The sequence below is a fragment of the Daphnia pulex genome, chromosome 11, assembly GCF_021134715.1.
Source record: "Daphnia pulex isolate KAP4 chromosome 11, ASM2113471v1".
NCBI lineage: Eukaryota > Metazoa > Arthropoda > Branchiopoda > Diplostraca > Daphniidae > Daphnia > Daphnia pulex.
Window position 1 is genome coordinate 6,272,449 of NC_060027.1, and position 72,089 is coordinate 6,344,537.

Genomic DNA, 72,089 nt, shown 5'->3' on the forward strand with positions numbered 1-72,089 from the left:
GGAGTAGAAGTTGTGTAAATGTCTTATATAGGAAACATAAAGTTGGTTAACGAAAATCAGAGAAATATATTAAATCAACGAAAATGTTCAATTAGCAAAATCTCTACCGATGATACTGAAACCAGGAAAGGACAATGACACTTATTTGGGCTGAAGGATAAAATATGCAATGGCTGTATTGACAAATTAAACTGGTTCCTAAATAAGCAAATGAGAAACTGACATCAAAAATCAACATAACAACATAACATAAAAGATAAGATGATACCTAGAATCCACGATTATGAATTGACTTTTTACCAAAGATATCAATATGAGTGTGAATAAATAGTAATCGCACACAAAATCCATCGAATTCAATCTATCAATACGCTACTAGCATTAGCATTAGCGTCATATTAAATGTTATAATAGTCGTTTAAAAAACTGAATGTAGAGTCAAATAGTTCGTGTAGTATTGTGTATGCACATAAATGAAATGCACGAACAACGTGCTAAATTATAAGAGATATCAGAACTCAACCACTTAGACAGAAATGACATCTCACTAACCAGAAAGAAAAACTGGCATGAAAGGCTTGATTCGCGATCAGCTGATAATCGAGGCTCACTGTAAACGTGCGATATCTACAATAAGAAAATATAAACAACCAATAAATTTTACACAAGACGAATAAACTAAGTGCGATTTTTTACTGGAACATAACAATTGACGTATAGATCCTGGCTATTTTCTTCGTCACTTCTCCTTTTGTTCAAATTTTTATTTGAGTGCGGAGTTTCATTGTCAGAACTGTCATCAGGGTCTCTGTATCTTCTAAAAACTGAGCGATTTTTTTTATACGCCAGATGTTAAGCAGTAGGTTGAGTTTTCTTAGTCTTTCTGATACTTTATCACTGTAATGGATAATGGTTGTCTATAAAACAGTTAAAAAATTAAAAAAAAAAGCACGTTACAAAAGTAAGTTACAATTTAATGGAGATTGAGGTGTTGCTACATTGTTTCTAATGTTGCTCGGTCCTCCTTTTTTGTTAATGTCTCGAAATTTTTTTAAAAGCGTCATTACCAAGAATTGAAAAATGACCACAATTTAACAACCTTTTCTATTTATTGATGATGGTGGTGTCGGTAGTTTACCAAATGCCGATGAAAAAGATTAAGTAGTTGATTTTCTTCTTAGACAGTGACTGCATTCTAGAAGTTAAAGGCAAATTAAGAGCAACATCACTGTCATGATCAGTTGTAGTCTCTTCCCCAGGTAATTTGTTTGTTTTCAGCATTCTTGTTCTACATCCCTTTCCAAGCTACGATAATTCAGTGGATAATGGCAGGCCTTTCTCAGACCATGGAAGATTTATTCTGGCATCATCATATGAGTCCATTAATCACAACATTGACTTACCTAAATCAGCATAAAAGAATCATATTGTAAATTTAACTTACCAAAGCGATGAATTACTTTGTAACAACGAATAGAGTCCCATTTTTCTGTTTTCCAGTTCCATAAAACTACGAAAATTACGTTATGCTTTTAAGCAGAAGTTAAGAACTATCAGGCAAATACAGCATTTTTCAACCATCAAATTTTTGGCTACAATATCCACTCAACTCCCTTTTAATTGTGAATCCTTCAGAATTTCTATGATCAAACATTTTCAAGGTGTTGCCATCCACTTTACCTTAATAAACAGTTAGAATTGCTTTAGCGTTCAATATGGTGAATTATCTCACATATTTCTTTCAGTGATTTCAGTTTTCCGTTTTCCGTGATAAAATTAATTTTTTGAATTGCTAATACTATCACAAACAAACAATAAGAGCAACTAGAAAAATTATCATGAATAAACTTTGAGCACATTCCCGTTTGTACCAAATTAAAGAATAAGCCTCAAAACTAATGAAGGTTTAGTACAAAACTGCGTTATACATAGATAAATTACTAACATTCAACTCAGTTCTGAGAGTCTGTGTTGGTGTAATGTCGATTTTAATACATAGTTCGTCTTTTTTGTTTGAATATGATTTTGCGTACCGGGATCCTTTAAAATTTCGATATGTCAATAACGGATGCCAGTATTACCTCCAAAACTCATCCAAAATGCGTCCGTAATCGATAAACATTATGTGAATTCGTATTTTTATGGTGAAACGTCATATTCATTAAAGTGACTAGTCCTGACTTACCCGTGTCATGCCTAGTCTCCACTACCCACCTGGATTAGCCTGCCCATTAGTCATCCCGTTTTCCAAGAGTTTAGCAGCTGCTTAACATTAAAGGTATTCATTAAAAGGCAAATCATTAAATTTTATTTGTAAAGGAAGTTTCGTAGTAGTTCTTGAAATCAAGTGATTCGACCGGAGCTATCAACTTTGTTAACCCTGCTCGTCCTTTTTAACTGAGCTAGTTTCACCGTTATAAGGTACTACACTCCCCAATCTATATACTTATTGTCTGTTCAAGAGGGTTTCTGTTGTTCTTTAGTAATCCCATTGGGAATAGGAGAAGCAATAACTGCTAGGCGTAAGAAGAAATTTTTTTTGACAGAAACAAAGAGCTCGTAGTTTTAGGGAAAATATTACTGATGAAGTAAATTTAACGTCTCAAGAAGACATCAGCGAAGGAAATATTTATGATAAATTATATTAAACATCTGAGGAAGACATGGAAATCTTTAACCAATATCTGTCTTTTACCGATTGAAGCTGTTCATTTCGTGGTAAATATTCGTATGGAGTGAAGAACATTCAGATGAACTATCGATTTTGTCATATTTTAGTGATACTGATGGGACTTGTAATGCGTCTAACTGGGATAACGATAACATTTGGGATCTAGATCCAGAAGAGGAATATGTCGGGGAACTCGATAGTTTAGACACTGACGATCGATAAGATTTAACTGTGATTGAGATTGCGTCCTTAAATTTGTGGATTAGGAATTCAGTGTTGAACAGAGGCAACGAATTTTTAGATAAAGTATAGCTCTATGGGCCGTAGAGTTCAACGTTTCAAAGTTAATGCAGTTAATGTAAATAAGATTTTGTCTGTATTTTGTACCCATCCCAATTTGTCTTTTCTCCCCAATACTTACAAACCACTGTTATGTACCTCTTAAAGTTAACACAATCGAAGTTAGCCCAGGGTTGAGTTTTATCTACTCGAAGGTATAACAGCTTTTTTTTACTTAATAAATACTTCTTTTGAATCAAGTGAAGCTGTCGTTAAAATGTTAATTAGATGTAGCAGAATGCTTGCTATAAAAAACCACGAGCACCTGCAAAGCCTTCTCGGTCTCCTTATATTGGAAAGTGCCAAGCCATTTGAGATGTGATTTGAGGAAATTGGTTGCATCTTGTGTATTTCGGGTTTTTCAAAACACTACTTTATATCTGGTTTCAAAGAAACGAACAAAGAAGAAGCATAAATATTAGAATTTTTTCCAACTAAATTACCGAAATATGTCACTTGGTTGTCGCTATTGAAGAACTTATTCCAATAGAATTCAGTAGGATAACGAGGACATTAGAGAAACCACTGTCAAAGTTCAGGTTAAATTTTACGAATTGAAACAAACAATATATACTGACATTCTTTCACGCTTTCTCATCTTTCTCCTCGTATTTATGACGTATAAAATAGTAAGTTGTGAATAATATTCTCTCTCATTAGCTTTGCTGTGAATCTGTCTTGACATTAGCTTTTCATGATTGAAATTGTTTGACGCTTATCTGCTGATTCGTTCAAGGCATGAAAATGTCAATAGATTTCAATTGGACCCGTCTGGGTTACGATCTCGTCAACGTTATACTTACTTTTAGCGTCGAAGTTTCGATTCTTGAAACTACAGACGGACAAGGTGAAGGAAAGAAGTGCTGAGATTTATTTTTATCGCCAGTCTTGGGAAAGAGGGCATGGGAAGGGTTGTTGTGTATGCATTGTACACGTTCTCAACACCACTCGCTTGATGTCATGCATATCGTTCCTGATTCTGGGCTCTCAAGCTGAAAATCTGACCCAACTGGAATTTAGAATCTGACATAATTCAAGGTCAGATTTCTTTGGTGTACATAATATTCTTAATGGGGCCTGCCAGCTTTTCTCTTGCCAGAACAATCGGATGCTTCTTGTCTAGATTCTGCCTTGGGACTTTTTTTGATTTGGTGACAGCTGGCTAATTCAGGATGAGATAGTCGGTGAGCTCAGCAAAACTGGAGTGGATTGCCAGTAGAAAGGCTGACTGTGGGGAGATGACCGCCATATCGGGTTATGGATTCTCGGTCGATGGACAAATTGTTGCAAGTACACCTTTAGAAAATTATGTTAAGCGAGGTCGTTTTATTTGGAAAAAAGAGCAACTAGTTTTCTGTTTACATAATTTAATTTGCAGAAGATCAGTTTGATGTCAAAACAATGAACGACGGCATTTACCCTCAACGAATTCAAAGACCTTCAGGAGAATTCCACAAGGATGCACTCAGTACGCGCTTAATTTTGTCGTTTATCTGGACATAGAAGAACCATCCAACTACAATTAAGTGATACAAAAAAATGAAGCCGTCAACTAGATGATGCCATGAAAGAAGAATTTGACTCTTTAATCGAAAAAATGGGTCCTCACGCACACGGGAGAATGATCTTAAAATTTTTAGGTCTACAAACGAAAACTTGGCTTTGATAATAAAATTCGGCGCTTCAAATAGCCTAATTTTTGTCTACAGATATATCTAAAAAACCTGGGATAGATTTTGACAAAACTTATGCCCCTGTCATAAAATAGGTTTTTCTTAGTTAAAGCAGGCTAATCACTCATGGAACTCATGGAATTAAAAGTTTGATTTGTTCCTTACGAAGATGCTCCGCAGCTCAGCTGACTAATGTGTCTATTTGAATCACGACAAAAAAGAACTTACTTTAGTTGCATCTGGGTTTATGATAGATACAGTGGGTACCGAAAGTATCCGTACGGCTGAGAGGATCAGTAGGGAAAACGCGTTTTTCAAAACGCTCCCAAAAATAGAATTCTCGGTGGAATTCGATAAAAATTTTTTCAAAGGTTAATATTAGGGCGGGGTATCATGTGATTTTTGTTGGGAATTTTTCGACAACGCGATATGTGGTTTTTATCGCGTTGCGTAAGTATCCGTACGGCCGAGAGGCCTAGTAGGGAATGGGCTTACTTTGGAGGCCTGTCATTCGGTATCTACGTAATATTATAGGGTGGGAAAGTTCTTAAAAAAAGAGCTGCATTAGCTCTATGTGTGGTCATAAGATCACATTTTTCAAATTTCATTTATAGTAATGAAATCGAAATTGAAAACACGAATTATAAGTTTTCCGTTTTCTTCCCCTCGATTCCCCATCACCAGTGTTGCCATATCAAAAAATATTTATCCTTTCTCTTTCTCCCTCTTCCGTCCAAGGGAAGAAAGAGATTTTGAGATATGGCAACACTGGTGATGGGGAATCGAGGGGAAGAAAACGGAAAACTTATAATTCGTGTTTTCAATTTCGATTTCATTACTATAAATGAAATTTGAAAAATGTGATCTTATGACCACACATAGAGCTAATGCAGCTCTTTTTTTTAAGAACTTTCCCACCCTATAATATTACGTAGATACCGAATGACAGGCCTCCAAAGTAAGCCCATTCCCTACTAGGCCTCTCGGCCGTACGGATACTTACGCAACGCGATAAAAACCACATATCGCGTTGTCGAAAAATTCCCAACAAAAATCACATGATACCCCGCCCTAATATTAACCTTTGAAAATTTTTTTATCGAATTCCACCGAGAATTCTATTTTTGGGAGCGTTTTGAAAAACGCGTTTTCCCTACTGATCCTCTCAGCCGTACGGATACTTTCGGTACCCACTGTATGTAGTTACGCCCAGTAAAAAATGGACAGCATTGACCAGTATATCAACTTAAATTACATCGGTCCTAACAAAGATGTTTGTTGGGTTTGAAGATCTCTTGCAATTGCCCTACAATACTTTTTCTGTACCAACCACTACATTTAAAAAATATTCTAGAAGTTGAATATATGGCTAATTGTAACCCAAAAAGTGTTCCTTCAGATATACCCTCCTACAGTCACTTGGGTAAGACGATGTGTTCATCATTTACAACTGAAATAGATAGCATGCCCAAAATTTCTTATCGTGAAACAGTAGATTCCTCTTTCGTCAACCAAGTGGCCGGTTTATTTCTAAAGCCTTGTCTTATACACTGGGAAAGTGTCACAATGCTGAAACGCTTGTAGCTTTCTCAGACTCGGACTATGCAGGTGATCAATAGATCCCGGAGAACCACTTCAACACGTTTTCATGTTCAACAACTAACCATGCAGATAGCTTGGTACAGTACGCAGCACATTTGTGTGATACTCTTCATTATCGAAAATGATGGGCACAGGCCCATCAGCACCGAATTAAGGCAGCCTGTGAGGCTGCATAGTAAACCATTTGGCTCGGTCGAGAGGCAATCAGAGTAGAAAAATTTCCTTTTGTCAATTGAGAGGTAGTGTTGGTATCTAATGAAAACTGTTAATTGTTAACTCTCTTATTCTAATTAATCAGTTTCTGGTCCCCCATTGTGACTCTATGGCTGCTATTCTTTTTCCTTGTGTGTGAGTAAGACCCATCAGTCTCTTCAAAAGTTTTTCTCCAAAATATTACCCGTTCAATAAATTTTTATATCCATCGATACTTTCCCTTTCTTTAGACAACATAAACTCCATAAACTTTTCTGAGTAATAAGTTATAAAGAATAAGCTAGAACAGATTTCAATCAATCTCTTATTAGATAACATCACTGTTGTGGCTTTTTAACAAGCAATCCACCACTCAACCGCACCAAATCCATGGACCCCACTTTTTTTTCCCATTCCGCTATGGGACCAAGAAATCTGAAATAATTCAGGCATATCCAGTTTTTAACTCCGGATTCACCTGTGTTTGCAGAATTTAAATATTCCCTGCTGTTCGGGAGATATTTAATGTTAAAGTTTAAGTGTTTTCAAATTTTAACAATTTTAGGGGGTCTTTGGCATCGCTTTTTGGGTAAATCCTAACCTTTAAAAAAAAACAAATTCAACCAAAAGTTTGCTCGGCCATCCTTTAATACCAATCCAAAAGGAATTTACATTCCGAATTAGATTGGCCGAGTTATTCCCAATCTAGTAAAGTGTAATTTTGACCAGTTTCCCACCCAGCCTAGTCGCCATTATTTATGACTCTCCCTCGCGTTCCTAGCGGATGACAGACGAAGCTACGCTTTCCTGGCCTTCACTTTAGACCGGGGGACATACTGTAGGCCTTTTCATATAGTCTAGTGGCCGGCAATGTGAAGCCCGAGGTGTAGAGAACTCGTATGCTTCGTCTGTCATCCGCTAGGAACGCGAGGGAGAGTCATAAATAATGGCGACTAGGCTGGGTGGGAAACTGGTCAAAATTACACTTTAGTAGATTGGAAATAACTCGGCCAATCTAATTCGGAATGTAAATTCCTTTTGGATTGGTATTAAGGGATGGCCGAGCAAACTTTTGGTTCAATTAGTTTTTTTTTAAAGGTTAGGATTTACCCAAAAAGCGATGCCAAAGACCCCCTAAAATTGTTAAAATTTGAATAAACTAAAACTTTAACATTAAATATCTCCCGAACGGCAGGGAATATTTAAATTCTGCAAACACAGGTGAATCCGGAGTAAAAAACTGAATATGCCTGAATTATTTCAGATTTCTTGGTCCCATAGCGGAATGGGAAAAAAAAGTGGGGTCCATGGATTTGGTGCGGTTGAGTGGTGGATTGCTTGTTAATAAGTGTGGTAGTACGCGATCTCATTCCTTGCCCATCATCTAACCGCACAAACTGTCGATTACTTTTTGAAGTATGAATTGAAATTACCCTGACAGAAGTTCAATTACAGGAAACTTTGCAGACAGGGAGTCTCGTTCTCTCATCCAGAGCAACTAGATGCCTCACAGGAACGCGTTCAAAATTCTGCTGTTCGTATGGGAGATGGAATAAGATCTCTTCGCTGTGGCGTGGAACGAACAGTTACCGAGAATTCTATCTTGTATAGCCCCAACTCAAATTGTTGCCATTTTCCTAAGTTTTACCAAGTTACAGGAATATGCATTTTACCCAATTTGTGCTAAAACCGTGTTGTTTCAGTCTCTCTGGAACCACACCCTCTTCTTTGTTCGATGTTTTACCCAGTCGCCTGGAAGTGATCAGAGAACAAGTCTGCATGCCAAAAAAGATGACCCAGGTGATATCCCTTCAAGCGCATTTTCAAGACCAAAATGACAGTATCTTCCGTTATTGTCTAAATCAATGACGGGTGGTAGTGGGTGTTTTTTTTTTATTTTTCTCGCTAGAAGTTTAAATTAAAATATAAATAATTAATTTCTAAGAATCCATATCAGTTCAGAAAAAAATACTTTGCAGTGTGTTCCATTGTTTCCAATTGGCTGTTTACCAGAACATGGTAATCGGTCAAAATCTATCAGTGGTTTAGGTTCTTTTAGCAACTGCAACAGATAGGTTAGGTGACTCTTCTTTTGATTAGTGCTAGCTGCCCAATGAAGAAGAATCTGTTTGAACGACAGTAAGTTACTGCCACTGAGGGAGGAAGTATCAGCCACATCAATCACAGTTGTCCCATCAAATTCACCAATCTTAGTTATCTGAACTGTCGTCGTCGTCTGAAGTTTATGACTCTATGGAAAAATAGAATTTAGTTATTTTCATGTCTAACGAACTCTTTGTAGTAAGCATGAGGTACAAAAAGCAGTCAAATTTAGTAGGAGGTGAGGAACACAAAATGTAATGTTTTGTTAATTCTGTTTACCTCTTTCACGATTTATATTTTCTTCATTAGCAATACTGATTGGTTAAGAAATTTAAGATATGACACATGATTCAGACTCGGGATGGAATTGGCTCTCCATGCTACCCACTTGTTCTCTAACAACCGAGGTTTCAGTTTCCTAAATGTTTTGCAATCATACACAACACAAATTATAAAATGCGAACTAAATTGATTTAAAATGGAAAAAAATACCAAATGTTTATTTGCAGGCTGGTCACACAATTAAATGTTCGATGCATTTATTATTCCCGCATCAGCTTGTAATGCTTTCTGCTTTAATCCAAATGTCCCAGGCAAGGGCGATGACAATTCAGACAAATGTGTCATACCACTTTCGGAGACTCCTGTAGATATATATTGTGTTAGTTCTTTGGCTGCCATTCTTTTCATTTTCTGCCTACATTCTGGTGTGAGACAGTCGGCTTTAATTTTTCTCTTTCGTTTGAGTTTCCTACTAGCCAAGAGAATTTCATTAACTTGGTAATCAGTTATTAGTTCTGCTATGTTTTCCATATTTCATTAAACACATAACAACACAATCAATATTAGATAGTAGCTATTCACTGAAATGTTGGTTCACATGAGATATATAAGAGAATGCCCCAGCATCATGACAGTCTCTTCACAAATACCAAGATGACATGTAACATGATGGATGCTCTACAGGCATACTAACCGTTTCGCGCATCGGACCCAACACGAGATATTCAAGACAAAAGTTACTGATGGGAAATTTTTTAAGATATATTAATGATGATTTGTATAATTTTCAAATTCTAAATAAAATTTTACTTCTTTTTTCTTTTGATTAGTCGATCAGTGTTATTAAAAATGAACTGTATTAGATGGAAGTATTTGTAGAATCGCAACCGTCTATGTCACGTGAAAACCGCATGGACATAGACACCATCGATTGTGGTTTTCAGGTATTAAATCCTACATTTTGATTGAAACCTTAAACATAACGTAGTCTTTGTTGAATATGTTTAGGTAGGGAGATTAGCAAATTTTTGGAAAGGCCAATATGAGTTGGAGAGATACTTTGCATTGAATGACGAGGAAAGCAAACATAGTTCCCTTAAATATTACTTGATTAGAACTGTAGAGACCGATGAAGACTATTGTTAAATACTTTTAATACGTGTGTGCCTACAACATGGGTATCAGTTTGCAAAACTTTTATTCTGTACCCACCAGTTGGGATTTACAGTGTTAGTGGAAGAACCGTTGAGCCTCCAAATTGGAAAAGGACTATTTTCAAAAGATTTTGTTTCCCAAATCGTGATGACTGGTTTGAAAATGATATTGTCCACATCTACAGAATTAAAAAAACCAGGTAGCAAAGAGCAATTTCGAAACAAACAAACAATAGATAAAAAAAATAAAATTTTGATCTTCCTGCTCCGATTGAAATCCTAAGAAAGAAAAAGACAACTGTCATAAGTAAATCGCATCGGACGAACTGGAAAAATTACAGAAAAAAGCGTAGACATCGCCACTGTTATTGAACATATAGATATCAATAAAGAAAATCCAAATAAATTTTTAAATTCTCTTGAAGAACAGCAAGCTGAGGTTAGTAACGTCGGTTACCCTCGGTTCGAAAGCGATTGGAATAAAAACAGTCGTCATAGCTTTGACCGTGGTGGTATGTAATCACTATATAAATATTAGTTTAAAAGAAGTTAATTGAAACAATTTAGATTATAGTTTCCACTCAACTCAATAATTTTGGCTGGTTTGATCCAATTAGCCCGATTACTGACGATTTTGCCGATGTAAACACGCTCCAAGCCATGAATGACCAAGGTCAACGTGAAGGAATCATTCAAAAAAGTTTCTATGATACTGATTAAACACTGTCAATCAGTGTGCTGGAATGCCTCAAACGGCTTTAAACCATGCAAGACATTGTTGAATCGTTTTCAACAAAGTTCCAGGCTGTTATGGATAAGCTAAGTGATCTAGAGAGAAAAATGGAAGAAATCGGTGAAGTGGATATGTTCAAAAAAGCAAAAAATTGCTTTGATCACCACAACAATATTATATCAAACCACACTTCAAAGACTTGCCTGTGCAATCAACCAAAGCCGTGGAAGCTTTAAATGTGGCGTTGAAAGACGAAAAACTCGCCGTTAGTCTGGTAGAAATCTATGTTAAAGAATGTTTTGAAATTGATTCTTACGTTTATTTAGTGAGAATTTCAGGTAAATTTCTTCATACAAAAAATGAAAACAGCGAAAACGGTTAATTCATTTGAGAAGTTAATGTTTTCATTCTTAATTTCTGATGTTACCAGCAATGCGATGCAATGGAAAATGTACCCTATGGGTAAAGACAATTGACCTGGTCTAGCTGGATTGCATCATCTTTTTGCCGTTTCCAGTGGTATGTTAAAGTTAAAGGAATTGACCATGCAACATATTTTACAAATATTATCTCTGTGCTTTTCATATAGTTGCTGTCATGCATTTCGAAAAAAAAAGAGGTGAGGCTATAAAAGTACCCATATTCCAACAACTTGTACGTGACGCCAGAAAGGTGAACTCAAGATTCTATCGTTCAAAATCAATCAATACTGATGAGCAGGAGGCTGACGATAATGCTACAGCTGATTTCGCTGCCACAGCTATTAAAGCCAGATTGTGATAGTGTACTTTTACAAGAACATATTGAGAAACTCAACACAGCCGTCAGCAAATTCACACTTCAAATTTCATTCCTTTTTTACACTGCTGCCATGCTGGCCAGGTCTGGTCAGGTTTAATTTTTTAGTTTTTTTTTTATTTTTTAGATCATTCCAGGATGGAATTGGTTTTCATCACTTATATTTAGACAAGGTTTTAAACTGGTGTACGAAATCAGTTAATAAACAGGACTTTAACCTGGAAAATAACGGGGAAAAACGGGACAAAAATTGGTTTTACGAACCAGTAAATTTAGAGGGTTTCAAACTAGTGTAACCCGACTAAAATTTCCCTCCTTTTTTTGTATGGCGTTTGAAAAAACGCTTTTTGGGTGTGTTATTTGACCATTTATATACCGCCTACCAGTGTGCAACCTTTTAAATGAAATAAACTGAATAGCAAACATGATTTTTTCGTTTTTTTCAATCAAGGCTCAAAACCAAATCTATAGACGAAAATTTGATGCATTAAAATATTTTTTTTTCTTTTTGCTATAGCAAAAATTACAATATATTTAAAACTATTTATTTATAAAACTTTAGATGAACATTAGATTAGAAACTCTCCAAATTCATTTTCACATACCCAGAGGCAAATTTACCCAGAGTCGAACCGAGTATCGAACCGAAGAAAGTTAGTTAACAATCAAGCTCCTTAACCATACTGCCATCAAGGAACATTAAAGCTTTTACATTATTTCAGGAATAAACCGGTGCTGTCCTATAATCTAGAATAGTGATTCCGATGATTAATTTGATTTTGAAGCTGAATTCGCTATCTAAATTATTAACCTCTACCGATGCAATGCGTCACTAAAGAAAAAACTGCTCTCAAAATTTAACTTTATGTGTTGTGTATTATTGTAAACAAAAAACCAATATCAAACTTTCATTGTGTGAAGAAGGGGACTGAGATACCAGTGTTGTTTGGGATCAAAAATATTAGGAAGTTCTATGGGATTTAATGGAAGAGCATAGTACTTTGCCGAAATATCACTTACACGCCAAACTTCTTTTTGTTTACTTAACTCAGAAGCACGATAAATGAAATAATCTGTGCTAACATACGGTTTACGAAAAGCACAATCCAGATTCATAAATTTCCGTCCAACTACTAATAGCGTTTTGTTTCGAAACTCGAAGTCGGTACAAACAACCGCTGATCTATTTTTGATCAAACAAACATTGTTCGGAAATTTATTAGAAAGAGAATAGTTTTTGAAAATTAATTTTTTGGGCCATTTGTCACCATTATTGCAATACTTTGGACTGTCATCATCACTGCTGGAAAACCTTTTTGAGGCTTCGAGATCAAGTTTTATTTTGTTGTCGATAATAAGACCACTAGAAGTAGTTGGCAACTGATATTTGGATTTCTCAACTAGTCTATTTCTAATTTGTTCGGGTAGTAAAAATCCATTTCGAATTATTCTACGAAAGAAACTCAAAAATGATTCAAACTCAAATGCACTATTGGCTTCTACTGGGTTCTGAAAATTAGTCACATCTTCATGTAAATGAATAATTTGGTGACTTACAAATCTGCAAGGAATACCCAGGTCAGTCAATTCCGAAGAATATCTCTTCAAAATAAGTTCTGCCTTTTTTATATCAGAAGGGTTTATTTTTGTTGAAGTTTTGTAAGCACCAAGTAACATCATTGCATATTGAAGAAGCATTATATGCTCTAGTTCGTCTTCTTCAACAATCCCATCAAAAACAGGGTACAAAAAGTAATAAAGAAATTGACGTAGAACATGCATTTTATACTTTCCACATTGAGAAAATGAACCAACGTAACGATCAAACTCGTACGGGCGGCAATGGCGATAGAATTTCAATCGCTTTTCTACTTGTGCTAATTGAGTTGAACTCAATTTCCCCTCAAGAGGATTCGATGCGAAACCTTCAAGTTTTCTTAAAAATGCCCCAGCTATCATAGTGTGCATACTATCAATTACAAAGCCCGTAACCATATTAAATCCCATTTTGACAAAAGGGCTTGGATTCTCTACATCTTTGACGTGTTCATCAATAGAAAATTCATTGGTGTGATAACTTAGGAAATCATCATCAATACGAAGAGGAGCATCTACATCTGTCATTATAATAGTTTTTTTAACCATTTCCCCCCTTTGGATGCACCTGTCACAAGCCCAATAACCACTATGGCCTTTTGTACCTTTTAAATAGCTTCTCATTGGGCTGTCGGCTATAACGCATCTTAGGCTGGCAGTGCAAGAACGTAGAGGAATAACATCGTCATTGTCAGGGCAGAGTCTGTCAAATTCATTCAACATTGGTTGCAAAAAAGAATGTACGTTTGGTGGTTTGTCCCGCCCATGAAAGAATCCAATAATAAATGGTGTTGGTCTCTCAAAACAAAACATGCCTTCTTTAGATTTTGAACATGGTTGGACAGAATACAGTCTACCCAAGATGGGGGTTACAGATGGAACTTCAGACGATTTAAATACCTTCACGGGATCAATGAACACATCAATCTGAAAATGCGGAATTGCAGAACTAATCGGTTCATTTGGGTTGCTACCTGAAAGAATATTTAGTCCTTTTTGTTGCTTCAGGTCGTCGTCATATGATTCAATCTAAAATATAAGTATTTGTAGACTATTTCATCAGACGTCTACAGTATTTATGGATTTTTATATTAGCTTATACCTTTTCTCGGACTGGAATCGGTAACAATGATGGATTTTCTCTGAAAATGCTGACAAACTGAAAGAGATTTGCGTCCTTGTGCAAAACACCCGGAGAATCACAGTTTAAGGCACTTTCTAATCCAAAATGGATGTACTTTCCTCCTTCCTCCAACTCCGTAGGTTTAGGCAAACTTCTAGTATTATTACTGCCATTCATCCAGTCCCGACCATCAATTTTCAACAGTTCTTGTCCAGTACGTGGCAGACAGTCATAATTTGCTGGTGGTTTGTAATATTTCAGTAATTTTAATAAATATGTCAAATGACTGTGTTTTTGATTGGTGTATGCGGCAAAATGACGAAGAATTGTAAGCAAAGACAATTTCTCTTCTGTGTTCTCTTGCATTGCAATCAGCTCTTCGTCATCGTCTCCAAGCGGCATATCAAAATCCATTAGTTCATCGTCCGAAATTGGCTCTAGCTGGAAAACGTCTTCGGTATTTTCTGTTTCAATTAATGGTGTTGCACAGGCTTCATTGTTGTTGACACGAATAGAGATGTTGTAACTACTGAGTAGTGATGGGCATTCAACCATAAGTAACTCCCATTCGAGTTGAGAAACGCCATTTTCACGCCATTCGCCTAGTAAACTTTCTGCCCTCTTGCGAATTTTCGCTTCATAATTAGGCATCAAGCTACTGAGTTTCCGTTTTCGATGACGCTTATTATTTCCACTAGCAATCAAAATTGCGTTGACCTCTTCATCAAGAAGCTTGCCAGAGGGAAGAGGCATATTTATAGCTTAAGTCAAATTATAACGGTTAGTAAGTTCCTGTCACAGTGGAAGCTTGTTTGTTTAGCTATAATTTACTTCTAAATAACCTGTAACCGTATAAAAAGTTAAAATAAAGATATATTTCGTAACACAAATTTATTTACAATTAATACCAAATAAACTGAGAATAACGTAGAAACAATACGGAATGTTTCTAGATCTGTCAAATATTCACCGTAATATAAGGTTACAAATTTAACTGTTTGGAATTTACTTGATTGTCAAAAGTCAAATAAGGCCCGATAACTATATTTGTAATTAATTGTAAACATAAAGAATAATGCTTCTATCCGCTACTATTGATTGCTCAAATTGATTATGGTAACAATGTGCTACCCTCTATGAGGTATTTTTAAATTTTTTTATACGCCTGCTAAATTTTGTTGTGATTAGGCCTAGCTGGGCTATTAGCCTATGTCAACTAGGCTTCAGTACTTTCTCAGAATCTCTCATTTCTCAGAACAGATTAATTACAGTAAACCGGCCGCGTATCAATCATCATCCTATTTATAAGGTAAGCAATTCCCCTTTGATATTTTCTGAATTATTCAATCAATTTACAAGTAGTTGCAGAATTCAAAAATGGTGCGCTGGGAAGGAAAATATCATAACGTAGACGGCACTGGGAATGTCAAAGACCCTCTACTCTTTTTGATAGTCAACAGTCCTATTCATACAGCAAGTGCTCGTGGTTCCCATGACCGTCTTTTTTCCATACCCACTACCTGGATGAGCGACGACAAGTCGACTTTTCTACATCCACCAATGGATCTGAAGGTTGGAGGAATCAATTTTTGGGACTGGAGTTTAATAACATTGAAAAAAAGAAGGTTTCCGGAATCCAGCTGGACCGAGCTTCAAATTTCCGACTTATTAACAGAAGTTGACTTCCCAAGTAAAAATTATATTTTATATTATTAGCTTGAGATATTTAAAAAAAAATTATTTTTTTCAATATTCACCTAGATACATTTGAAGATTCGAAAAATGAGATCTCGTCCATATTTGAATCTCTCTCCGGTGGAATCAATTATGATTTAAAAGAGTACTACAACTCGGGAATACTCCGAAGCATAAAACCAACAGCCCAGGAAACACCAAAGCCAGTGGAGAAGAGGAAAAACCATTATGAAGTTGACTTAGCTTCTCCTAATCATGGACCTTTGAGCAAGAGATTGGATAACACGTCCACTCCTATAATGCCGATCAAAAATTTTCAGAATCGAATGGCTGCGACATTCAATGCTAATAGTAGCGACTCAGAAGAAGCAGACAACGAGGATTCTCAGTTTATTGGTAATTAAATCCTTTTTTGAATGCCTCGATTGCTTCTAGTTGGCTGTGTTTTAATCATACTTGTATTATACTTGTCATATTTGTATTTTTTAGTCAAGAAAAATCCAAAGGTGAACAAGAGGGTCTCAAATCTGCTGCCAAATCATAAAACATTGTCACATATCAATAATTCAGGCGACTCGGGTATGTCATCATATTTCGCTGATTTAAACGATCGTGATCTTGAGGATATAGGTGATAACATTCTATTGGACTTGAATGTTAACAGTAAGCAATTATTGTTCAATATTCCATATTGCTTTTTATAATTTTTTTTTCGTTATATAGCTTTAACCTCGGCTTTACCCAAAGAACCGTCGGTGAGTTTGGATGACGGAAACTTGACAACTTACCAAAAACTCCTGTTTGCTAAATTAGACCTGATTATAAAGGGGTTAAATAGTTTGCAAACCGAAAAAACACGCAATGCCGTTATTTGTGAAGGGAATTTAGTCAACTTTACCAAGACTTTCACTGATTCCGTAACTCTGCCTTTGAACGATTATTCCGAACTAGTCGGCTTAGATTTGGCGCTTGGAAGTGTCGAGCTTTCCGTCAGCATGGTATTTTTTCCCTTTTCAATTATTTCCACACTTCAAATTTATCATTTATCTTGTTTTATCTAATAGGTTGGAGTATTCGTCCAACGCTTAAGAACTTACAATACAGAAAGCGGAGTTTCCAAAAAGTTGTGGAGTTCTATTTTGTCCGGAACGTTGGCTATAGGAATTACATGGAAAGTTAGGCTTAATGATGCCCGTCCAGCTTATGGGCACATGATAAATCTCGTTGCCGTCTTAGCTGGTTCGTTTAAGAATTTTATGACTAATAATGTGCTACATCTTAGTATAATCTTTTATTTTTTTTATTAGTAATAATTCAATTGATTATGGAATCAACAGAGAAGACCCCAATTACAACATTGAAGATGATCAAAGTTATCCAAGATGGGCGCAGAAATGTTGCCTGGTCTTTCAATACAAAAATGGGAAACAAACAGCGTAAAGACCCCGTTCCAATGCGGGAGAGTTCTCTCAAAGATCAGCTTGACTCTGATACTGTCACCAAAATAGATGCACGGATTACAAAAATTACAAAATCCTTTAAGACGTTTGGACTAAATTAAATCAAATTATGTCCCACTGTGTTTCTTTGTTTCAATACATATTTGAAACTGAATCTATGTTTGCTCTTTGTGAGTTAACTTTTTTCGGTAAACCTGGCAACCGGGTCAAAACTCAAAACATCTTGAGTGAGTGAAGAACAGACGAATGAAGAAAAAGTGTTACGTTGTTTGATTTTGTCAGTGTTTAAAGAGTAGAATTATACTAGTTAATAAGACGAGTGTTTATAATTTACGTCATAGGTCCCTCGCTATTATTGTCATGGACTTGGGAAAATGTCCGAAGAAGTGCTTTAAAGATTGCAACCCTTGTATGGAACGAGTGACTAAGATGCTTCCTTGTACACACGAGCAAATGGTGCTGTGCCACCAAGATCCGGCCAATGAGTTTTGCCAGACACCGGTGTGGAAAGTATTTCAAATATAGTGACCTTTACGCTTGAAACTTTACGCAGTATATTGTCAGCTAATCAGGATGTCAGAAAAGCTGGAGAAAGTCAAGTTCAAGCTCTGGAGGTTACCGAAGGTATTTCAATCAAAATTATTTGTCACCCGTTAAGTTAGTTTAATGCCATCATTTACACGTAGGATTTGGAATTTATCTCACTGAAATAATTTTCTTCGATTCCACCAGTAAAATTCGATCTGGAGCTGCTCATGCAATTTCAACAATTGCCCAGTGGGATTGGCCAGAAGAATGGCCAAATCTATTTACTACTCTGATGATGTACCTGACTCAAGGCAGTCAAGAAAGTTTACAAGGATCCATGTGTGTGCTACTTGAAGTTACTCACAATGTTGATGATAAACAAATGCCACAGGTGTGGTATATTAAATAATAGCATGCAGCAAGATTTTCATTGTTCCATGAATTTATTATTTTCTCTTTACATTTGAATCAGGTAGTCCCAGTGATCTTTCCTGAAGTGTACAAGATTTTCTCAGATAGTAGTGTAAGTTCCTTGAATAAATCATTATAATTTATATGTTCACAGAATTTATTGTTACAGAGATACAATGTGAGGATGCGCTCACAAGCTATTCAAATCTTTACTAACCTAACTGAATCAGTCTGTTCAGCTGGTGAATACAACAAAGGTCTAGTAAAAGAACTTCTTGGACCATTCCTTCTACCATTCACTGAAGCTCTTGTCAAACACCTCCAAGAGCCTGATGGCCCAGCAAGTGATGTTGGCCTTAAAACAGCAATTGTTAAAGGTAATAATTTCAAACAGTTTTAATCTATGTTGTCTATTTATTCCCTTGGTTAAATGCAGCGCTTACTGTCCTTGTGAAGCACGTACCTAAACAGTTGTCGCAGTGCTGGCTTTTGCAAATTTTGCCGACTGTTTGGAATACACTGACTCATTCTGCTCATGTCTACGTCGCTTGCGTCGTTAACGAAACGGAAGAATCAGATGAGCTCATGAGCAAGTTGACCCAGACGGTAATTACACATTTAATTTTTTTTTCTGTGTTTTTAGTTAAGTGTTTCAATTATTCTATCAGGAGAGGTTATCAGCTTCGAAAATGTGGTCTCCAGTATCTTTGAGTTCGTCCACGCCCCTGTTGAGACTCCACGGTTCCGCAGTGCCGTTCGCGATGGAATAAGTCAAATTATTTACTATATTATCCTCTTCATGCAAATAATGGAAGAGCAAATATCGACTTGGGCTGGCAATCCAGACCGCTTCGTCGAAGATGAAAGTGAAGATTCATTCTCCTATTCTGTTCGGCTCGCTGCTCAAGATTTTCTTCTGGTAAAACCATTCATCAACTTCAAATATGTGTACTTATTCAATCGTTATTTATCATTTTTTACATTCAACAGGCTCTACGACAAGAATTCGAGGATGAAGCTTGCTCTGGCTTGTGTGAGGCTGTCACACGTCACTTGCAAGAAGCCGAAGTCATGCACACTCAAGGCAATAGTAGCTTTTGGTGGAAAGTGGTTGAAGCGGCTTTACTTTCACTCGGCGTTGTCAAAGATTTACTCGAGTCTCAGCAGAAGGAAAACCAATTGCCGTTGGATATAGTTGTAATTCTTCAGAGTAGTTTAGATCAGCACAATCGCATGGCAGGTGAGAACAACTTTGGCTTTAAAAAAAAAATCGGAATTAACGTCTCTATCCTTTTCAGCGTCACCCTTTTGCATAAATCCCCACAACAACGAAGCTCTTAAAGTATGCCTCAATCCACATTCACCACCAACTTTTCACTAGGTCCTGCCCAGTGACTTCGTTTGTGGAACATCTTCTGCGGCAGTTGTTGTTTGCCAACGAGAATGGCAGAACAATCCTTGAAGACGTTTGGACTAAATTAAACTATAAATGATGTCCTACTGTATTTCTTTTGTTTGAATACATATTTGGAACTGAATTTATGTTTGTTCATAATTTATAAAATTTAATCGTGAAATTAATTCATATGTTTTATTAAAAAATAGTCTTGCATATATGTTGCATGTATGTTTCTTAAAAAATAGAAATTAAAAATAACAAATAAGCGAATCATAAAAACTGCGTCCCAAAAATGCATATTTAACGTAATAAAAATTATTTTCGTTAAATAACCACAGGAATTTACGTTTAAAAACACAAACTAGTACAATTAATATGAACATTAAACGGTTTTCTCATTGAAACCATAAAATGGAATTTTCAAGTATTCGTACCATAAAATACGGAAATTTTTTTTGAATCACAACGGAAAAATATTTGTCGGGAAGAAACTATACTTTAGTAAGGATAATTTGCATGAAAATTGGGAAAAAAACTAGAAAACACACTAGATAGAAACAGGGGTGAAAATGCAGTCCTAAACTAGTGTAACACACCATAACAAATACAATACCCCTCCCCCCCCCCCAAAAAAAAACGAGAGTGTTAAAAACCGGTTAAAAACCCGCCCTATCACGCAAACCAGTGGGTGTAACACCTTTGTCAAACACATATATGCCCCGAGAAGCGTCTGGGGACTATTCCGTTTCAGCCCACTCAAAGTCAACGCATAAAAATAGAGTTGTATTAGAGTTTTTCTGAATTTTATGTTTTCCAGCCGAAGTTTGGGAATTTGAGTTTGTTATTTTCAAAATAAATGCAAAATATATGGAAATGATAAATGCAGTCAAGAATCATTAGCTTTCTTCATTATAAATTGATTTTTTTAAAGTCAATTCTCCGATTTAAAATTTTCATCAGAAATATTTTCATAAATTTTATATCACATATATTTGAATATACGAACAATAAAGATTTGTCTTATCCGGGGCTTGATCCTTTGACCTTTTTATTCATGATCCAACTCTTTAACCGATAGAACTTCAGATGACAAAAGACCTGGCTGATTACAAAATAAAAGTACCGCTGACATTTCGATGGCAATTTTCAAAGTTGTATTTAGTTGAAATTATCAGATGTATGCAACAGAGGAACTAAATACCAACGTAATTCCTCATTTTCAAAAGATATTGGTGGAGTTGGATTAAGAGGAAGAGCCATCATTTTACAAAATACTTGTGAAGGATAGCGGAAAAATGTAGGCGCACTGAGGGTATGAGAAGAAAATATGTTGTGATCTGACGATCGATATGGCTGAACATGGGCATTTTCAAGAGATACAAATTTACGTGCAACAATTTTAACTAATTTCATACCACTACACGCAAGAATGTCAACACAAACGAAGGCAGATTTTTGGTTATCGAGGAAAATATTATTGGGGAATAAATTAGTCAAGATAAAGTTATTGAAAATAAATTTTTTAGGCCATCGACCTCCCTTATTACAATATTTAAGTACCCTGTTGTTATTTTTTATTCCTTCCAGCACTTATTGTACTTTAATCTCAATAATAGTTCCACATAAAGTTGTCGGGAGTTGGTACTTAGACTTTTCAACACATCTGTTACGTATCTGTTCAGCTTGGAGATTTCCACTTCTTATACATCTTCGAAAGAAAACTTGGAAACTCTCGAAAGGAAATGCACCCAGAGTTTCAATCCCGCATTGAAAGTTTTCTGAATCCTGCCACAAATGAGAAACTTGATGGCTGACAAATCGACAAGGTATTTCTCTCTCAGACAGCTCCACAGAATATCTATCTCAGATGTTTTTGGCCTTTAAAATTCTTTTTTTAGGAACGGGTTCTCCATTGAAAGACCCAGATAACATCATGCCATATTGTAACAACATAATATGTTCGAGGTCATTTTCACTGAGAATTCCTTTGAAGAGAGGAAATAATAGATAATAAAGAATGTTACGTTTCACTTTGTCATATCCTGCTTTAACTGCACGTCACTGATTCATAGCTCCCCTTGTATAACCGTCATTTGAACGTATTTTAGTATATGAGAAAATGCGGTATAGAAATTTTAATATACATACATACATACATGAATCTTATAGTTCTTGCATTTTTCCAGCTTGTCAACAAAATGGTCAAATCCGTATCCGAGAAGTGAAAGAACTTGATTCGTTTGTTGGCTTCAGCTATCTGTGTGCTTGTAAGTTTGCCCTCGGCTGGCACGAATACAAATCCCTCTAAACGTCGGCCAAAGGCACCCTCGATAACAGTATGCATAGGATCAATGACAAAGCCTAATACCATTGGCAAATTTACATTGAGGAAAGGACTAACATCGTTTGGGTCTTTCAAGTGTTCATCAATAGAATAATCGTTGACATGATAAGTCAAGAAATCTGCATCGGTTCTAGCAGGGGCATTAACATTTCGTAGTAAGATAGTTCGAATAACCATTCACCTTTCTGAATACAACGGTCACAACACCAATAACCGGAATGGCCTTTATTTCTTTTAAGAAAAGATCTCATTGGACCATCAGCAATGACACAACGAAGTGAAGCTGTGCAGCAACGCTCATTTATGTCGGCAATGTTTTCATTTGAAGGGGAAAGGTGAGAAAGTTCCCGAATAAGGTCTTGAAGAAATCTGTGAATATCGGTAGGCTTACCCTTTCCAACATAAAAACCGATGATGAAAACTGAAGTCTCCAAAAGAGTGATGTTGTCAAGACTTTTTGCATCCGACTGAATTGAGTGAATTCTTCCAAGAATAGGTGTTATCGTAGGAGCATTTTCGTCTTCGTTTAGCTTGGCTTCGTCGATGTTGATATCTATGTTGAAATGAGGGGTTTTCTCCAAACACAATTCAGGAACTACAATTTTTTCTCCTCGTAGAGTGGCTTTAGCTTTCTCCGTAATTGAGTAAACGTCAAATGCTTCAATCTATGTAAAGATTGAGGAAATTATATGCACTGTAAGGTAAAGGATATAAATATAATATTTACTCTTTTCCACAATTTTTTTGGAAGAATACTTGCATTTGTATAGTACAAATCAACAAATTGCATCAAATCTGCGTCGCGATGGATTAGTCTAGCAGAATTTCCACTTAAGGCATTTTCTAAGCCAAAATGTACATATTTTCCATTATATATTGATACAGCAGATGGCAACTGTCTTGATTTTTGTGCATTATTTGTTGAAGTGGGCCAATCGCTTCCATCCACATGCATAAATTCTTGTCCAGTGCTTGGTAACAAAGAATAATGTGGAATAGGCTCATACAGCTTCAGTAATTTGAGTAGATACGTTAGGTGTTTTTGTTTTTGATTTGTGTAAGCTGCAAAATGCCGTAAAATCTTTATTTAAAGTCATTTGCCCATTTCCAGGCTGTTCATTCTGTTCCAGTAATTGGGCTTCGTTCTCAAATATGACAGTTTCCATCTCCTTAAACTCATTTATTGTTGTATCCTTCGACTGATGATCAACTGAGTCATCATTTTCCTCTACAAGTGATTTTTCATCAATAATCGATGCGTTTTCTTGATTATCATTTGAAGCTTTCTGTTTAATAAAAACAAATTTTATACAATTATATTTATCGAACTGTTATTATGATTCATATGATTTGTTACCACATCACGCTGAAATTTGGATTTCATTTCTTCCATTGGTTTCAAATTAAACCTCAGTACAAGATTCGGATCGCTTTTAACATTGTTCCATATTCTTGTTGGAACGCCTTGTGTACACCAATCTTCAATAACTCGCAAAGCTTTTCTTCGCAAAACTGATGCGTATGTTGGTTGCAACTCTTCCAACGTACGTTTTCTCTTTCGTACCGAAAATTCACAATATAAAAGAACTTTTTTTATTTCTTCGTCGGTGAACATTGTAGCTAATATATGTTTAGGCCAGTGTGTATTACAGATTACGTTTGAGCAAGGCCTACTGAATGTTTAAGGCCTGTAAACTTGTAAATCCTTGTAACTTATAATCCTTTCTGATCACGGTTGATCAGAGCAATTATAAGAAGAGGGAGGATACAACGACACCATCTGGCGCTCGATTGTGCCCGCATGCCAAAAAATACCTATAAATCTACAATTAATGAATGAAGGCCTACCGTTACAGGATTAGTTTATTACACACCCGCATGCATAATAGTCCTGCTCATTACCTAACTTCACTACTTCGTTCATTTCGTTCATTCAACCTAAGGGATCACAAATCAACTTTAAAGTAAGTTCTTGAAATTTCTCTAGTTTTTGAGTTTTTATTATAGGAATAAATTGGATTGATGTTTTAATTGTTGTTCTGTTAGTTATTTATGTTTCATTTCGTAAAAGGTTAAGGAACGGACGAAAATGGCATATCAAACAACAAAGAGTGGAACGTGTTATCCCTCAGAAGAACAAGTAATTACATTTTAATTTGAGCTGGTAGTTGTTTGCTATCCGAACTGGAAGGGGATATATAGTGATATTGGTACTCCTGCCAGTGCTCTTCAAGCGCCATTAAATTATCACGTTGTTCTTACAACAGAACCTGATGCAGATGGAGGCGTGCAGACGTTTGTTTACAAAGTTCCAGAAACCTGGATGGACGTCAACCTTGCATACTTTTTATATCCCTCGCCTGGATTTAATGTAAACGGTGTAAAACCATGGAATTGGGGAGACATAAGTTTTAAAAAAAGGCGTTTTCCTGAAACTTCCTATGTGGAATACGACGTAGTCGATTTGTTAACGGAAACCGGCCCAGGTAATTCATTTTTCAAAATCTTTTTCGTGCTTTTTTTAGTTTTTTTCTTTCATCAGTGCCAAATTTCGACGCCATAAGACAGATGGAAGGCGCTCAAGTCCAAGTAGAACAAGACGAGATATCTAATACGAGACGACGGATATCGACGAGACTAGAAGACGAGATATCTAACTCAAGACGGTTATCAAATAAACGCCCATCTTCCGAAGAAAAAAATTATGAAAACCATCCTGGTATATCACAGCTAGTAAATTTGTCAGGTGACGAAGAATCGGAATGGGAAGGTCAAGCTGAATCGCATCCAAAGGCAGGATCATCGAAGGTAGCGAAGCGAATTTATGGCACTGCTGAATTAGGTAAGAAAAGTGTTCCAGATTCTCCTAATTCTACCCCCGAGGAGGATTATGATCATCAATTGTCACCTATTAAGTTATCAATGAAGGAAGCCTCTGCAACAGGTACTTCCAATATTTCAACGTTATATTTTTAATTTATTTAATTTTCTAATATTTTCTATTTTGTTTAATAGAGGAAAATGGAGAAGCAGAATCTCGTTATCAACAAAAAGTCCTACAGGCTTTAATAAGTTCAATTTTGGATGTACTGAAATCAATGCGAAATGAAAGGGCATCGTGCGAAACTGTGATGAAGGATAACATGGAACACTTCAAAGAAGTAGTAAAGTCACAGCTTTCCTTGCCAATCCTACTTCCAGAGGAAGTAGCTGTTCTCAACGCTGCTCTATGTGACATGGAGCTTTCCATCTCTCTGGTATGTACTATTAGTAAAATGTAAAACTTATATTGGTGTCAAACATCATTTTCTTGTAGTGTGCTGTTCAGATTCATAATCTGAGAACATTGGGGTCGAAAAACCAAATCGCCAAAGCAGTCTTACTAGCGGTTTTCAGTAGATCTCTTTGCTCTAAGATCCAATGGAAGAAACGAGGCAAAGATTTAAGATTTGCATTTGGCCACTTGATAAATTTGAATGCAGTTTTTGGAGGTTATCATATAATAAAGATTAAGTGAAAAATAGTTATTAATCTCTTAACTTTATCCTACCTCTAGTTGTCATTAATAGCGTACTGGCAATTCACAAGCGACCCTCCCTGCCTATGTCAACGATGACCGAAGTTATTCAAAAAGCTCGGAGATTTATTGGGTACGAGTACAGCCAGTCCGTAACTAAGTCCACGTGTGCAGCGGCAACTGAAAACCAAGTTGATGACGATGATGCAGCAATAACTAAAGCTGACAAGGAAACGATCATGGCTATCGACCAACGGATGGTGCAGTTGAATAAAGCTCTTATTGAGTACGATGCGCAACACGAGCAGCCCCCCAAAAAACGTAACTCTGTGTAATTTCTTTTCTGTAAAATTCCACATTATCATGTGATTCTTTCGTAAGAGAAGAAAATTTTGTAAGAAATAAATAAAAGAGATCAATTGTTCAATTTCATCCCTAACACACATTTAATAACTGAAAAGAAATTACCAATTTTTTATTTTTACCTGGTTATTTCTCATTATTTGGAAGCATACATGAAACATGAGTTAGATTCATGTAAAAATTTAAAACATGGGAAAAACTCGTTCTTTGACTTACTACGATTTAATTGAAAATGAAGCTACATAAGAGGCCTGTGCTAATTTCAGGCAAGTTTACCACAAATGAGATTTTCGACCTTTTCCAGACCTGGCAACTCAGCATCCTTTCGTGGTCTATTACATTAATCATTATTTATAGCAGACGACAAGACAAAGTAAACAACTAAACATTACGTCTTGATTGCACTCCGGGGTCCGGAGCGCTCTAGTGTCAAAAGTGGCTATTGCACTCCGGAGTCCGGAGTCCTCTAGCGTCAAAAGTGGCTATTGCACTCCGGAAATTTATGGCGACGAATGGCAAACAAATAACGAATGATTCTGTGTTTTGACTTTACAATGGTTTTGAATTCATTAAATATTCAATTAAAGGTAAGAAATAAATTTGCAATGTAATTATAATAACAATCAAATATATTTTAATTTCACTAATAAACACAAATAGCCAGTATAATTGTATAAAAGATGGAACTTGGTTAGTATTGTTAACTTAGCTAGAGTCCACCATTTAATGCGAATTTTAGTCGGTTGAGCGCCGGCAGAAAGCGCACCGTTGGCGAAACTAAGGGCCTCGTCATTCATATGCCTGTAATAACGTGCAACAAGGTCATTCCAGGAAATATAACATGAGATCCAATCATTTAACCAATCGAACATACAACAAAACCTTATTACATCACACGGAATGTAAAGTAAATAGTTCTAGCACATTAATGAAATTTGGGAACCAATGTAAAAGTAAATCCTACCTTTTTCTTGCATAGGTCTTGACATGTTCCGCAGAAACAGGGTGGTCTTTATGCTCCAACTCCAAGACCTTGATCTCAAACTTTTCACTAACTGGATTTAAAACAAATCTAATCTGCACTGGACAATTGTTTGGCATCACATTTTAGTTCAGTCGTGAACCCTTTACTGATCGTGATTTGTGAGTACCAAAATGAGGGCACGTGTATTGAATTATTTTAAACTTAAACTTTTCGTCAAGTGCGATTTGATTTCTTCGGTCATTGTTGTAACTACTAATTGACTCACAATGACCACGACGCAGATATACATTTTCTGTCATTAACTGCTTAATAAACCCTTACAATCTCAGAATTACTATCAAAAGTCTGATTTAAGGCAAGTGATTTTAGCAACGACATTGGTTAGCCAAAAAGAGCAGTGGTTAACTTTGTTTATGATTATTTCCGCGGCGTTGGTACCCAAAGCAACCCATCATCAAAGGACAAGGCGCTTCCATATTCCGCTCTTAAAGGATCTTTGATTGACGCCGCACCATGTGCCAATTCTTTCCCCTTTTAAATCAATTACTTTTTCATTGTCAGTTCATTCATGTGATGACAAAGCACCGAGTGAAACTGAACACGAAAATACCAAGTATTTTTTCGCACTCACAATTCAGTTGAAATGTCTTTTGATATTCTCACTATAATAAAGTAAACTGCATCTGCATGTTAAGTTTTGTATTGTTTTGTTTCAAGATATGAAAGACGTGTTTAGCTGTTAGTTTATTGGAATAAGAGACACGAGCATTGCATGGTTTATAGCGTGAAATCAGCTGAATCACACGTTACGTGTCAATCAGCAGAAATATTGAGTTGCTGGTCAATGCGTTTAAAGGTCACAAAGAACCCCTCGAAGCCACATTCTGAGAACTCCGGCTCGACCTTCAGGCAAGTAAGGGGGCGACAGAGGGTGACTCATTTCCTTTCCGGAGTGCAATAACCACTTTTGACGCTAGAGGACTCCCGACTCCGGAGTGCAATAGCCACTTTTGACACTAGAGCGCTCCGGACTCCGGAGTGCAGTAGATTTTACCTTACGTCTTCCGTGTAAGTGACACCTGAATTTTTAAAAAAGATTCTAATGCCAAAGTGAAGGATTTTAAACAATAGTAAGTCACTGGAATCATTAGAATTATTAAAACAAAGAAATTTCAGATTTCAGTGGTAATTGAATAAATTATTATTTGTATTTTGGGTTATGACTTTTATCACCTTTTAATGATAGAAAAAATTGACCACATTTTCCAGAAAAGAAAACACAGTCTGATTTCTCTAATGTTAACGTCTTTCTTTCATTTTGTGGCTCTTCAGGTAGCTCTCACCCAAAACAATACAGCATTCGACTCCTGTATCTGATCATTACCCGAATTAGGTTAAATTCATTCTGATCACATTTGTACAACAAGGCATAACGTGTGTTTTGAAGAAAAAAAAGCTTTAGACAATGTACTGAATCAAAGAAAAACAAGGATACCTATTTCAAACAAGAAATCAGTAACCAGTCAATGAATATATTGATTATGAAGCACGGTCCAGTTGATTATGGTTTGGATGACGAAAGCTGGAAAAGAAGGCTGAATAGTAACTATCACAAAGCTAAGAAACACTGTGCTGACATTTATTACCGATTTTTTGTGTTTGTTCTAACCATGGTGGTTCTAACATAAAAGAGAGAGAACAGAGCCAAATTTAAAAAGAGAAGACTAATTTATTTTCATAAGTTTATTATATTATTTAATTTATTTATTTTCATAATCTTAATCGTTTTTCGTTATTTTGACTTTAGAAAAATGGAAGAAGATGAATAAAGAAATGAAAGTAAACTGATAGCCTTTTTATTCTGTTGTATAGCATCAAAATGAACTGGAGTTTGTACGAAGACATGGCCACCGCCTATATCAAATCTGGAAATGCTTCAGGCCTTGCCAAACTGGTAAATTCTCTACTGCCAGATGGGGAAGAAGATGAAATGAAAAGCGAAGTGATTGAATTATCCGGTCAAATAATTGGGTCAATTTTAAAAGAGATTTGCGAACAAACACCGTAAGATACTACGTCATCAATGTACATTTCTACTATTCCTTAAATTCTTCTTTTTATTTTCCAGTTCCGGACAGCTGGAAGTAATTGAGCCTCTTTTAGAAGCTTTTCGTGATCAGGGATTGACCATTTCTTTGAGCGTGGCCCAATTTGTACGTGACAAAGTATCAGAAGGCCAGTTGACTCCTGCTTCCGTTGATCTCTTGGCTGAACTAACCTCGGGACAACTAATTCCTGTACCGTTGAATCCCTTGCCTAAGCGCCTTCAGTTGGGAACGAATAGTCAGTCAAATAAGAAAAACATCAATAAATTCTGTGCATTCGTACGAGAGCGTAAATTACACGAAGCATTGACATCGAAAAAGGTTTGTTTTATTTTTCGTATCTTCTTCTTTAACCAAATTACAAATGAGTAATGTACATATTTGACCAGGAGCTGGAGGCCCGCAGTGTTTTTTTCAAGATCGAATTAAATCTCTTGTTAATGGACCTGTACGGCCATCACGGACGTTTGGACGAGGCTCTCGATTTATTCTCCCGACTGCACAAGGACCCCGACCTTATCATCCTGCCTTCTAAAATCATGAATCTCTCTGCTCATCTGTTGAAAGGAGGTCGGCCAGTTGATGCGATTCGCTTTCTAGAAAAATTGAAAGCTGATCCGCAAGTGGCTGAAAAATCGAGTTGACGAGATCCGTCAACGCAAGTGCTGTTCGACTGATGGACGCCGCTGCCAAAAATGGCAATGTCGAAGTAATTCAGAAAATATTCGACTGTCTGGAACAATCGAAAGCCTTGAAAATGAGTAGAGCCCTGTTAGGTACACTAGTCAAAGTCCATGCTGTTCGGTACGTTAAGTTTCAGTTTCATTTTCAATTGTGTAACGTGAGTCATCATTTTGTTTTTAAAATTAGAGATGATTGGGACAGTTCCCTAGCCGAGTTTGATCGTTTGACCAAAGAGCGACGCTCGACACCTTGGAGCACCGAATTAGCCGCCAGTTTGATTGAAAAAGACGACACGAGAAGACTTGACCGACTTATGAAAATGAACAGTCAAGTCCACGGGGAGAGGGACAGTCTCTTTGATCTGTCGCTGGCTTTTCTTAGCTGTCAGCGAGTCAAAGATGCAAAAAAACTCCTCGAGGTATGTAAATAAATGTGTGTGTGTGTGTTTGTGTGTGCAATGCATATATATTTAGATAGTATATAAATAAGTTCCCGAAATAGTTCCTCGAGTATATACAGCGAGAGAATCTTTAATTTCTAATTTCATCTTTGAATTTTTGGGGACAACATTTTTGTGTGTAGACTCCTGGACTGCGTATCGTCAACAGTCGACTGGACAACGTCTGCTCCTTCTACGTGCGTAAGAAAAAACTCGACGAACTGGAGAATTTGGTGAAGATTAGCCGGAACGTTTTCAACGTGGACCGCCACATGTTGTACGATCATTTATTGGCGGCTTGTATCATAATTATAATTTTATTTTAATTTATTTAACTATTTCACTGATGTTTATATGTGTTAACATAAATATGAACCTAAATAAACTTGTAAATATGTGTTTTGTCACATTAAATAAAAGTATATTTCGATTTAATTATATTATACTTATTTCAGAAGCAATTGTCAAATTAATGTAAAACATAACAAATCGGTACATTTAATTAATTTCTGATCCGGTTTACAGTTGAATTGTAAACGCAGTCGATTTACTGTTTTAATACCGTCTAAAAACCGAAACAACAGCGTTAAATCTCGGTTAATAATCAAAATTGTCGCATGCATTTTAGACGCTTTTTGCATCGATTTGATGGATTTAAAACGAAAATTCGAACGAAAAACTTTTACTCGGGATATGTATCACACTTCACACCAGTGAACAAAACCGGTTTGAAACCAGTTTTGACCCGACAAACCTCCACTAGGGCCCCAACTATTGACACACCTATTCATATCTGCTTGTTAATACCTCATCAATATCACCTAACATCATTCATTTCTCTTAAATAAAACAAGTAACGACAATTCGCACCCCCCCCCCTCTTAGTTATCGCCGTTCAGTTCACATCAGTGGAAAACTTTGGTCCTTTGAACCGGAGATCTCTACTTATTCGCTCAAGCTTTCAGCTAGACCCCTCCTCCACTGGCATCCGGTGTTGATTCTTTACGTCCCAGCCTTCCTGTTCTCAAAGTCTCTCATTGGTAGAGTCACCACAACACTGAGTCTCTTCGGTGTGTCGATCTCGCGCGTTTTATCTACAAGCTTCAGTCATCCAACCAGAACCTCTGGATTATTTCGTCACAACCACTCCCAAAGGCCCAGTAAATGGAGCAGTTGAAGTTCAAAGATTCCAGGAGAAACTGGCAGCCTGGAAGAAAAGGAGAACGCATTTGAGGAAGCAGATTACGAGCCTTCCCAACGAAATTTACTTGGCTCCCGATGTGCCAACAAAGGATGGTAAGCAGTTACATCGCGAGGCAAGTAGTTTCTACACCGGAAAATTTTAGCAATAAAGAAGTATTTCATTTCGATATATGTTGAATTCATCTCGTCAGTGGCACTGCGCTCTTCTATCCCAGCCCTAGCCTAGCAACGCCCACAGTGATTTCTTGCTTGAACCGACAAGGCGCTCCAATGATCTGCCAAAACGTGTGTGGTGGCGAGAATTTCCAGTCGATCCCACGGTTGATCATTTCCTATGTCACCAGCTTTGAGTTCAGTTTCACAATCCTCTCGCGCAGTTTCTTTTCAACCATGACTATAATAGTTCCATTGTCGGAGAAACGGTGCTTAAATGGCCTCAATCGGTGATGAACTGGCGTAACGCCATCAAAAAAATTTTGCAGAGAGAGAATAAACTAGCCCCAGGTGAATGACAAAGGTGGAGAAACAGGTGATGAGGCCATAGCGCTTCTCCATGCTCCGGCCGATCACTGTGTTGAAAGGCCCGAAGAAGTCAAGATAAGAAGTCGAGATGGGTCGGAAGAACGGTGACATCCTTTTCGTGGGAAAGCCATTACCGTTTGTTGAGGTTGCGCACATCTGCACTGATATTTGACGCAACGCGCCAAGGTTTTCCGTAACGCCCGCGGCTCCTGAATATAATTATGCTCTACTCCTGCGAGGCGTATGGCGAGAATGATAAGATGCCGAGATTGTTCTTGAAGTTCATCATGACAAGTTCATCGATTGTAATTGAAAACAGAATTTACTTTTTTGCCCGATCTAGTCCTTTTCTTTCCCCTATTTCCCCCGCGCTCTGTAAGACAGAGAAAAATACAAATATGCGCGTTTATGGGGGACGACAACTGCAGGTGGGTGGAAATGGGGAGAAGGGGAAGAAACGGGAAAAAAAATAAAATATGTTTTCAATTTAAAATTTACTACATTGAATCTCATGCAAAAATTGTGAATATTAAGAGTATTATAAAACTTACCAAGCTCATCATAACAATATAAAAAAGGAGTCTTTTTTTTGGTTGAAAACCATCGTCGGTTTACTGAATTCACCTACTTAAATTGTTCGTTAATTCAGATAACGAAACTGAATTGCAAAATTGATTGCAATAACTAGTTGAAAAAAATTAGTTGATTATTAATTAGTTATTAAATTTGTTAATAAGTTAATGAAAATAACACTTGTTTCAAACGATTGTTTTCACTTAAAAGTTCCTTCAGCTTCTTAGCTTTTTTTGAATATTTCTTATTCTTCTCATTTCAGTCTTGCCACAATCACGCTTAAAATTTGATCAATCTTAAAATTAAATTCAATTTTTTGAATCGTCACTCTTTTATTTTTGAGATTGAGCTTAATTCATACAAAAATTACCGATTGAACTTCTTCCGGCGGTACAATATTACCGTCGGAATCATCAATCGAAGTTCATTAAAGTAATCAAAAAGAAAATCCTTTTATTTAAAGCAATTTGCATATTCTCTTAACCTGCTGTATTGCCTTTCTCCAGTTCGGAATCTACTTTAATAAAGTCTTCTCGCGTTATGAGTGGTAATCGCAAGCCAAACTCAACCATCGTTTCTGAGTTTCTTGATTGTAGCAGACGCTCCACTTTCTCAAGTAGCGTTTGCACCATTAGTTTAAGTTCTAAATTCTCTTATTTTACTTGGATGAGAAGGAGAGTGACAGAAACCATCGCAGTCATTTCGTCCCTTGCTCCAATGGCTTCTAAAAAGAGGAGAAATGAAACACAAAAAACAAAGAACATGACAAATGAATATTTAAAAACTGGTACCTGCCAATTCATCTTCTGTTATCATATATACTATTTTATCATCAACAATTTATGATACAATCACAGTTTTTGCAAAGAGATCAAGCCCTTTTACAGATTCTCCATTCACTTTTCCACCTCCATTACCAGAATCAACCTTTGTTTTAACTTTCATATGCTTGATTACCATCATAACCTCTTTTATTTGAGGCATTGTCCACTCTATCCTCTTCTAAACACATACTGCTGTTCTGAAAGACTTTTGTTGAAGGACTCTTTGTAAGCTTAGGCATGTCACCCTGCAGAAATCTATTGGGTCGAACTAAAAACAAATTTTATAAAAGAACATTAGGACTCAAACACAAATTTCTTTAAGTTAATAATGCAATGTACTAACCACTTGATAAATTAGGTTGTGCCACTTTACTTGTGTCATTACGACATTTTTTTTGCTGTGAAGATTGTGAAGATTCTGCGTATTGAGCTACTGGGATATTCAGCCTTTTCCAATTTTTGGATAAAGTTCGGGATTGTGAACCCATGTTAATGCAGAAATAATATTTCAAAAATTAACTGATATTGATCCAATGATTGATACACTAAGTACCTACCGGTCAAATTTGTATAGTGTACCTACTTCAGACGCTTTAAGCATGGCGTCTTTTGGTGCTACGAGACTTTAGTTTTTTTTTTAATTAGCAACGTAGTTGCTAAGATTTTTGGAGGCGGATTCAAAACAAAATTGTGGATATGAAAAAAATGCTACCCCTTTCCTAACATTTCCTTACCACCTGCAATTGGCGCCAACTGTACCTACTTTGCAGACCAAAATTTTGGTGTTTGCCGTGCATTCGTTATGCGCTTCCCAAAAAGGGCTAAAAAAATACTTGAGGTCCTTCTAGATTTTAGTAAAAGTTGAAGAATAAGTTAATCTTCATGTTAGGTACTACAGATTTCTATTTTTTAAATAGCCAGACAGCTGGTGTGAAAAATTTACCTGAGAAACGTTGATTTCACCTTCTATTGGTTTTCCTAGATGGAAAATGCCTTTTGAGTGAAGTTGACGTCATGGTGTATACGACGAAGCCAAATGGTTTCTTTTTCAGCCTCACAGGCTGCCTCAGAGCTTGTGGGCTGGTGCTCAGCTTTGATGCTGGTGGAAAGTACCACGCAAATTTTCTACTGCACCACGCTACTGATCAGTTTTTGAACATGAAAAAGCACTATCATAATATCAGAGAGAAAATATAGTCCATACAAGTCTGTTTCTGAGTTCCATTGTTGAAGTGACTCTACCCAAGCAACAATATCAACAGAGAAAAAAAGGCACTCTGTTAGTTCCGCTCAGTTTGTGTCCAAACAAGGAAAATTTTCATAAAGAGCTGTCGTAGTGACCCTCTCAGACAAATTCTCCGCCGATACAGTAACAAAGGCACTCTGTTGGTCTACGGACCAGAAGACAAGGAGTTTCCGATAAAGAACTGTCGAAGTGACGCTTTCCAAAATAAATATTTGCGAGTATCAGCCGTGGAGTAAAAGAGACACCAAACAGCTTTGACACGTAGAGAAACTTTTGGAAAAAAACTTTATATGCAGGGAATCAAATTCTAGTGGTGGAAAGTGACAACATCAGAGATCAAGTAGGAGAAAGGAGCGTCGGGATATGACTGCTAAAAACCCACTTAAATCGGAGGTAAATACAAAAGCGGATTCAATGTTCTTCAGAAGAAGTGAGCGTAGAAGAAAAACCCGACTCCAATGTTCGGAGATCAGGCCAAATTAGAAGTCGCCTACAAATACTGAGTACAACAAGTTTGGTTCAACTCAAACATTATATATTAAAAATCAAAGAAAAACCTAAAAAAAGATTAGCCAGAATCTCAAAATTAGAAAACTAATTAATCACAATTGACAAGGAATTCTTTGAGACATTTGACAAAACCTCAAGCGCAGACTGCTTGTTTGACACAAGCCTGTAAAAATTCCAGAAAGGAAACTCCTCCGAGCCGAAAGATACTGACGTAATAATGGTCACAAACCCGACAGCTTTTCCGGGGCCCACAGGACCAGGCTGTGCCACAAGAAACGGACGGCCGACAAAGGCCCTAAGGCCCCCTAGGAAAACCAGGACAACAAGGACCACAAGGACCATAGGTACCACAGTTGGGAGATTGATTGTACACTATTGCCTTCCAGTGAGACAAATGCAAGAATCGATAGTGTTCAGATTTTTTTTTAAACTGCTGATTAATTTTGTGAATTCTGCCATACTCAGCATGCCATACATAAAGAAAACAATTTCTTTTGTGCGATGTCCATAATCTAATGCACCTTACCGATGACGTTTGATTGTATAGTTCATTAGACTCTTAAATCGGGTATTAATTCAAAAATGTTGAAAGTCATAAAAAAATCTAGTAAGAAATAACCCCTTTCACTATTCTATTTTAGAGACAATCGGATAAATCAAAATTTGTCAGAAAGCCAACATTGTCATTGCGGTAATTTTTTCTAATTTGAAAGATCAACATTACGATGACCCAATGATTGAATGACGGAATTTTTTGTGATGACTTTAAAATTCTCCATCACAAGAAGTGCTGAATTGGGTGCAAAAAGCCGAATAAATGTGAACTTCTTTTCGATAATACTGTAGCTATTGTATACAATTTCGTGAGGTGGTATTCGTTTTATTCATATTATTGGAAGAGTTTTCCCTCAAAAGCTTGATTTTGTTAATCTTCCTGTAAAGTTTAGCGCCATCGATTGTTTTTTTTTCATAATTTAGAATTAATGCTGTGTCTTCACCCATAAGTTCTTTTAAATTCCATCAGTCTTTTAAAGGGATCAATTCTCCTCCTTTATTGAAAAAAAAATTATTTTGTGGTATCTTCCCTTCTCCCTCATGATACACCAGAATCAGATCAGATCAGCACCAGAATTAATTTTTGTAAGTATTGTAAGTAACAGGACATCAAAATTTTTCTTTTATGAAAACTAAGAAAATGGTATTTTATAAAATGTAATGTCTCTCCGTTTCGGATTGTAATGTTTAAAGGTGTAGTTTCTAGTAATTAGTAACAAATTTTTTTAGTCGATTAAATTTTAAAAAAAAATCCTATTCTCCATTTATTGTTTATTTTATATTTCAAATCCACCATGAAAATAGACATCCTGAGAACACCCAACAGACAGTGGCGACACGCATAAGAATAAAGGTCACATGGGGCATCTTGGATGTACATAGGATAACAACTGGATGTCCCAGAACCCATTCTAAGAAACATTCATAATATACCGTCGCTTAAACATTCATTTCTTGTTTCACAGGGGATGGATCAGTTTTCGATGACAGGATGTCAAGTAGATGGGACATAATTTTAAATTAAGCAGTACTGCCGTCACCGATTTTTTTTTTAGTTTAAAATATATTTTTTAATGAATCTGTTGCAAAATTCTGTTTTAACGCGTTTGATCCCCCTTTTGCATCAACCCCTCTATTTTTGTCTAATTTTGTCTGGCATTGACTGCTTTGGAGTAGTCGAGAGAGTGACCTACTTATTCAAAAGGGTTGCACACTGAAAACCCATACATTTTTCATGTGATTTCGATTGCATGCGGACTAGCGCGGTATCTTTTATAGAGGTTTTGTCAAATTGACCACTCACTTATCTATGATACTATTAAAAGAGATAAATCTGTGTAAGGTAAACAACACATGACCGATTTCGTACGAAAATACACTTTACCGGCTACACTTACAAACAGTGTAGTCCGATGAGGTTGCAATATCTATGATTGTAATTGTCGGGCCATAAAGAAGCAAAGGACCGCTTGACTTAACGCTGTCACAGAACTCTAATGACGCCTTAATGACGCATCCGAGTAAATTGACAGATTGTATTCGACTGCTGTATGGCCATGCCATTAGATAACCTTAACCTAAAATAATGGTGAAAACACGGTAGACACCAAAATATACCAACGATAAAAAACGTACTCATATAAAAAAACAGTTCCTATATAAACGCAAATAAAAAATCATCTTGCTAGTGGTGATGGTGTACTTTACATAAATAGAAAAAAAAATTTACGCAGAGTCGCAATTAACTTATTGAATAACTTATTAACTTACGAAATCGGGCAGGCGAACAAAAACTGTTAGTCTGTAATTTATCTAAATTTATCTATAAAATTGGATTTGCTTTCTTTTTCTGCTTTACCCCAATTCCTCTGGAATCTCTTCTCGTTTTTTTTGTGGATAGTCTTCTGTCTGTCATTCCCATTTTTTACATCTGGCTACAAATACTGTTCCGTTTATCGAAAGAAGATTATTTTTTCACCAGTCGTCTAGTCACATCTCCAGAAGAAATTCCTGATTTTTCGAACGTGATCTCTTCAAGAGGTATGATGATTGGAAGAACCAATGTATTCAAGCGAAATGCTTACGGGCGAACAATAATTATTACTTTTGGAGTGCTGCACGTCTGAGATGTTATTTGACGAATCTAGCATGCCGGATGCAGGAGAAAAATTATACCATGCATTCTTCAAATCTTTGTATATCTTATTTATGGAAAAAGCAGAAATTTTGTATTGGTTTCTTCGTTTTATTCTTTTATTGTTATGCTATACATTACTATCTCTTTATAAAGGTATTACTAAAAAGGATGGTATGGTCTTCACTAGGCCCAGACTTTAATCTTATAGAGCAAATTCTTATTGAATCCAGATTAGAAAAAAAAGGACTAATGAACTGAGCTGGAGAAAGGGTGAAGTCAATTGACACCTGAGATTTTAAATAAAGGTTATATAAATATATATAATTGAAGATCGTTGCAAGAACTCAAAACAAATTACAAAAGTATTGATTGATTGAAATCATAATATTCAATTGCAGTATTTTTCTTGAATTTTTGGCAGACTTAATTAAATTTTATTAGAATTTTGTTTCCAATAGTTTTTCCCTAGGTTATCGACCAGCTATTTGCCTTTAAGAAATCACCGACAGATGTTTCGTGCAGGCCTTTACGAATTGGATTTTTTAAGTTTCATTACATTGAAAAATCTCTTCCTAGATAAATGGCAAAGGGGAAAAAAGAAATGAAATGCCGAGCTTAAGGTTAGGGAATTGCGGCTTCCAACTTGGATGTTTTCGGGCAAAAAAGCGATTACAATAAAACTCATATTCAAGTTCAATATTCATGTTGTAGAATTCAACAGTCGAATGACTAGACAAATCATCTAAATAGTCGTCTAAAAGTTGAAGTTAGCTCGTAAAAAATTTTCAGCAGAGACGCTATCAGAAAATTTCTGAAAAGTAACGACAGTAATTGAGAAAATAGCTCACGAGCATTCTTTGGTTTAACTAAAGGGAATTTTTTCAAATACTTTGTAGGTAAAATTAAAGAGTTTTTGCCATTCAGAAACTGTGGTTACGAAAAATTTCTTGACAAATGTAGAAAAATATTCGTTTGGAGTGAAGAAAAATATTCTTTTGAGATTGTTCAGACTCCTCACGGAACGCATCTTGGTAGGATTTGTCATAAACGATACGAATGATATCAGTTCAAAGGGTAGGGAGCGGAATGTTACGATTTGCAAAGTATGCAAGTGCACACTTTATGGATAACTCTTCTGCTCTCTTTGGGGAAAAAGCAGTGAAGAACTGTTGTTAAACTGGTTGATCTGCTCTCATTTGTTGTCGAGCATTATATACAGCCTTGTCTGCCTTTTTTATTGATTTAGTTAGAATAATACCAGGTATTACAATGCTGATTAAAACCTGGTTGAACACGCTACCATAATCGGCCCATATTGACCATAATTGTCAGTTTTTTTCTGTTTAAATTGTGTAGACACGAAGGTCTGTTCACTTTTTGAGAAAACCATGATGTACCAATAAATTAGAGATTTTTTTGTCCCAAGAACGTGACGCTAGCTTTAAACCACATTAAGATTTTTTTAGAAGAAAAACCATATTTTCTTGGCCTTCAATTTCAATATCTGGTGGCTGGACCACGTAAGATCCTCATAAATATCCCCATTCAAAAAAGACGTTTTTATATCGGATTGTATCATTTAAAGGTCAGCACTGTCTGCAATGGCAATAATTTCACGAAACGAGTCGTGCCTCAAACTGGAGTACGTAGTCTCCTCGTGGTAAATTTCAGGACTTTAGGTATATCCCTTGGAGACGAGGCTTGAATACGGTTTCAGCATTTAGTTCAAATTTGTGCGCCCACTTATTTCGGATTGCTCCTATCCATTATGGAAAATATATGCCCCAGGTGTTGTTCTTTATAAGCGACATTTATTCTTCGTTCATGGGCTTCCATCCATATCGTATATTAGGATGAATTAAGAACTTCTTAAACAGCTTCTGGTTCCTTAAAATCCACTTCCACAATTCCAGCACATTTTTTGGTTTGAGACTTATTCGATGCAACGTTTAGTGTGGTTTCTGTTTCTCGGCCAAGAAGGATTTTCCTCTCTATGTTTTCCTTTTATTCGTACCGCTGTGACTGTTTTCAATAGTTTCTGATAATTCTTCTTGTAATTTACCTTCTGCTCTGAAAGCACTTTATTTTAAAACAAAACATTTCCACCTGGGTGTGTTATGTTGGTTAAGCTGGTTTTAAATCTGATATTTCACACCCTCCAAGTTTGCTTTGGGTGGATAATAGAAGTTGAATACCCTTGATTCACGTGGAAAAATTTTTTCATCATTAAAAAATGTATCCTTACTTTCCTAGTGCTTGGGTTCAACAGTCTCACATCTTTCTGTGTTTACTCACAGTCTTAGTACTCTACACCCACACGCTTTACTTCCTTCTGATCAAACATTGTTATTCATCCATTGTTATATGCGTAGTAGCTGACACACTCACTAGAGGCGCTATTTAAAGTTTCCAAATCGGCTTAAGTCCTGAAACCGGGATAGGGAAGCCAACACAGCCGTGAAGCGACCAGGAGTCTATAGCTCTGGTTTGGCTATAGGCCACAGTGGTGCGCATTGGCGTAAGCTGCGCACGACTTTTGGCTATGTCGCGTACTTTTGAATTGCAATAAGATCTATATGGAGTAGCAGGATGATGGCCTTCGTAATACCCTATAACAATCATAGCCACAAAGTAAGTGAAGGAGATTACAGTGCTTGCGTTTTATAATGTGATAATAATTCGGTAATAATTTGTAGTGACATCCAAGAAGGAATAAACAAATTTTGCACTTACTTTCTCTTTTTTTTTTTTTTTATTGGCGAAGTTTAACAGAAACAGGGCTATGTTGAGTTGGATTTGGATGATGGATCTCATGAACTGGTTGGTTGTAGATTCGGAGGTTCTGCGTCATAGGTGTATCTGCGTTTTGAGAAGATTCTGGAAGAATGGTTAAGTCTAAACCGTTATTTTTATTATGGATTGGAGAGGAGGGGTATCAAGAGTATTGTACCGTGTGACCGTTTTTGATGAATTAATCATCAAATTTAATTTGCGTTTGGCAATCAAAAGTTGTTTTGTTGGTTTGTCGTCAGTTTGCACCAATTCTTCTCCTGATGTTTTGTAGACTTGTTTTATTGAAGACGACATTCCTGCTACTCCTTATCTTCCTTATGAGTGGATCCCAAAAGCACTATGCTTTTGGGGTGGCGCAGTATGCGACGAAAGAGCAGGTAATGCTTTTAGAATAAAGCTTTCTTCTTTCCGCTTTCGGCACATGGATTTACGCAGTGGACCCGAAGATGCGTAGGTTAGAGACACCTGGCTTAGTATCAAAAAAATTTTTATAGGTCGTGTTGGGAGCTGTTTTTGTGGACATAAGGTTCGTGTGTACAATGCGCAATCGATAGTCTCTTCCCACAGCTCCAATGAGATTATTTTGCCATGAATGTTACATCGGGCACCTTCCATTAAGGTCCTGTCGGCCCGTTCTGATGCACAATTCTGTTATGAATTAAGTGTGTGGCGCTGATGTTTTCCAGTCTGATTCCATTGGTGGACATCCAGCATTTGAATTGATGTCCAGTGAATTCACAACAGTTGTTGGCTCTTAGAGTGTGAATTCATTTGGTTGGTTGGCTACTTCTGATTTCTGTTTTAGAAAAAAGACAGTACGATAACTGCTAAATTCGTTAGTGAAAAGAATTAAGTATTTGAATCCACTTTGGTATATAGCAACATGCATTGTACCGCATACATCGGAATGGAAAAGTTGTCCAATTTCTGCTGCTCTTGTTTTGCCCAATTTAAATCTAGAGCGTTTAATCTTCCCGTGCTTGCAACCCGAACAAGGCTGGTTGATTGAGATGCCGTGAACGGGTAGACCTGTTTAGTTTCTAATGTACTGCAGTAAAATGGGGTTAAAACGGAAAGAAGAAAGAATCCATGCGAAACTTTCCAAAAAGAATTCAAATGTAAATTTATACATGATAGAGAGGAATGGGAAGGAGAAGAATTAGAAGATAGAGAAATCGTCAGTGAAGAAGAACGTTATGAAGAAGGAGAAATAGAAGAAGAAAAAAATGAAAGGGACCAAATGGTGTTTTGTCGTTCCGTGTCATTTGTGCCTTATGAGGACACCAACATCAATTCATCAAGCGACACGATCCTCAAGCCCGACATTCCCATAGAAGAAGATATTACACGTTAGTCCATAATATTTGTATGTAGTGTGATAATTGTTATATTATAAACATATTAGGGTGAATGTTATAAACGTTTGGTGATGAATGTCTTCTTTTTGGTGAATACATTATACACATACGATAAATATTTTGCCTTTCTACCTGGAATTTCTTCAGGAAAGGGAGGAATGTAGCAAGGCGGGAACCGACAGCTCTTATAGCAAGTCGCGCCCTAGCTGTTAGCCTTGATGATACGATTGCGTTGGATCGTGCAATTGTAACTGCACCACCCAACCAACACCTTTCTCTTTTTGCACAATCACATCCTGGTGATGGTGCAACCATCAACCGTATCTGTGTTTGCGACTCACGTCTACAGTGATGGTGTAATCATATATGTGTGTATAAAAGCCACGCTCTGTCTCTTCCCGGCAGAGTCATCTCGGCAGTGTATCCCCCAGCATCGGCAAATATAAGTATCCTTTCTATAATATATATTCAGTGTTTGTGTGTGTAAGGCTCGTTCCAGCCTTACTTTACTTGTTCGAAATAACGGTACGAATGTTCGTCAGAGGATGACGCTTTGTATTTTGATACACAAGGTTGTAAGAAAGATACTTGAATACAAATGTTCAGAAATAAAATAGTAAGAGAGAGTTTACCAGCGCGAGGGCTTGCTCGTGCAAGACTAGTTATTCAAGGGAAATAAGGGGGCTTTTATACTGGTCAAGGCGGAAGTCGTCGTCGGAGATTGATCTCGTTGTTTCCTATATCGCAGTGTTGGGATTGATAGCTTGCTGGTGTCGACATCCCGGTGTTGGGACTGGATATATCCCGTGTGTTGACAGCAGGGTGTTGGGAATGGATACCTCCAGTCTGTCGACGTCAGGGTGTTGGCAATGGATACATCCCGTGTGTCGACATCACAGTATCCGTTAGCGGATCCTATTCGCTCGACGGACTCGTTCGCGCATACGCTTTTTGAAATGCGCGCGTTGGTCTGTGGTTGCTATAGATGTGCCGCTTGCTGGTTGGTTACGGGTGCCCTCTCGTGGTTGGGTTCGGGTACTTCTCTCTGCCAGAGAGTTGTGATGCAATGTGAAAAAATCGGTAACAAAGATAACAAGAGAGAACGAAAATTTTTTTTATTAATTCTGAAAAGATAAATATTATTAATACTTTTATTCAAGTTAAAGCGTTAAAACAATAAAAACCTAATTGGGGCTGTTGTCTACGTTAATGAGAATCAATATATTATTTAACAAATTCAAGTTGTCTCGAAATAAAGTCATGTTCGTGCCTTGAATTGCCATTAAAAACAAATGAAGATATCATTATTTGTAAGTTACTTTGGGAAACATAAACATATCCGATTCTACCAACACTTCTACAGGAAACATTCCGAGTTTTTAATATCGATTGAGCATGGCTACAAAAGTCCATCATTTTAACATTTAATTTTCAGATGAAAAGTTTCAAAACTTCTTACAATTTAATGTCTTTGCGGATTGAATTGGTTTGAACACAGTCGACTTGGGTCTAAAAAATCAGACGGTTTACTATTTTTAAGAAATGTTAGTATCAGAGATAACATGTCTGTTGAAGAGTGTTAAAAAAGAACACACAAATGTCAATACGTATTGAAGAGAGTAAAAGGTTTCTCTGTTTTGAGTACTGGTTTTTTATTCAATGCATTATATGTTTTATTATATGCCTATCTTGCATTATAGTCGTTACCATATATATCTTGGGATGATAAAGCAAGTTATATCGGTTTGGACGATGAGAAATCATAAGGATCGGGGATTTACTGAATAACTATACGGACTATCTTTTAAGGTATTCTTTGTTGGGTTTATAATATATTTTGGTTTTTGCTACCTCCATTTTATTAATAAATCAAAAATCGTTTACACTAGGCAAAAAATGAATTATTCGTTAGGATTTTGAATGATTTTATGGCTTCCTTTATGTATTACTTTTAATTGTCCATATCACTTACTTCATAGTTGAGATTGTGTTAAGAAGTGGGGTCCGTTTTGGGTGACATCTGCATTACTTAAAAATTTAAATGCAATCATTGTCGGCGTGTTTAACCCTTTATCAACTCTCGGGAAAATTTTTGACGGATTTTAGTAGTATCTGCTGGGAATAATCTCCCCTCCGACACGAGAGACCAGAAATCAGCTAAAATACTTGCGACGGAAGCTCTTATCTTGGAATTCTACCGACAGAATTGAAGAGCCTTTTCACTAAATATCAATTGTCCCTTACTTTGTCAAGGGTTTAAGTGGCAGTTGAAACGTAAAAGTCGTTCTTGTTTTTTACCCTTTTTGGAAACGAGTTAAATATTGCCCGACAGGCAGCTATGATTCCCTACTAGCACAGATATATCCATAGGATATACTATGGATGTCAGCTCCGATTCAGTTGGAATTGTTGGATATACCAGTTGGACGCCCTAAAGATGTTTACAGGATATACTAACGTGAACATCCACACTACGTCCGAAGGAACGTTCATAGGATGGATGTAATGAACGTTCGTGGGATGTCTGAAACTAACTTCCATAGGATGTTTTATATTGGTCACCCCTTTATACTATATTAGTTCAAACGGACGTCCATGGGATGTATTTTTTGGGTCGACCCGTAACATCATTCGTAAATAAATTAGCATAATTACATGATATCAGTTTTACATTTTAAATGTATTAATTGAGCACAATACAAACGACGATACACAATACAATACGTAATCATAATTTGTGAAAATAGCGTTTAGAAATGGTACGCGTTGGGCGTTGGTCAAATCTCTGACGGCCACACCAAAATCTTGATTCTGCCATAACTCTTTAAGATATTGAAGCTGGGGTTCCTCAAAGAAACAAGATGGACTGGATGGTATGACTAACATGACACATTTAGCATAACAGCAACCCTAACGAGAACTAAACCTAAATATAAGGTAACGACGATGAACATAATAGGACAAAAATTAGGCATATAGTTTTTTCTCACCTCGATCGGTTTCACGATTACAATTCTTTCGTGTTTCAAAAAAATCAGATTGTTTTTTTCAAATGATGCTCCGCTTATTGATGGCCATTTTCCAAGGGGAAGTCACGTAACTATTAGAGGTACGCATAATATTATTAGTAATATGTTTACATTGTTTAATAAACCTATTGCTTTGATTACTTGCTGCCTGATACAATCATTCTGAAATTTCAGTGAAGTGAAAGCAGTCTTGTGCCACATACAAAGTTTCTTCTGATGATCTCTGTTTATCCAGTTTAGTTTAGGTTCCCATGTTTACATATGATTACGATAATTCCGGATTTACGAAATTTTAGTTTCGATTTCACAAATTCACTTTCAAGACTTTGATGTTGATCATAGTCAAAGGTCAGTGAGAGCTGAACCTCCCTCACGGCCTGTTCTCTTAGTGTGATGATACCATCTGGCAACACGGCACCCGTCGGCTCCATATATAGGAGAGGACCCCCTCCCTGTCCTCTCAGTCTCTGTCTGCTCTTCAAAGAGCATTGGTCGTCCAATATACTGATCCGAGCCGCAATCTCTCTCTCTCTTGTTCTGACTTCATCAGTCCTTGCTTCTGATGCTTCATTGTGGCCACTCCCTTCCAATTCACAAAAGCCATTACCTTGATAGAAGAGACTCGATACCATGCGCGCTTAACTGCGCTAGTAATCGATCCACCTCGTAAGTTGCGAATAATCGTCACTAAGGTTGACAAATTATTACCGCAACTTGGTTTGAAAGGGAAATTTTAAAAATTAGTTGGTTTAAATAACTTGACTATCTTACCAGTTGATAGTACTTTTCATTATCCAAGAAAGTTTGCTCAACTGATTTGACATCCTCCATTTCCTTAAGCGGCTCCAACATAAAATCTGGATCAATTTCTCGTTGTTCAGCGGCTTGAGATTAAATTGACTTTGCCATCATATTTATTTTACCCTTAATTACTACCATTTCGGCCATTAAGTTTGAGATGTTTTCTAGCAGGTTAAGCACCTATTTTACAAGTTTTTCTAAAACTGCTTTTGAAACTTAACATACAATTAATAGATGGATAAAACACAATAACCATTATAATCAGCATTACCATCTGACAATTGTTTAATTGTCAGCTAAACCAGGAGTTATCAATGGAATGGGTTGAATTTGTTCCAAGACACCACTCTTACAATGGGATGATTGTCGATGATTGAATTCAGGTTGAAAATGTTGACCCTGTAAACGTGAGATATCAACATTGATGGCCCAACAAAATTTTCATAAACAAAAAATAATTGCTTTAGCAGACGCACGCGGTTTGCGTGAATTGGGAACGATACTTGAGTTGGGAGCAGAGCAGTAGTCGATTCATAGGGAAACGGCTGATGATTCCAATTAGCCAAATTAGTTGCTGGTTGGAAAAACCGCATTGGAAACCAGCACAGACGGGATAACAGGAGTAGTGACGAATGTCTGTTGAGCTAGGTTTTGAGTGGGCCCATACATTCCAACACTCTCACCTTCACTCTCATCATTTGAATAACGCTCATCCTGGACCGTTTCTGATTTTAAATACCTGCCAGGGGCCCACTTCCTCAAATAACCTCTTCCCATTGCTGTATGCTGATCAGACTCAGAATTTATATCTGACTGCTCAGAAATCTGATTTTCCTTTGATCGAGATTATCATAAGAATCTGACCAACAAACACAATCAGTTTTTAAAACAAACTTGAAATAAGTTGCAATATTAAATAACTTACTGAAAAATTTGCGAGTTTTGCATTCATCAATCCCCCAATTCGATTTTTTGGGTTCCCTCTACATTGTCGCAGCCCTTGATCTTGGATGGTAACACTTAGGGTTGCCCTCAAGGAGCCAGGAATCAGGCACAGTTGCAACGAAAGGCCCTGTAGTAATAACCAAATCTACCAGTCAGTATTTTCCGTCTTTAACCTAAATGACGAAACATGTTAGATAGCCACAAAAGAAGTAGAAAATTGCATATTTTATAGTTACAATCTAAGAAGCCATGGTATATTGAATAATTTTTCTGAAAAAAAACAACAGTAGGTCAACTGTGTCAAATAGGAACAAAAATGGAATAAGTTAATTTTTCAATAAAATTTACCTGTTTCTTCGAACATTCAAACACGGGACAGTACCATAACCTTTCAGTTAAGATCCTATAAAGCATGACCAGTCACAACAGATTTTTTGGGACCGTTCTTTCCCTTTCAAAAAAATTACAAATAGTTCATTTCATTTAAATATCACAGTTCATGAGCATATCTTGAATCTTGATTGAAAATGTTGTGTGGACGTTCTCTTTAATCAATATTATTGACGATTTTGAAAAGTTAAGCATGGCATTTGAGATTTAGATAACCATGTGCTTGCAAATTTCCAAGCACAAGACAACACAAAAACAAAGTAAACCACACATGAAATTATGTATAAAACTATAAACGATACGATACATAAATTTTCTCTACCATTTGATGTTTACGTTGACTTGAAAATTTTCTTATCATCACATGAAACTTCATTCCTTGATAGGATTTTTATTTTAAATTAAAGCTTTGAATTGATTGATTGTCTTTGTGTTATATAGATACCCACTATTCTTACGTTTGATGTGCATAATTAGTGTTGTCGCTGCTTCACTTAACACAATGAGACAAGCATTTTATTGGATTCCTTTTTTCATAGATGTGTTTATGTTGTGTTGCAAATATTAAATACTATTTCATTTTTGTCATTCCCAGATTGCCGTCCAGCGTCGTCCGTCGAGAATTCGCGCCCACCTGGCAATCCGAGCTATACCATGAATTGCTGATTAGCCATGGTGTCTTATCTGTTTGCAGCAATGTTCAACGTTGAACTCTGGCTGTTTATTCTGTATCTAGTTTTCTTTATCCTGAATTGATTTTACGAATCTACGCCTTTAAAGCAAATTAATTTTTCAGAAGAAGGTCGAGATGACGGGGTAAATTAAATTCCATATCTTTAAATCAGTAGCCTTAGATAATATATATATATATTTTTTTTAATCAGATGAACGAACTAACTCGTACGGTAAACTTGTTTCGAATTCAATATCAATGGACCTTTACGGAACACAAATTCAAGCAGTAAGTGATTTACAAAATAAAAATCAGTTTTTAGCGGAAAAGATTGAACAGCTGGCGAAAAACATTAAAGAACTAAATGAAGCAAAACCCAAACCGATCAACTCACCTATGAACGCAGTAAATACAGCACAGATTTTTTATGTTATGCGTTCGTTACTACCGATTTTAAGGTATTTTTTCAACCTTTGAAATTTAACCAGTATGCTCTAGATGGCTTTATTGTAACACTTTACGTTTTTTACGGGAAATTGACAATTGCGACAGTGGCGCAAAAAAACAGAAAACAAACGACAAAATTCCAACACGTATGAAGAACATAACGAAAAATAAACCGTGCGTCTTAAGCCCAAAATGTCACATGCCAAATAATGTTTTGTTGTTGCTCTTGTCATTAAAAAAGTTTTTCAGGCATTAACTAACGCTTTCATTTGTTTTCTCCTCAAATCAAACATACCATATTTCCGATACAAACGAAATCGCAAAATTTTGACCCTGAATTTTTTCTAAAATTTGTTCAAAATACAAATAAAAAAGCTTAATTTTAATTCTACACTTAATTCTTTATCTGTTCAACTTCAGTTTTTAATCAAATTTTTGTTCTTTTTCTTTCTATAAATCTTTTTTTGTTCTTTATTCTTCAAAGTTTGATTTTTTTCTATTCATTTCTATTCCTTTTTTGGCAAATAAATAAATATTTAAAAATTTTTTCATCTACGATGGTGTTGCCACTTAGGAGGAGATGAAGGAGAGACAACGCTATGTTAATAAAACGACTCACAAGGTCACTCTCTTCTAATAAGTTGCCAGGTTGAGGAAATTATAGTCGCCCTGAGTTGCCAGTTGATAGGAAAACATATTCAGGGGACTTCTGTTTTGAAGTTGGTTGTCAAGAAATTTTTTATGGTTGTTTTCTGCTTGTTAACATATAAAGGGCGGGGACAACCAAAAACAAATCACGTTGGGTAGACGACACGACAGTCTATCGTCGTCGAAGCAGAATTTTCCAACACTTTAACGCAAGGCACAGTTTTGAAAACTGGATACCCCAGGCATAGAGTATCATTCCGCAATCTGACATCTTTCAGTAGGGGGGTTACGTGTGTACAAAATTCATTCTGCAGGGTCTTATGGAGTGTTGTTTCTTCTTCTTCCGGTTCTTTTCTCATCCGTTGCTCTCGGCAAAATCACCACCGTAAGGTGACATCATCTTCCCATATGGGACCATATCTTGTGAAGTAACACCACCATCAGTCAAAAAGATTTGGCAGAATCGAATTATTTAAGTTCCAACGTGTCAGAAAACATATTTTCGTCACCTTCTTCGACATCATTTGAATCCTTGTTCTTGCTGATAGCAACACTTCGATTTCCATTTCGATAACTTCTCGTGATTAGCTTTGACAATGCAATAAAATGCTTTTATCATGTTAATTCAATTGTCCACTGTCTGCAGCTATGATACTTTTGTATGTCTTTTGTTCTGTCTTGAAATACTTTTGAATTCTTTTTTTGCAACGACATCCCCGGTATGGGGAGGATGGAAATATGCTAATTCAATTACAACTTTATCGCGGGATCACATAATGTAGAGTTATTCCGAGTTATGCTGAGACAGAAATGTGGTGTTAAAACAATAGACAATACCTAAATAAGAAGAAGTAAGTCCTTTTTTACCAGATTTTTGCCGTGGCTATGCTCTTGGATAGAGAAGACTGAATGCGTTTTTTATTCAACTCTCTGCTCTTTTTTGCCAATTCAGTGATATCATTAGTCAATATTTTACTGCAGGGCAATGAATGTCTTGAATCTAGATTACTATGTATGAGATGAAATCCTTTTTCTCTCATAAGGATGGAGAGAAGGAAGATGTAGCAGAAAAAAAGTAATTCTCTTCCGAAGAAGGATTTGTTTTTGCCATATTGGTGTAGAATTTTTTTTAGCAATCTGTGAAACAACTCTCTCAAATGGTACATTCTTCATAAATACTGCAATCTAAAATTCTTACCTGGGCAAGTGTTGATTATTTCAAATTCACATCCATATAAAAAAAAATTCGCTTTCTTAGTAGCTGTTGCTTGCTGGTAGTCAGAAACTTCTTTTAAATACTGCTGGTATTCTTTTTTATGGGTTGGTCTCTTTAGATCATTGATTAATTTCGCGGAGTTTTTACTAAAAATTTCGGCATTTCATTTTACATCTATGCATTTGCACAAAAAATAATTGGGAACTGGGTTACGCTTTCGTAAAGTAGGCTTCTTTATCGTCGTCGTCAGACATCATTTTTAATTTAATGAGACTATATACTAAGTTTTGCCTGAAGGTTTTTCCTGATACTAGGACTAGACTGTGCGTAATGTTGTGCCAGCTGAGTCTATTTAACGTTAACTTGTAGTGTGCTTTAAACTTATGTGTTGTATTTTGTGTTTTTCGTCGTGAAAATTTCATCTGAAGTAAGGTAAAACCAGTAGATTAACCCGCAATTACAAACAAAAATCATTGTTATTGTTTCCTCCCACCATCACTTCCTTAGATTTCCATCCATTAGATCGATCCTACACCTTACTGGCAGGTTAGGAAATGCATCATCGCTCCCTTTCTCTCTATGCTTAGTGGCCCATGAAGTAAATATTTGCCAATTTAACAATACCTTTCAATTATGTATAGTTGATTATCATTAATGTAGCAATTATTTCTTAAGGTTTTCTGTACACCAACTATAGGAAAACATGGGGAACATGTCACACGACAACTCACAACATGATAGTTGTTATTCTCCATTTGAGACTACGACTCTAAATCAACTTTAACCAACTGTACACAATAAGCAAGATGATGCATAATATAACCTCTAGTTAAATGCTGAACCAAAATGTTTTGCAATTTTCCATTATAAGAATGTGAGTAAATTGAAGACAAATACAAACAGGTGTTTCGAATTTCAAAATCAATTCTTCATCTTCCATGTTATTATGGTCTTCAGGTATTCCAGACTGAAGGCTGAACCAATCATCAGCAATGCCGTTTAGATTTTCTTGATCTACACCTTGTAGTATCCGATGAAAAAAACATTCTTTCACCCCTTTTCTTATTTCTTAGAAATTTGATCAAAGCATAGCAACAGGAGATAAGCCTGACGGCTTTCTTTACGTGTGGCTAAAATGTACCGGAAACTCTTCCATGTGTTTTTTAAAACTCCAAATGCGTGTTCAATCACAATTGGGGATTTTTGTAAAATCGTTTTGTAGTTTCTTTTGTGAAAAATTCTTGCAAGACATTGATTTTATCGAAAGCATGACATGAGGGGATCAAGGAAATGCAGAATCTGACATTACATGATATTGGTCACCTGGAAAAAGGAAAGAAGGATCTTCATCATTAAGGAAATCTAAAGCAGAGCAGCGGAACTTTAGAATTGTTAGTACTACCAGGGAATTCAGCATAAGTTTAAGAAAAGGCACGATTCGGGAGACAAAAGCTAATAAGATTAGGGAATGCCACATTTTTTGGTTGTTAAAATCTTTTTGTTTTAAATGATGTTGCGCTTTTCTATATGCATACCATTTATAGAACCAAATGCACCAGGAAATCCAGAGATATGTTGAAAATTATCTGTAACTAATTAAAACCTCTTCTGCTGTTGGCCATTTTATAAAATCAAAGGAATTGTTGTTCAATAATCTTGCTAATTTTGTTGACGGATCGCCAAATAGTTGATAAACATCGATCAAATAGCACCGATATTTCGCGATGCGTACATTGATTTGCCAAATACCACAACGTTATCTATTAAATTTCGTTCGTTGGCACTGGTTCTAAACAACCGACCGGAATTTTTTCGTTTCTGGGAACTTTGTGGTTGGTAACCAACGTTTGAAAAGCGAGACATAAGAAAGTGGCTTTGGAAAGTCGGCTTTCATAAACTGTGGTATGATAGTGCGCAAAAACCTGAAGGGAAAATCTAATATTACATTATAATTTTATCTAAATTGACCCCTTAAAGTAAAGAAATGAATTTTATTAATAATTCATATTCTCCGTCCGGTTTAACGTACCCTGAAACACGGATACAAGATTATTTTGCAGAAAATCGCAATTTTGGTTAATACCCCATTTTTTAACATATAACATTTTTAAAATCGTATTCGTCGTCTGATTTGAATTCCGGAATCTCAGACAACACCAAATCAAATACAACCCAATACAAGCGCGCAGTTAGCCAAGACCGGCACTATAAGCACACTTTATCTTAGTGATATCATAGAGACGTTGGTCTATTCGATATACGTTCGTCATTTTCGAATTCATTTACCACATTTACTCAAAGAGGCCAAAATTGGGGGTTTTGGGGGTTTACAGTTTTTGGAAAAGGGTGACCAAGGCATCGCAGCCAGTCCCTGTATAAACCATTTTGTGCGAAATTTTACGGAAAACCCAATGGTGAAATCCTATAGCTAGCATAGTTTTTACGTTATTTAATAAAAACTAAGGTACCCCCCAGAAATTGTAGCTTTTTTTATAATTTTTGACAACAGTTTTCGGGCAAACCAGACCTTTAAAAAATCTAATTTTTCAGAATGAAAGATTTAGCCCCCCTTTAGAGACATCTCGCCCCGTTTTTTTTAAACGCTTATTAGCATAGTTTTGTGCAATTGAAAATCTTGAAAGTGTTCTGAAGATTTTCGCCATTGACAGACGACATTTCGCCACGCCATCTAGCGGCCGATTTTGAAAAAAGCAAGGTAGATCTATTCTTCTGGTCATTCCTTTTTTTTCGAACTCCAACCAACGATAGCTAACCAAGCCCAGCTGTTTTACATCGATTCCATTCTTTTCTGAACAATCAAAGAAAAAAATTAATGGGCAAAAAAATAGATATCCTGTTCTCACTCAGTGTTAATATGCATTTTAAATGTTGTGTTTGTAATGTTACAAAATTAATTAATTAAAAACTCATTCTAATGTGTACATTAATAAGCTATTTAATTTTACCATTTAGCATTACATTTACCATTACATAGCTGTTTACCATTATATTTAGCATTGACCATTACCGTCACATTTACAAAAAAGTGGCACAAACGGCTTGCCATACCAAGAAACTTTCGGTGATGAAAATGAAATTGCATAACTTATGATATATTGAGGAATAATTGTGTTTAGAATTCTTCCTTTAATCTTTTATTGAAGCCATAACTAAAATTGAAAAAAAATAGGACATTTGCACCCAATAAAAATATAAAAAGCACAATCCAGTTCGTCCCAGGTGTTTGCGTGCTTAAACTTTTAGTTTCTCATTGGATTTAATTATCCAAACTATCACCCCAGCTCCAAGCTTCTAGGTCCAAGCTAAAACCACACACGAAAGCAATAGCAAAGATGCGCTATCGAAAAATTGTCGGTCATTTTCAAGAAGCGGAGAGGCAGGTGAGATAATTCAACATGATTGACTTATATTTATTAACTATCATCATTTATCTTAGCATCATTCATGTTGTGTGTTGCTTTTAAAAAGGGGTTCATGATTAGCAATTTTTGAAATAGGTGTAAGCAACTAATAACCCAGATGGAAGAGTGGTGGATATGAGATTTCGTAGATTCAAATCACCAGTCAATTTTAGTTTTTGTTTTTACTTTTTTCTATATTTTTGGATAGAATACAAAGATTCTGTAAAAGATTCGAGTTTTATCACATTTTTTTTACAAAATTCAAATTTGTTTTCTTCGGCAAGAACTTAGAAAAAAAAACGTGTTTAGACATAGTTCTGGAGAAAATTCGCATGAACTTACATTCATTTTTTCTGAATTAAAATGAAAAATTCAAGAAAAAAAAATCAACCAGAATCAAAAGATTTGACTATGGCATATTTTAAAAAAGTTGGAGTTCATGAACAAAAAAGAAAGAAAAAAAATTCTCTGAAACAAAACAGCAAATGTCATCGCTGAGATGGGCTCGATGTTGCCACGTTGGAATTGTTTTCACGGGTTTTTAGCGTACACCAGTCGTCGCTGGGCCAAAATTAGTTGCATTCTTTGGCCTCCTTGCATTATGGCGCGCATTGCCCTCCGAAGGCTACTTGCTTGACGTAGCCAATGTCGCCATCGGGGAACCGTTTTTTACACCGTCGTTGGCCACATGCTAAGCAGAGTTTTCCGCTGTCTTCCACTTCTTTCCACGTGTAAAGGGTTCATTCAAGAAATGGAGTCTGTTTTCGAGAGCTCAGGGTAATGACTAGAAGATGATGATCCCCTGATGGAAGACGCCTCGGTCGATGCGGACGTCAATCACTGCGTGCACTTATCCATCGGGGTCCAGAAAAAAACGCGGATGAACCGTCCAAGATTCCACTGTCTGCGTTTTTAATTTTTGTCCACTTATAATACGAGGTCTCCTACGGCAAAGTTAGTTGGAGGTATCTTCAGTTTTTGTCACCCTGCCATCGATTGAAGGTAAGTTCCTTTTCATTGATCCCCAAAAAGATTCAGTGTTCTTTGTAGATATCGAAAATGCTCTCTCGGCAGATCGTCATCGAAGCTGCCAACTGTTGGTGTAGCGGTATTAGGGCCGATTTAAGATCAGCTTGAGTTAGAGTCTTAAGTCTTCCGGATCCTCGCTGAAGGTCACCAACGGCAGCCCATTAAGCAGTCTGCTATCTCATATATTAAAGTCCAAAGGGTCTCCTCTATCGGATGACGAGGGCCTTTCTTTTTCTTGTCCAATACCACGTAGAGGGCACGTTTGGTGCTAAGATGAGAGCTTCGTGTGCTCGCTAAAACGCGGTGTCCTGAGCAGCTGAAATGTCCATTCCCTGTGATTATGAATATACTTGACGGTCCACCATCATCTGCTCTTCTGGCTTCTCACAATCACGCCGACACTTTTCACATTCCCACCGGATCGTCTTTACCAGCTGCCGGCCGCGTGGAATCCAGAACCCTACTAACACGGCCCATCCTCTTTATGTAAGATGTAGATAAATATGGGATGGATAGATCCAGGTCGCAATTGTGGGGCTGTAGTATAGCGTAGGTATAAATTTATTCGGATCTAGGATGGGATCAAATAAAGAATATTCATCGTAGATCCACCAGCGTATATTCATTAACATACTGATTGTACATCAAAGTAATATACTCGTGGGTATGATTTTGTTGTGATACCATTTGGTACATACACAGAATGTGCATCACAGTATAACCATATTAGGTACACAGTGGACGAAAAAGCTAAAAAATATCTCAATTTCCATTACTCCCAAACGTTTGTTCCTGAATTGTACGAACAGTTGGTCAAATGGTTAGAGAGGTGAGCTACGGAATTGAAGGTCAGTAGTTCAAGTCTCGGGGTAGACTTTTATCTTTTAATTTCTGACAGAAATCATATCCAAAGATGGATGTTATTTAAGGATACTGTGTATACACAAACCGGTATATTCAAGGGACATACAAATGGTACGTGCGGGGAAGGGGAAATAAGGATAAACATGAAGCATTCCATGGATATGCTGTTTGTATCTCCCTTATCCTTGGGAGTACGCTTCAGTCATATCCATGGAACATCGCTGTGTTAGTAGGGAAGTGCTGCTGAATGAAATTAAGCTGGTAATCCACCCCAACGTGTTTAAACACCCGATTGAACATACGCACAATCTTAATTGTAAACTGGTGGGATGTCGAAAGAACGTGAGAGTGCAGTGGCTCATAAGGGAGCTTCACCCGTACGATTCTGCCAAAGAATTGAAGGAATCCATTTCCCCCGATGACTGGAGTGACAGCAACGGTGAATCTCGTCGGAGACACTTTCCCGCACTTTCCTCTCCGGAGCTTCTTGATCTCTTCGGCGTAGCTTTCTTCCTGGATTCTTCTATTTAGCTCCAAATAAGTCTTTTCTAGCCCGGGGAGTACAGGCAGATCGTTCTCGTCGATGTTGAAGCCGTCTTAGTCCAACGTGGGTGTGTCGATACGGATCTGACAGACTCGGATGGACCGGGTTTCTTCCATGACAGTCATCCACGGTAGATCTGGCAGCCCCTACTCTGTGGGCTGCCGGGGAAGTCTGTTCCGTCCTAGCACAGGACTGACAACACCTCCTCTTCAATTGTGGACCACGTCGCCTCGTCGACAGGGTTTAGTCGGCCTGGGATGAAACGCCACTCTACTTGTTCGGTGAAGGGTTGGATTTCTCCCACCCGGTGACCCACAAGCATTTGATAAATTGATGCAATCGCGCAAATCCAGTTCCTCACGGTACTGCTGCCCGTCCAGAAGAAGCAAGGATTGATCTTCCGAGTCATCATACCTCCCACCCTTCTGGCCAGTCTAACCGCTTGTAGCGTGGCGGTGAGAAAATAAAAGAATATACATGCACTAAGATACTAACATGACATTTTCGAGGAAAATCTCTTCTTCCATAGATCTGGGCTTCCACAATTCAGAAAGAAAATGCAAGAGACAAGATGGGGAGGATTTGACTTAAATGGGACTTTGTGTTTTATGGACTTACCTGAAAATCTTACCTGACAATAGGGTTGGTGCATGAAAAAGGTATTCGTTTGAAAACAATACCATTAGAATCAGTTTTTACGCGGATTCTCATGGTATTTTTTTATATTTTTAAAATAATAATTTCGCCCCGTAATCTCACTTCAAAGTTGAGATTAGCTCCCCCATTTTAAAACGGACTCCACGCCATTTTTGGTGGGCGGTCCTTAAAATCTGATGAATTTTGCCCATTTTCACCTCTTTTCACTCTTTTTCGAGCTGCCTATACCCTTTTTTTTGCCCTTAGGGCCGAAAGGCGAAAGACGAAAAGGGTGAAAAGGGGGGAAATTCATCAGATTTTAAGGACCACGCACCAAAAATGGCGTGGGGTCCGTTTTAAAATAAATTGTAAATTCAATCATTTTATTTAAATCATGAATTATCTAAGCGTTATACGGCGAAGTAACTATATTTGAAAAAAATGAGAATCAACGTGACATTTTTTCTAATAAGTGAATAAAGATGTTTGCCGAAACATGTGTTATTTGACCAAGTTACCCATTCGCTTGTTCGAGAGAAACAACTTTTTGTTCTTCAAATAACTTAAAATAAAGTCAATGGACATTAACTCCAATATAAAGGCACTTATTGTATGGACTGGATTTCCTTGATCTAGGTAGGGGCATCCCCCTGTGGGGATCTGGAAATTTCTTTTTCCAATCTTAATTTTGACAATCAGCTTCGCCTTCTCCTCCCTATCCTTCAATATAAATAAATCTTCAATCTATAAATCAAAATTGGATTTAAAATGATTAGCAGCTTAGACAATGACATTATGAATAGGATATTTAAAAAAGGATTTTCAAGACGCCAATATGATTGTAAATAATTACCTTATCCCTCGTGGAAAAATTTTCATTTAGTGAAGAATCGGTGTCTGTTTGAATAAGGCTGGAAGGCTTATCGCTTATCCCTACCATTTGGTAAGTCCGCCGAGTTTGAAGCTTCAATAACTGAAGGGGATTGTTTATGTCTTTCTGAAAGAACAAAAAATTTGCTACATTTGAATATTTATTATCAATTTTTGCGTGTATCTTTTGGGCACTCTGCCTTAATAATTGTATCATTAAGGTTTCCGATTGCTCGATACTATCTCCATCAGTCAACTCTTGAAAATCAGAAAGTCCCTTTGAAGTACTAAGACCGTAAAAGAGTCTGTACAAGAGAGAGAGATAGAAGCAGGAAGAGTAATGCGGAGACGCAGTACTTGCACAGTCAGAAAGATTGTTTTAATCGAAGGTAGGAAATTCATTCATATTTTGGGTAAATTGAAAGTCTGTAGGTTATACGAGGACTACATGAACTTGTAATTTTTGAAAAAATACCTGCCCATGAAATAGAAATGAGTTATTCAAAGGTATTTTGTAACTTTGAATAGTAAACCAAAAGAGAATTATTAAAAATGGACAAAATCACTATAAAAAAACAATTTCAGTAAGCCGCTGTAAATCTCGAATGGAAATTACCAACACAAATATTTGCTTAGATTTATTAAAAGTGGACAAAATCTCTTAAGAAATTGTTCAGTAAGCCGATTTAAATCTCATATAGAAAATCATCAAACGTATTTCTAGATAGTTTCTTGTTTTCCCAACAAATCTGGTAGAAAATTTGATTTGTCTCCCCTATGCTGAAAAAAATCAAAATATTAATGAAGAAAACAAGAAAAGAACACTAGAGGTATCGTCACAAAGAAAAAATTACCAAATATTTAGATGCTAACACGAATACAAGCGATGCAATCGTAGAGTTACATTAAAAAAAGGAAAACTGAGGTCCCATTGAAGACTTCGACTGTTAAACGAACTTAAAAATGTTTTCTGAATATGATGACTCATATACTGGTTTATCAGAAACTGTCTCAAAGAAAATTAAAAACCCTGTAATTCATATTTTTTTTCATTTTCAATTGATAAATGAATGTGATTTCATTTTGTTTTTGTTTTCTGTCATAATATATTGTGTGTAATAATGTGAAAGAGTAGGGGAAAAAACAGAAATAGATTTTCATTGAAGATAAAAGAAAATCTTCTAAAAATAAATCTAAGTAAAAATAAAGGACTTAAAGGAAGTTGTGGTTAAAGTATAATGTAATTGATGGAAAAGTATAATGGGCATCACAAGTGGTCGGTAGCTGGTGTATGTCGTGACTTCACTTGAACGTAATTAGTTGGACGTCGACAGACAATGCATTTTATGTACTTTATGGTACCGTTAAGTATGTTTGGTCAGTGTCAGGTGTGAACTGGCTGTCAAATGTTAAACTGAGGAAACTCCAATTAATATATTGTTTACGCCAAAAATATGACGTTCTTTCATGCAATTATTTTACTTCGCTACACATCAAATAACTTCTAAATTACGATAGGCATTTGAATATTTTTAATACATCCAGCTTTAGTTTGACATATTCGATAGCACTTAAGCCATCTGTATAGGCCAAGTACTGTGTGGAATAATGCAACTTCCCTATACGCCGAGGGAACAGAATCCGCGTACGACGAAAATTAAGGAGACTTTCCGAGGAACCGTTACTATCATATACGCTGAGGGTAAAGACCTGGCGTACGATGGCAATTAATTAGACGGTCCAAAGAAACTAGTTCCATTCGAGGATACTCAAAGTCAGCCTGGAGGAAATCGGGTCAAATGGTACGGAGGAGACATCGGAGGTGGTAAACTAACATCAAGTGACCCCTGAAGAAGAAGACAGACGCCGAGAGCGAAAAAATGAGCTGGACATTTGACGGACTTTTTGGATAATTTTTTTGTAATTCAGATCTTCTATTATTTTTGCGTTCTACCAAACATAAGGACGAACACTTAAGGAAATTTTTTTATCATACCTCCTTACGATGGTTTGTATCGTTAACATGGACACAAATGTTTTTTCTTCATAATATAAGATCCAAGTACATTTTTTTACAGTTGTTACGTCTGTTTGTATGTTCAATACACTATTTTCCCTCGTCTTATGTTACGTAGTAGAAAGTTACCAATATAGTTTTATTAATAGTTTTATTTTACAAATGTTTAATAGTTAATAATATTACGTATGATTTTTTAATAGTTTGTTTCTCTCAGTGCATGTTTCGTATAACTTAAAATTATTAGATATTCCCTCATACAGAAATTGAAAATCTAAATATTTTTTGGTTTACCGGCCGCTTCCTAGCTCTGGTGATAAGACAAGTAGATAAGTAATTTAAGATAAGTAACAGTAATTAAGTATAAAGAAGTTATAAAATCTGACGCTATTGACTGCTTTTCAAAGTTCTATTGAATGACAATATTTTTATTCTTCTTTTCGAGGTAAAGTGCTTAGCGAACATTGTTAGAGCAGTTAAAACGTTTGCAGATTTCCCCTAAATTTTAATCCTTACGTTAATCACTAAATGCTGAAATATACTTGCTTGTTTCAGATGAAAAGCAATATGAGAGCCTCGCTGGGTGATAAAATTTCCTGGAAATAGAAATAAAAAATTAAATAATGTTTCTACCCGTGTAGGTAGGTTGCCAGATGTGTGCCATACAGAAAATTTTACGATGGTATTTTTTGGCAATTATTATAGTAAAATATTCCACCGTTTAAAAGCTTCCACCTCCCATATTTGTGCCAATGATTCGTATTAGGATAAAATTGCGATTGTAGATAATTTGATGTGTCATTTAAAAAAGGGAGTTTTAAATCACAATAAAAAAATAAATTTTCGTTATTCTGCACTTTACAATTATTATTTTTTAAAAATTCGAAAAAGTCGGTGGTTTTGGTCAAGTGAGATGTTCTTTAAGGAGAGCGGGTTGTGTTTTTGTGGAAAAAAATCGACAAAGGTGAGGGGTGGTCCAAAAAAGCAAAATAAACACGCGACTTACTTTATGATTGGCCCCAAACTTAAGCTAACTAACTTAGCCTAAGATACCTCAATCTGGCGCAGGGTGTTGATAGCTATGAGGAGCAATATGGTTCTTTATTTTCCTCCAGCAATCGTGATTAGCTGGGCCGGACAACCAGCTGACGGTTAATCGAACCGGGCAAACAGGACAGCTGCAACGGAAAACCAGCTAACGGAAAACAACTGACGGACTAATAAGTCAAAGAGACATATGGTAATGGAACGGAGGACCAGCATACGGAGCATAGTAGAAGGATTACCTTTTCGACATTGCCTACATCGATACTCATCATCTGGCGCAAGGTGTTGAGAGCTTTTGAGGAGGCAAAATGTTTTACTCCTTATTCTCCAACAATCGTCGTGGCCGACCCAGCTGAAAAAGAACTGCAGTATTTTTCCGAAAACTGCAGTATTTTGCAAAAAAATGTAGTTATACTACATTTTACTTTAGTTTTCCATTACTATATTTATTTTACTGTAGTTTATCCTTGTAAAACTGTAGTTTTACCAAGTCTGTTTTCCCAAAATTAAAACAACTGCAGTTTTTTTTAATAAACTGTAGTATAAATTTTAAAAACTGCAGTTCAGCAAAATTTACTCCAGTTTTTATTACTATGTATAGGTAATACTGCAGTTTTAAAAGTTGTTTGATTTATAAAAATAGTTAAACAAATATGAAATTGTACGTGAACAATACATTTAATAGGAATTGTTCACAAACAAATATGACTTGGCAGTTATAAAATTAACAGTGAAAAAAATTATTAAATATTATACAGCAGGAACGCATTTAATTCATTTCAAATCTACAATTATTTGGGACAAATGACTAACTCTTTTAAAATAACCCGTTCCCGAAATGAATCTGGGACAATAATCTTCATAAAATTAACGAGATTAATTGTTCTTGACTTGACAAGTTTAGTTTTTCTCTATATGCAGCAGCGGTACAGAATTATTTAAAGTCTATTTAATAGTTTATAGTATATCCATTAACCACTTTAGGCCTATTTAGTCAAAAGTAGATCAATTTTCATTTGCACTTAGCCATACATCACATTTTCCAACTTGAAATATTTTTATGCATCTTGCTTATAATTTTACCAATTTCTTAAAACGTAAGTAGTCTAACGTATAATGTTAAGTCTAAGTACTATAATTGTATTTGTGATTGTTTTCGACAAACACGCCCGCTACCTTCTTCCTCCTGTTTTCTAAACTAACAAAGACTAGAAAACTTTCCAAGTCCATAGGTTGAAAACAAAAATCATAAAGTATTGCATAAATGTCTATCATTTCAATAAGTCAATTGGTCTAGTGGTTAGCGAGATGAGTTACCATTCCAAGAATTGAAGGTTCTATACTGGCTCAAGTCGAATCTTTCTTTCGAAGTTTTTTAAAAGTATAGTAATAAAACTGCATTTTTTATTGAAGAAAAACTACAGTTATTTGAACTAAAAAAACTATAGTTTTGCGGCCAAATTACTCTAGTAATGGAAACTATAGTTAAACTACAGTTAAACTGAAGTTCTTTTTTAGCTGGGGAATGAATTTCGGGTATTGCAATTGGGTCCTTTTTCTCAGACACAGACCTAGTTTTTGTGCAGGTTAACTTTTAAATAACCCATTACTGCCTAAATTGCAACACATTTTTTAATTTGGAACTTCTTACAGGCTACACGCTACGGTGGTCTCTGGAGATAAAATTGAATTCGGTTTATTTGGCTTTATTTTTAAACAATAAGTTCCCGTACCGACAACTGTTGACCAAAGGAGAAATATCCCAGATACATTTTTCTCCCGTACCAGCTAGATTCCTTGATTTTTAATCTATAATTCTTTTTTCATACTTTTCCCCACTACACTCAAAGGATTATTCACTCCCATTGCTATTAGTTTATCATTTCAATTAATTCAAGACAAATTTAGGAAGTTACAAATTAAATGATTTTTTTTTGTTTATTATTAGATGATTTGATTTTTAGGTGTATTATTATCATATTTTGTATTCATTGTATTTGTTATCAACGATTTTCAAGTATGAAATTGTTTTTGTTATTCACTAAGTTCTTCAAAATCCTTGGAATGTTAATTTTTATTCAACACGTCACCATTCTGTCCAGCCTTTCAAAAGCCCAATTTTTAACTTTTTTGTATCCCTAACGGAATTTTTTTATCCCACCACTTCAGCACAGGCGAATTTAAGAGAAAGTCATGACTCTGATTGTGTGAATTCGGTGGAATTAATGTGCAGACAATGTGGGATTGAGAGGCAGCAATCGTCGGTATCGAGAAAATTTTTAAAGAATCTCTCAGAATGATATAAAAATTTCTAAAGGATTGATAAAACATCGTACGTGTTTATTTTCCCAGATCTGCATTTTGTTGGTGTAAGCACAGACTAAGAGGGTAAATACGAACTGGCATAGGGCTAAGAGGAATGGCCAATGACATGCACGTCCAGTGCCGTATGGTGGCGCGTCGATCAGTTGATCTGATTAGAATTGCTGTTCTTCTCGTCTCCCTACTGACGATGAGTCTTCACACACCGTAAGTTTCAAATTAAACCAATTTACATTTAAATTTTGTATTGATATGTAAATTTATCTTAGATATTCCCCATATTGTGTTATTTATTTCATATTTTTATTCTTCTCTACACATGAACTATAAAATACTTTAGGAGCCCCCTTTTTCCCATTTTCAGGCCTATTTCTATAAATCTTTCACCACTGCATTGTTTATTTTTGGTTATGTTCATAATATTTGCAGATATTTCACTAGGCGCTAATTTCAATTTCCATTGTTAATGTCCAAATATTGTTTTTTTGGGTTCGTGACAACAACAACTGTTTTAATTACGGTGTGTTTATGAAGTAAATATATACATACAAAAAACAACTTTCTAATTTGATAACTTTTTTTATTTTCTGACGAAATTAGCTAGTTTTTTTAGTTTCATATTTTTATGAGATTCTGTTCGTTTTTTTTCGACTATTTCAATAAATCTTTTTTCACCGAAGCAACGGAAACGTAGAATTAGATATTGGAACATCACACTTGTCATCAAATCTTTTTGATGAACAACACAACCAATTATTGGCAATTTCTTGCAGGCAATAAGCATTAACGTTGCCTCAAAGGCATCACGTAAAAACACTCGGTCACTTTTCAACAATGACAAGAATGACAATTCAACCTCACATAGCCATTTAAACAAATTATATGAACTAAATATGAGCTTTCCACGTTTTTTTCATCTCAGTTAGCATAGCTGCTGTGAAGTGGTGGGGAAGGTCATCGATGCTAACATCTACAGTTGAGAGACAATTTTTGCAAAACTTTGAATTGGTTCTCTTTCCTTTCTTTCTAAATGCATGGACTATATAGCCACATATGTAGTAAATGATGTCCGAGTCCAAAACGTTGAATTTCATCTCTTCAGGTACATTTTCCTCACTACTTGGATCTACCACACGTTGACTAGTCAGCTCACGTTCGATGCCTTTTAAAAGGATATCCCGAAGATGCTACTTTCTTTCCTTCAATTGTTTTTGGTTTTCATTAAATCGAGATTTGATCCATAAACTGTATGTTGTTAGTACAGCGTTTTGTTCTTCATCATCACAGTTGCTTCCGCGAAGTATTTGTTTAGTCGGGTAATAAAGGGTTAGCAAACGAAAAAGCTCAAGAAATGAGGTCACTGTCGGTTTGTCATCGCACCTGCCACTCATCCCAATTATTCCGAAAAACCTCTGAAAAAAAATCACATTACAAATGTTACTTCATAAATTATTTACCTTTTAACAAGCAATCCACCACTCAACCGCACCAAATCCATGGACCCCCCTTTTTTTCCCATTCCGCTATGGGATCTAGAAATCTGAAATAATTCAGGCATATCCAGTTTTTTACTCCGGATTCATCTGAGTTTGCAGAATTTAAATATTCCCTGCCGTTCGGGAGATATTTAATGTTAAAGTTTGAGTTTTTTCAAATTTTAACAATTTTAGGGGGTCTTTGGCATCGCTTTTTGGGTAAATGCTAACCTTAAAAAAAACAAATTCAACCAAAAGTTTGCTCGGCCATCCCTTAATACCAATCCAAAAGGAATTTACATTCCGAATTAGATTGGCCGAGTTATTCCCAATCTAGTAAAGTGTAATTTTGACCAGTTTCCCACCCAGCCTAGTCGCCATTTTTTATCACTCTCCCTCGCGTTCCTGGCGGATGACAGCCGAAGCATACGAGTTCTCTACACCTCGGGCTTCATATTGCTGGCCACTAGACTATATGAAAGGACCCCACAGTATGTCCCCCGGTCTAAAGTGAAGCCGTGAAGGCCAGGAAAGCGTAGCTAAATAAGCCTAAAATTGTTAAAATTTGAAAAAAACTCAAACTTTAACATTAAATATCTCCCGAACGGCAGGGAATATTTAAATTCTGCAAACTCAGATGAATCCGGAGTAAAAAACTGGATATGCCTGAATTATTTCAGATTTCTAGATCCCATAGCGGAATGGGAAAAAAAAGGGTGGTCCATGGATTTGGTGCGGTTGAGTGGTGGATTGCTTGTTAAATGCTTACCTCAATACAGTCTTGGTTTAATTTTCCTGTTAATACGTAGCTGTAGCCGGAGTCCAGCAAAAAAATGACTACAACAATGGTGCTTAAAATCGTGACTATCAATCCATTCAGCGTGATTATGGATAAAAACGGTTCATAAACTTCATTCGAGTAGACATCTTTCTTATATGTAATATTGAATGCGTCTGCTGAGGAGCACCATTCAAAGTCGATAACTTTGATTTCTTTCCCCGCTTCATAATTAATGCCAGATAATTCATGATCAATTGAAGAATCAGTCAACAATATTTCATCTTCTCGTTTATCTTCTGTGAAATGACCACAAGCTGCAAGTTCTGTTTCTTCTAGACATTGGTATAATTTTGATAAAACCTGAAATTGCATAAATGATAATTATAGATCAAGATTTCGATAACGATAAAAAAAGTAATCGATACCTCACGTCTCTCGTTCCAATTTTGTTTACGTATTGCATAAATGGGTCTTCGAGAATTCATCACATCAAATGAGTCATTGAGGAGCCTTACTAGATTTTCTAGCGGTTCACAGTTTTTGAATTGACTTGCTAAATTTGCATCTTTGTCTAGGCGATAGCGCTTCAGTCCGTCAGCCACAGAATTAGAAAGAACCTTGCCGAATAATGATATGACTATTTGTTTAATTATCAATGTTTATATGTAAATCCATACTTAAACAGCTAGCTTTACGCCCATCTTTTGAAAACTATTTGGGTTTAGATGAACCGGTTTCAATTTCGGAACAACACTTAGGCCTCTGCTACCCCTTACTGTATCATGTTTAAATAAATTCAGCAGGTCTGAATACTTAATTGTTTTTCCAGAAGCCTACATCAAATGCAAATAGGTTAATCTAAATTTAATTGAACATAACATCTTATAAATAATGTTACGATGTTTACATACTTGGACATTTGTGTGATTGAAGATATGGTTCCGAATACACTTCAATAAGTGAGGAGCATCTCTCAGGAAATAGATATCTGTGTCTGCGGTAGGGTGCTTTATTGAATTCTTCATGCAAACTTTTTCAGTGTTGGTTCCAGAAATTCCAAACGCACTCCAAAGTGAATTATTTGGAGAAGAACCATCACACACTGTAGTGAGAACTCGTGCGTCAACCTCTTCTAGGATAACCAAGGCTTTCATGGCGATTTTTTCTTAATTCGACACCAGAAGCTGCGCTTTTTGAAGCAAAAACACATATAGGCTGAATCCATCTAGCCAGGTAGGGCCTGAATACTAACACAAGCGCCGGGCTGACTGTGTCTTCATCAATGTTACAGCAGCATTACTCATCATAACAGTATGGTGATTGATGAATTTGGTTTGACGTCTTTTTCAATTGAAATGGTTGCCCGTAAAGTATTAAATATTGAAACGAAAAGTAACAAGTATAAAATGCTGTCATAAAAAACTGGAAAGGTGAAACCCACTTCATCATCTCATACTCTCTTTGTTGACAGCCAGCTCACCAAGAACTTTTCTTAAATGATTGAATAGAAATGCATTTTTTTGGTGAAAACCAACGAGTTTAAAAATATCAGTTTCCCACACTCAAATGAAGAGGAGTGGGACAAATAAAACACGATATTGTTTTGTCAAAAGTAAAAAATGGTCGGCAGCTTACGTCAGGTGCAGAATACGTTAGTCAGGTGTTGATGTAACCATACAACTGAAACTTTCTACCTGCCTTATATCTCTAGTGCTAAAAGCCATCGCTGTTAGCGCTCGAGTAATTTAACGTTTGAAATTCTAATGGCTTTATTTTTTTACTGTTATCCTGATGCTTTATAAAATTACAAAGGAAGAAAAAAGGCTGATCTATTAAACTTTACTTTATTGAGAAATCTTTTCGCGGAAGAGTTTTTTCTGTGAACGAGGATTTGGCCTGGGAATGTGTCGAGTATGAGGGAATCTCTAGAGGATCTCTACACTATACATAGATAACTTTTATGCATTACTGGGAATAAAGGAAAAAGAATTCCGATTTTGTCTGAACTTTATTGACTTTATAATGATTTCTCTTTTTTTGTGAGCTAGTTTGAATATTTTTAAATCCGTGTTTTGTTTTCTTCATATGGTATAGCATTTGTTGGAGAGAAAAAATTCTTTTTAACTATCTTTTGAAATTTGTAGTTTAAAGAACACATGATTTGACGTCAAAAGGTCGTCTAGTTGATATGTTTAGAAAATAAATCTCAATCCTACGTTGAAGGAGAATGTTGGTTTTACGTTGCTAGCTAAATAAGATGTCTCTATCGTTGTCTACTTTGTTCTGAAAGTCATTTGCCATTTCAGTTAGCATCTAGACTCTCACCAGTTTTGTTCATTCATTCTCTATTTGGTTTATTTGAAATATATTGATTCCGGTAAAGCTGTTGATGGAATTGTTACCCAATTTTGTGTAAGTATATGATTAGAATGTTTATATTATTAATTGCAATGTACCACATTTTCTATTTTTTTTAATTGTGCCGTCGTAATTCGTATGGTGTCGGTTCAACCGATACTTCACGCTAAAAATGGAAGTTATTACGTAACCTTTCATGTTATTGATGTAAGAGATACTCGTGCTCGCATGATTTTTTATGGTCGTGATAAACTTGATTGCGAATGTATTGAAAAACAATTGCCGGTAATAATTCCTTTAAAAGATTTTCCAGTGACTCTTTTCATTAATATTTTTGATCATTTAGGTGAATGGTGTTTTTTAAATCGAGAGATTTACTGTTAAGTTTGTTCCGGAGCAATTTAGGATTGGAGAATGCCAATACAATATCCAGATGACCAAATTCACAATTTTGACAAATGTTTCAGAAACGGAAGAGGACGTAATTCTACGAATTACGTGCATATGTTCTAAACATTGGTGAACTTCTTCTTGATGATCAAGTATCACCTCCAAAAATAACGCGCGAAATTAAACTTGCGGATGAATTTAATTATTGAGTATGCTACATTTTTTTTTTAATTTTCTTTAAAATTTACTTCATTCTTTTTTCGTTTTTACTTCCTAGATATACATTACGTTATGGAAAGAGTATGCGAGAAGTTGCACTTTGAAAGAACGTAATATTATCGCTCTTCAGCGCGCGAAAATCTCTTCGTATCAGGGTTTGTCTTTGCAGGCAAATAGTTGAACAACAATAGTGGTAAGAAAGTGCGATTATTTTTTTTCCGTATAAATAATGATAATAAAGTTTGTGCAAAAGGTTCAGCCTAAGGATATCGATTTGATTAATCTTGCTAAAGTTGTGGAAGGAAAGAAAATGTGATGATGGCGCTTCGACTTCATCGTCTAATGATGAGGAGAATGCAGGAAAGAAAAGCTGTGAAGAAGGGAAGGGGGGTGAGAATGTGAATGCTTAATTTTTGTTGTTATAAGTTTGCTATTTTGGACGACTAAAGTTAATTGATGGAACGTTACATTTTTTCTACAGCTTCAATTCAATTATGGATAGTTAAATACAATAAAGATCCGGACCATGGTAGTGAGGTTTACTAGTTGTAGGTCATTTTTTATTTTTCTGTTGAGGATACTTAAGTATAATTTTGATTCGGGTCTTGGTAGTCAGGTTTACTATTTTGAGGTAATTTTTTATTTTTCTGTTGAATAAAACAACGAATGCACAAGAAGAATGCAAAGACAATTTATGAACTAAATCGACGGTTTAATGATTTAAATGAACATTACGATTTCATAATATCGATGAATTTTGTTTTAACTGAGCGATGATTAAGACGTTGCTACGTTTTCTATGTTCCTTTCCCAAAATAGTAGTGCTTGAATTGAGGATATTGGAAGTTATAGCTATATTTTTCTATTTTTTAAATGATTTCAATGTTATTGCGTTCTCCATTGTAATCGTTCTTTCGACGTCTGAATGTGGATTTTCATCACTCGTTGATTGCTGAACTTGGATGTGGTTTACTGTTTCTTTGCTCCGATATGTTTCCATCATTTGACGATGTGGACTACGAATTCGAAAGTAATATTAAGAAAACTCGTGAATTATCTTGTGTGTAGGATTTTTACGAAAATTCCATTAAAAACGACGAAGAAGATGGATTTAAGAAGTTAATTCAGATAATAGAATCACGTAATCCTGATCTTGACATGGAAAACTGGAATATGGGGTATTTTCCATTTTGAGCTACGGTTTTTATTTAATCGTAAAATCTGATTTTTGATTTGCCTTATTTTTTTTAGATTCATGAACTTCATGAAATGTTTGTCAAACATTTGGACAGTGGTCTCCGCGTGCAATGTCATGATTTATCCATGATGAGTGCCGAAGCGAGTAATATTTTTTTGAAACTTCAAGATATTCGTCGAAAATATTTCCGAACATGGTCTCGATTTAAATCTTCACTGGATCAATATTTTAAAAATGCAAGATGACTGAATTCCTTTACTTTTGAATTTATTCCGATATGGGGATATGTGTCGTGATGAGTTGAAAGATTTTTTTAGAAATTTTGACGTTCATGTCTTGCCGTGGGAAGTGTTAAAGAATTTTGAATTGAATATGCTGTGTATTATAAGAGCTATTTATTTCTATAGAAATGTGGCTGGTGTCTTAAGAGAAGTTAGCGAGATGATTAATATGATATAATATGTAGTAGTCAATCTTAAAGAGTCATTGAACAGGTTTTTTCTTCATTTAATTAAGATTGAATGAAATTTGTTTTTCAAATTAATGATTTTTATGAATATGTTTGGCAGTATGAATCGTTATTTCAACGTTGCCTACGTCCATTGTTCTCAGTTGGCAATGGCTTCCAAATGGTTTAGATTGTTATTTTATGGTGATGTTCATTGTTTATCATCAAATCTGATATTCGTTAGAGAAATCGTTTATTAATACAAAGAAAGTGAGTAATTTTTTTAAATGAATTATTTCTTTTCAATTAAATTCACAATATCAGTATTTCACATAGGTGAGCATTTGAAGAAAGTTGATATTTGAGTGGAAAGGTGATGCAATAATATGAAATCAAAAGTTGTTTTTGTATGAAGTCAACATTATTAATTACCGTTTCATATTTTTGCAGATATGAGTTGTTGTTATGGGGAAACGAAAGTTACAATTGAACCCACAACGAACAAAATCAAAAATTTTGAACATAGATTCACAAATTATTCAGCCCAAAGTGAGTTATTTCTTTTAATTTTGATAAAAGCAAACTGTTTAGAACTTGTAGGCTCTAAGTGTGAGTGAACTAAAATGAATCAAGCTGGCTAAATAAGGAATTATTTTCTAGGTTAGTGTTACAACAGATTCATCGATCAATCCTCCCTCAGTGAGTTTTTATTTGTGTGTCGTTATTTATTTTATAGTAATTCGTTTATAACTTTGAATGAGTTCGAGTAAGTAAACATGAATTAAGCTGGCTAAATATCGAATTATTTGGTAGGTGAGCGCTACGGTTAACGTCAGCAGCACGAAATGGAATGGGAATAATTCGACGGCCGTGTTTCGATAGATGACCTTCAACTGAATCAGATCACCCTTCAGTGAGTTCCTTTTTCGGGATTGATATTTATTTTATAGTAGCCTTAACTGTAAATATTTTGAATAAGTTTTGAGTTAATAAAAATGAATTAAGCTGGCTTAACATGAAATTTTTTGGTATAGAGCGCTACTTCTCTGTCGTTGTCACCACCACGCTGTTGAATCGGAATAGTTCGACAACCATGTTCCAACGGACGAACTTCAATTGAATCAGATCACCCCTCAGTAAGTTATTTTTTGGATGACGATTTTTATTGTATATGGTAACCTGTTTATATCTTAAATGAGTTCGAGTGAATAAAAATGAATGAATCTAGCTAATTATTGTATAATTTGGTAGGTGAGCGCTACTTCACGCTCATTATCACATCCACGTCATTGAATTGGAATAATTCGACGACCGTATTCTGATGGTCGACCTCCAACTGAGTCTAATGTTAATTCAAGTGACCAAAAATTTTAAGTTCATAAGAACAGATGAAGTACTCATTTGCATTTTCTCGCTTTAGAACAAAATGCAGAAAATGGAATCGGAATTTCCAAATACTTTAATAGGTAAAAATTAATTCATCTTATACTAAATGTTGCGTTGCCTATAGCTTAAATAATTATTTTGTGTTCTCTCTTGCATTCTTAACCTTCAGTAGGAACTATGGTCGTCGAGTATTGCCGAACCGTCTTTCTGAAAGAATTTCATGGAATGATAATTGCGATAGAAGTTCAGGTACATCCAAAACAATCGATGCACTTGACGACGTTGGTCTTCCGAAACCTGTGTCACTTTTGGAAATCGGTGAAATTATGGACGAATTTCACGACGCCTACCATGACCTCTTCTGTGTGTGTTGCGTTTGCGACCCCATTTGTGCGCGTTCCGAAACAAAAGAATGGAGTCCGGGACAACTGAATCCTACGTTTTTTACACCATTAATGGAGCCGGTATAAGACTGTGGAGTACCGACACTTCACGGAGACCTTATTCGTCAATATGATGTCTCACAGTTTTTCAACGACAACATCGTCTTGTCCTTGCGCAATATTCTGCTTTCGCCACGAGGACTAATACATCACCGACAGGAAGACGGATGCGAATCTCGCTTGATGATTTTTTGTCGGGATTTTTTGTGAGCGCTTAACCAGAATCGTCTTCCCAAGTTCGCTGTTGCCAACGGCAGTTGGTGCGGAAGCTTCCCGAAGACCTTCGAAGATTGATAAACGGTACTTTATCTCTTCTCCGTCCTATTCAAACTTTCGGAAGAGTAGTCAAATTCCATGGACGCGGCTCACCGAAATATGGATAGCGTTTAACCGGACACATGTATTCAACAAGATTAGACACACCCTTGATAAGAAATAAAGTGCCTTTAAAACCAACAGACGCCCCTGTGCGTGTAGTGGTACTATCACCCTTTGGCAGAAATGAGACAGCTGCAAGAAAAACTAAAATTGCTATTACTAAGACCGTCTATGTCATTGAACCGGAAAAAAATTT

General features: G+C 36.2%; 4 protein-coding genes and 2 long non-coding RNA genes across 7 annotated transcripts; all 6 read left to right on the forward strand.

Moving 5' to 3' along the window:
• Positions 1–15,402: 15,402 nt before the first annotated feature.
• Positions 15,403–17,575, forward strand: LOC124207665. Its single transcript, XM_046605232.1, has 8 exons — positions 15,403–15,407; positions 15,455–15,575; positions 15,629–15,956; positions 16,028–16,357; positions 16,451–16,624; positions 16,685–16,959; positions 17,026–17,200; positions 17,269–17,575. The coding sequence occupies exons 1-8, from the start codon at positions 15,403–15,405 to the stop codon at positions 17,520–17,522; spliced, it is 1,662 nt and encodes a 553-aa protein (XP_046461188.1). The 3' UTR covers positions 17,523–17,575.
• An 85-nt stretch (positions 17,576–17,660) lies between these two features.
• LOC124208334 (importin-9-like) lies at positions 17,661–19,898 on the forward strand. The gene is made up of 8 exons (XM_046606121.1): positions 17,661–18,045; positions 18,108–18,340; positions 18,422–18,472; positions 18,530–18,737; positions 18,797–18,966; positions 19,029–19,279; positions 19,351–19,600; positions 19,659–19,898. The coding sequence occupies exons 2-6, from the start codon at positions 18,242–18,244 to the stop codon at positions 19,128–19,130; spliced, it is 630 nt and encodes a 209-aa protein (XP_046462077.1). The 5' UTR covers positions 17,661–18,045; positions 18,108–18,241; the 3' UTR covers positions 19,131–19,279; positions 19,351–19,600; positions 19,659–19,898.
• A 4,360-nt stretch (positions 19,899–24,258) lies between these two features.
• Positions 24,259–25,172, forward strand: LOC124207666. Its single transcript, XM_046605234.1, has 3 exons — positions 24,259–24,589; positions 24,646–25,040; positions 25,119–25,172. The coding sequence occupies exons 1-3, from the start codon at positions 24,427–24,429 to the stop codon at positions 25,170–25,172; spliced, it is 612 nt and encodes a 203-aa protein (XP_046461190.1). The 5' UTR covers positions 24,259–24,426.
• A 1,544-nt stretch (positions 25,173–26,716) lies between these two features.
• On the forward strand, positions 26,717–27,045 carry LOC124207604. Its single transcript, XR_006880059.1, has 2 exons — positions 26,717–26,890; positions 26,963–27,045. It is a non-coding gene; the product is annotated as an uncharacterized LOC124207604 (long non-coding RNA).
• Positions 27,046–28,711: 1,666 nt separating this feature from the next.
• LOC124207087 lies at positions 28,712–30,631 on the forward strand. Its single transcript, XM_046604378.1, has 5 exons — positions 28,712–29,032; positions 29,097–29,394; positions 29,463–29,877; positions 29,944–30,175; positions 30,340–30,631. The coding sequence occupies exons 1-3, from the start codon at positions 28,848–28,850 to the stop codon at positions 29,715–29,717; spliced, it is 738 nt and encodes a 245-aa protein (XP_046460334.1). The 5' UTR covers positions 28,712–28,847; the 3' UTR covers positions 29,718–29,877; positions 29,944–30,175; positions 30,340–30,631.
• Positions 30,632–42,246: 11,615 nt separating this feature from the next.
• Positions 42,247–48,743, forward strand: LOC124207550. 2 transcript variants are annotated; one of them, XR_006880037.1, is made up of 4 exons: positions 42,330–42,363; positions 47,678–47,898; positions 47,967–48,213; positions 48,308–48,633. It is a non-coding gene; the product is annotated as an uncharacterized LOC124207550 (long non-coding RNA). The 2 variants fall into 2 exon arrangements; XR_006880036.1 differs by having other exon boundaries at positions 42,247–47,898; positions 48,308–48,743.
• Positions 48,744–72,089: the final 23,346 nt, after the last annotated feature.

Bases quoted from the DNA above. Each gene is read 5' to 3' on its own strand.
- LOC124207665 (XM_046605232.1), top strand. The intron at 15,957-16,027 runs GTAAAAATTATA...ATATTCACCTAG, and splicing joins AACAGAAGTTGACTTCCCAA to ATACATTTGAAGATTCGAAA. The intron at 16,960-17,025 runs GTATTTTTTCCC...TTTATCTAATAG, and splicing joins TCGAGCTTTCCGTCAGCATG to GTTGGAGTATTCGTCCAACG.
- LOC124208334 (XM_046606121.1), top strand. From the start codon at position 18,242: ATGATGTACCTGACTCAAGGCAGTCAAGAAAGTTTACAAGGATCCATG. The intron at 18,341-18,421 runs GTGTGGTATATT...CATTTGAATCAG, and splicing joins ATGATAAACAAATGCCACAG to GTAGTCCCAGTGATCTTTCC. The intron at 18,738-18,796 runs GTAATAATTTCA...GGTTAAATGCAG, and splicing joins TAAAACAGCAATTGTTAAAG to CGCTTACTGTCCTTGTGAAG.
- LOC124207666 (XM_046605234.1), top strand. From the start codon at position 24,427: ATGGACGTCAACCTTGCATACTTTTTATATCCCTCGCCTGGATTTAAT. The intron at 24,590-24,645 runs GTAATTCATTTT...TTCTTTCATCAG, and splicing joins GTTAACGGAAACCGGCCCAG to TGCCAAATTTCGACGCCATA. The intron at 25,041-25,118 runs GCAACAGGTACT...TTTGTTTAATAG, and splicing joins TATCAATGAAGGAAGCCTCT to AGGAAAATGGAGAAGCAGAA.
- LOC124207087 (XM_046604378.1), top strand. From the start codon at position 28,848: ATGAACTGGAGTTTGTACGAAGACATGGCCACCGCCTATATCAAATCT. The intron at 29,033-29,096 runs GTAAGATACTAC...TTTATTTTCCAG, and splicing joins GAGATTTGCGAACAAACACC to TTCCGGACAGCTGGAAGTAA. The intron at 29,395-29,462 runs GTTTGTTTTATT...ATATTTGACCAG, and splicing joins AAGCATTGACATCGAAAAAG to GAGCTGGAGGCCCGCAGTGT.